At 33.1% G+C, this 67,684-nt stretch overlaps 2 protein-coding genes across 2 annotated transcripts; one reads left to right on the top strand and one right to left on the bottom strand.

The window, feature by feature from the left end:
- Window positions 1-14,836: 14,836 nt before the first annotated feature.
- Window positions 14,837-33,785, bottom strand: LOC124372173. Its single transcript, XM_046830537.1, has 4 exons — window positions 33,455-33,785; window positions 22,039-22,121; window positions 20,701-20,784; window positions 14,837-14,980 (listed from the first exon to the last, which is right to left on the bottom strand). Exons 1-4 carry the CDS (start codon window positions 33,534-33,536, stop codon window positions 14,837-14,839), a joined length of 393 nt encoding a protein of 130 aa, XP_046686493.1. The 5' UTR covers window positions 33,537-33,785.
- Window positions 33,786-43,071: 9,286 nt separating this feature from the next.
- On the top strand, window positions 43,072-66,186 carry LOC124372172 (pre-mRNA-processing protein prp40-like). Its single transcript, XM_046830536.1, has 5 exons — window positions 43,072-43,273; window positions 51,171-51,327; window positions 59,478-59,667; window positions 60,489-60,572; window positions 66,038-66,186. The coding sequence occupies exons 1-5, from the start codon at window positions 43,260-43,262 to the stop codon at window positions 66,157-66,159; spliced, it is 567 nt and encodes a 188-aa protein (XP_046686492.1). The 5' UTR covers window positions 43,072-43,259; the 3' UTR covers window positions 66,160-66,186.
- Window positions 66,187-67,684: the final 1,498 nt, after the last annotated feature.

Genomic DNA, 67,684 nt, shown 5'->3' with positions numbered 1-67,684 from the left:
GAAATTTGGAATCAGGTATAGCTTTTGGTCTGAATTAACATTTAGAGTGCTTTTTACCACCCATAACACATTCATTTCACCAAATTAAAGTCGAATTCAAATTGAAAAATTAGTTTGTTTACGTTCGAATGTTATGATAAGAACGAAACGTATTTTGACAGCTGTTGAGAGCTATAGTTCGACAAACTTTCTGAAACATCTGTTTACATTTGAATTTTATCAATAATAAAAACAGTGCTTGATCGGTAGTGTAATGCAGATAGTAAATAAAACATTAATATATAAATTTTACTCCAGATTGCGCCAGTGACGAATTAAAATCATCGTTATGTATATAATTAATTAGAACCAGAAATGCTCCTACACATGCCAAATATGATATAATAATTAAGTTAAACTCTGATACTATTTTACCACGAACTTAAATAATATCTATCTGATGTATGCCTACTTACATTTTAAAATTTTTATAGGACTCCCATCATATTACATCATAATTGCTCTTTACTAAGTAATATAAGGACTTTGGTTATAAGATTGCGTGTGATAGCCGCGGGAAACAGCTAGTGGATAATAATTTTAACCATCAACTTAAGCCTTAATTTTCTTGTTGGTGATTACCTCTGGAAGATGTCACTGACAGAGGCGAGGGATACACGGCGGCAGATAGGGACAGCTCAGCAGGTAGCTTGTACCTGTGGTGCAGCAATGTAGAAACAAAGCAGTCAGTCCGGTGAGGTTTTGCCTATCACTGTTCATGTTAAACAAGCAGCAACACACGTAAACTGTGTTTTCACTTCCCATGTCAGGCAGCCTCAGGCCTCTAACCAGGACAGTGGCCTGTAAAATTGTGAGAAGTCTGTAAGAAAAAAGCTAATGTCAAGCAGGCCTGAGGCCTCAGAAACAGTTTCTTGTGTATAACTATATAAAATATGTATACATCAGAGTTGTAGCATACATATGATTATGTGTAACAAGCAGCAACACATGTTAACTGTGATTTCACTTCCCATGTCAAGCAGCCTGAGGCCTCAGAAACCGTTTCTTGTGTATAACTATATAAAAATATGTATACATCAGAGTTGTAGCATACATATGATTATGTGTAACAAGCAGCAAACACATGTTAACTGTGATTTCACTTCCCATGTCAAGCAGCCTGAGGCCTCAGAAACAGTTTCTTGTGTATAACTATATAAAATATGTATACATCAGAGTTGTTAGCATACATATGATTATGTGTAACAAGCAGCAACACATGTTAACTGTGATTTCACTTTCCCATGTCAAGCAGCCTGAGGCCTCAGAAACAGTTTCTTGTGTATAACTATATAAAATATGTATACATCAGAGTTGTAGCATACATATGATTATGTGTAACAAGCAGCAACACATGTTAACTGTGATTTCACTTCCCATGTCAAGCAGCCTGAGGCCTCAGAAACAGTTTCTTGTGTATAACTATATAAAATATGTATACATCAGAGTTGTAGCATACATATGATTATGTGTAACAAGCAGCAACACATGTCAACTGTGATTTCACTTCCCATGTCAAGCAGCCCTGAGGCCTCAGAAACAGTTTCTTGTGTATAACTATATAAAATATGTATACATCAGAGTTGTAGCATACATATGATTATGTGTAACAAGCAGCAACACATGTTAACTGTGATTTCACTTCCCATGTCAAGCAGCCTGAGGCCTCAGAAACAGTTTTCTTGTGTATAACTGTATAAAATATGCATACATCAGAGTTATAGTATACATTTGATTATTATTTTTAATGTGCATTGTTTATAAAAATGGTTATCAATAAATCTGGCTACCACATGGCAGTTTTTAAACCCACTGCCAGTTGGAGATTTAACAGTTACAATGTTTTTATATTAATACTAGCGATGGACCAGTTCCAAAAATTGTGGCCTCATTGTCCAACTTACTACGATTCCAATTAGTACATTATTTGTTACTAATCTAAATATCAGGTTTACCTTTACAGGACTGGAACAAGAAGGATATCCTGCTTCTTCTTCATTGAGTGTGTTCTTTTTAATATCTCTATGATATGGAAGAGATATAAAAAGCTTCTTGCTTCTTGTTCCAGTTCTGACAATGTCATTTGACGTCGCGCATGGAATTCTATAGACTGCCGACATCATTTGACATGCATGGAATTCTGTAGACTGCCGACAACGTCATTTGACGTCACGCATGAATTCTATAGACTGCCGACATCATTTTGACGTGCATGGAATTCTGTAGACTGCCGACAACGTCATTTGACGTCACGCATGGAATTCTATAGACTGCCGACATCATTTGACGTGCATGGAATTCTGTAGACTGCCGACAACGTCATTTGACGTCACGCATGGAATTCTATAGACTGCCGACAACATCTTGACGGCGCTGACTTTTACAGTAATAAAAATGCATTTAAACTTATTTGGATTTCGGGCATTGATAGCCATTCACTATTTCCATGTTTTTATTTCTTACTGTATGGATTACGATCTATGTATGACATGTTGGCAGTCATCTGGAATATCGGAAAAAATTGGTTTGTTTTTGAATGTGTCATGTCGGCCGTTCTATTAATTTCGTTGTCTGCATTGTCATTGTTTTGCTTACTATTACTTTAGTTTACGATTGTTTTGTGAGTCACAATGAATTGTGATAGTATTGAAGACAATCAAGTGCTAGAAATAGTTACTCAGATTTTCAAGTAACAGTGAAAGTGATGATTTATTCCAAGATGACACAGATAATGAATACATGATTTTACTACCCATGGGACTTCTTGGAGATGCAAGTAAATTTGTTTAAGATTGTTAACATTGGTTTTTAACTCAAATAACAAATATAAGCAAAATATTAATAAAAACTGTTTTTATACTCTTTGATAAACTAAAAAACAATCAGGCAAGGCTGCAAGAAGAGACACTTCCTATCAGTGAAGCAAGTACCAAATTGCCATGTTTCAAGACTTTTCACACTGAAAAATATTTGGATTTTCAAGTGTAAATACATGTAGCTATAGTGACAGTAATACCAATGCTGACGACAGCAAATAATAATGAGACATATATTTATGTTATACGACTAGTACATGATGTTTAACCCTTTCCACTCGGATTTTTTTCACTAGTCTGCCCCCTCAGCTCGTATTTATTTTAGCATATTTTCAGTAAAAAAACCCATTTTTAGCAAACTGGAAGTCAATAAAGTATATACATTATTATATTGTATAATAATTTTATTTTATTTCTAATTTATATTATAGAGATATAAAATTTGATACTTACACTAATAAGTTTTATATTTTATCATGGTATGGTATCGTTCAAAACACTCTGCAGGATGAAGACCAGGATTTTTTTTACAGGTTTTACAATAGTAAAGTGTTTCCTTTCTTCCTCCTGGCACCTTTCTATTGCTACAAACAGCAACAGTCTTTAGTTTTTTTTGTTGGATGATGCTGCAAGAAAGTGAGGTTGTTTGTTTAGCCTTTCTTCTTTTTCTACTGATGAAGGACGACCCCGCTTCAAACTCATAGGGTTACGGGACCATGCCCTACAAGTTCATTGATGAGGATTTCCTCTGAAATTCCTGTGTTGAATTGTTTTTTTTCTCCATGGTTTTGCTTATTTCATGTTGAACAAGAGGAAAGCTATTTACTATTGCCACTTCCAACATCCAGAAAAATAGCTTTCTCCACCACTTCAGAGATTTACGGGAAAATTTGTAGGAAGCAATATAGTGGTCTGCTTGGTCCACGCCACCCATATATCTGTTTATAACTGACAGATAAAACTGTTGGCTTTTTTATGTTTATTTGATGATCCTTGCCTCTTCTTGAGATGGTTTCAGTATCATTGTTGTAGAAATTACTCAACATTTACTACATCACGCTTATCCCGCCAAGCTAAAACTAAAGTGTTGTTTGTATGACGATAGGTCTTAGTTTCATATTTTTTTCAATTTTAGTTTGGCCTTTTTTTATGCTGTTGGGCAAGCCCTTTCGATTAGTCATCACTGTTCCAGTTAAATGAATATTCATTTTTTTTAATTCCTCCGAAAGTTGTAAGCTTGTGTAGTATCGATCTGTAAATATATGAAAACCAGATCCTGCATTGTCACCCGATACTAATTTTTCTGCCAAATGCAATACAATTCTAGAAGTGAATGGTAGATCTGGGCGAACTAATGATGCAGTTGTAAAATGAACCGTAATAAGGTTTCAAAACTATGAACATATCCCGATCTTGAATCACTGAGTACAAAAACTTTCAAACCCCATTTTGTTGGTTTTTGTGGATTATAACATTTGAATTCCACTCTACCCTTGAAAGCCACGGTGCTTTCATCTACACTACATTCATAAAGTGGAACAAAATATTCTCTGAAGCGAGCTTGTAAATAGGTTACAACATTCTTTACTTTATCAGCCCTGGTTCTATTGTTCGTATCAGGATTTGGAGGAGATACATGAAAGCACCAAAATATTTGTAAAAACCTTTCCCTTGAGAAAACATTCACAAAAAACGGCTGGTAAAATACCCACTCAGAAGAAAAATAGTCTTGGATTGACGGCTTTGGATTCAGTGCCATATTTTAGAATGACTCCTAAAAAAGCCTTTATTTTCTTCCAGAGAAACATTTTTTTCCAAGTGTTCCAGATAGATCTAGCTTTTAGTGGGTCTCAGCTTGTTTATTTTTCACTTGTGCGTAACGATTTTGTTTCAGCAACAATGTCATTCAAAAGTTCGATAGTAAACATCAAGTGAAAAAAGTCTGAAATACTCACAGGTTTTTATTTACATTTGGCTCCTTATATCCACCTAACAAAGTGTAAGGAAATTGAGGAAAATCAGGTCCTTGATAAACAGACCAACCGTTTGTCCAATCCATCATCCACCACCACCATTATTTGCTGTTGGGCCTAGGTCTAGGCTATTGTCACTGTCACTATCAGTTATGTTTTCCAGTGTTGGAAGAACTTCATCACAATCACTTTGCATATCTTTCGTCAGAACTTGAATCATTTGTCATTTTGTAATTCAGCAGCAATAACTTCTGAATCAGAAAGAAAAGATTGTACTTGGTATCGACATATCGAGTCACTAATGCGAACGCGTCTGAAAATTGGTTAGGAAAACGTGACTGCAATGACAAAGCAAAATAGATCAGCCAGCCGACCAATCGTAGTTCAGCTGTCTATTATTAGTTCCTGAGAATGCTGTGCGATCGCAGCACCAAATCGGAAACATCGTAGGGCGGCTAAAAATAAAGTAAAGCTGACGTCACTGCAATGTCGGATGGCGTCCGACATACGAGCGGAACGGCAAAATAGCAATGTCGGACGACGTCCCGACATACGAGTGGAAAGGGTTTTAATGGTCAACTTTGTATTTTTTTTTTCAAAAAGCTTGTTTGTTTTTGTATGTTTTAAAACAAGACCTTCTGGTTGAAGATATTTATGCATGAGCATTTGTGTAGAAAGAGGAAGAAGTCCCATGGTTTTTCTTATATAACTGTGTAAAAAATTATATTTATTTAAAAAACATTAAAACGGGCGGCAGTGTAAGAAAAGTTTGTCAAAAATAGGAGGCGGCAGTGAAAGTGTTTAACTGGTAAAAAAGTAAGCCTGTTGTTCCCTTTCCTATCGAATTATCATGTTAAGAACTGGGCCTTTTGCACATTTCTTAATCATAAATGGTAACTAAAAATTAAATATGATACTTTTTTGTTTTGTATTATTGTTACTTGATAGTAAAAATATTTTTAAAAACATTTAATTCTTGGCAATTTTATTTATATTTCTGTTAGTAATGGAGATATGAGATTTTAAAGTATATGTCAACAAGCACGAACTGGAACCATCTGTTGGCAAGAGATCTAAGTACTGTTACTTGGTTCCAGGGGTTGAGGAGAGTCCAGGAGTTGTATTTAACTGACATTATTAATGTCAACAAGGCACGAACTGGAACCATCTGTTAGCAAGAGATCTAAGTACTGTTACCTGGTTCCAGGGGGTTGAGAGAGAGTCCAAGAGTTGAATAACTGATAATATTGTGTCAACAAGCACGAACTGGAACCATCTGTTAGCAAGAGATGTTAGTACCATTTCCTGGTCTCAGGGGTTGAGAGAGTCCTAGATTTGTACAGCTAATACTGTTATGTTTACAAGCACAAAATGGAAACCTTCTGTTAGTAAGAGATGTCAGTACCATTTCCTGGTCTCAGGGGTTGAGAGAGTCCTAGATTTGTACAGCTAATACTGTTATGTCTACAAGCACAAAATGGAACCTTTCTGTTAGTAAGAGATGTCAGTACCATTTCTTGGTCCCAGGAGGCGAAAAGAGTCCAAGACTTTGCTAATTACTCGGTTGAAGTTGTAAATGCATCCATGTGACTTATCCAGGGCTGCATAAACCAACAATCTCACTAACAGTATTCTATCTTCCACGGACATTGCAGATGGCTCAGGTAGTCTCTCCTCTAGACAGGCCAAACAACTGGGAACAGGAATTGAGAATTCTCAGTTGGTGGTCAACTTCTTTTAAACACAGCTGATAATTATTAAAATAAACTATTGGCTCAAAATTCTACTTAATCTGAAACTAAGTTTCTTTTATATAAATTTCAATTGCTGCTTAAGTAATTTTAAATATATATGAACTTATTCTAGTATTCATTATTATGAACTAGGCATTTCTTTGTTTGTTAATGTTTTCATATCCGGACTATGAGCATTGTATTCTTTATTCAAGTACATACGCTTTTAATTGACAAATTTAATGACCACAATACTGTCCGGCTCACAAAAAATGCTATATTCTATAATCTTGAAAATAATGTCTGATATTGAATTCCCCAAAAACTAAACAAAGATATATACGAATATGAAGGCTATATACAGAAAATAAAACATACGTTAGAAGAAACATTAAAAACTAACTAAAAAAAAAACCAAAGTTTATATTCCTAAACTACTTTACATAATTGCCATTCACATTAAGACACCCAAGATATTGTGGGAAAGAGTGTTAATACTGTGCTGTAATACCAAGACGTGTAGCATCAGTATCATGTTTCACACAAGTTTTCCTTCCCTATTAAGATATCATAAATAATTTTGTAATTATTTACTTCAGCCATTTCAACACTATTTGTCAATATATCAACTTAAAATTAGAAAATAAATGTATAGGATGTAAATAATAACAGAAATTATAACGGAAATGTCCATTGCTATCAGTGCAGGATACGGTGGAACCTTTGGTAAAAAAAGGAAAACATTTTCGAGATAGTAGCTAAATTTGAGTTCAGATCAAGTGAGCTTTCCGTCCTACCAAAAATTCCTTAATCAACAACACAAGAATTAAAGTAATAAAATGTGAAACATAATAAAAATAAATCAACTTAAACAGTGCTATCAAACAACTTAATAGAACACCCACTGCACTTATTTTATCACAACACAAATATATATAAACATTATATATAACATTAATTAAACTTGTATAAATAGCAATAGTCTAATTCAATTTTCACTAAACCTTAAATTACAAAAAAAAATGTTTTATTGAATGTTTATGGAAAAGAATTATATATATATACATTAAATTGTATATAAAGTGCAATAGCCTTATTTAATTTCAATAAACATTGAATCACAAAAAGTACTTGCTCCGCTGGGAGTTTTTGTGATTTAATGTTTATTGAAATTATATATATAAAACCAATTAATATATATACAGTATACACAAAACACACACACAACAGTTTTTATATACAAGAAAATTCTTTAAAACCATGCTAATCTTCCAGTTTATCACTAAAATACTAGAAAGACAAATATAATCATACCTACTCACCACAATCTAGTTCAACCCTCCGACAGATAACAAGAAACTCTCAGAATGATACACTGGTTTTTGTCTTTGAGCAGCATATTTTTCAGATATTTAAAAAGAATATGTGTTAAATGCTAAGTAATAAGAGTTACATATCATTTTTTTATCAGTTGGAGGGTTAAAAGCATCATATAAAGGAACACAGCTTCTAAAGACTTTACCACGAAGAATAGAAAACAACACAATTAGATTTTGGGAACAAATTATTTAGTTAATAACATTATTTATTCCATTAAAGAGTTTTTAAATTTGTAAATTTTTAATGCGCACTTTTTAAAAAACAATCATTAGTTTACAAAATTAGTTATACAATTTAGTAACTGTAATGTTTTACAGCAACAGATTTTAATTTGATTAAATACATACTTTTTCCAAATACGACTAATTATGTTGTAGTACAAGAATGCATAGGCTACAAGTCAATAGTTCAAAACATTGGACATCTCATTAATGTTAACAAAGAAACTTGATATAAGATTTGATAGTCACTACAGAGACATTTCTGAAATGTGAAGTTAGTGACAATAATTCAGGCATTCTGTCATTCCGAGGATTCAATGAGAAAATTATTTCTCAAGGTACTGGAGAAAATGATAATTTTCTCAAATATACTTCCAGCACTTACAGTTTGAATAGTATGAGGATCCACGACGGTGTTCACTTCTTCTTGACAACTCTCCCTTGAACTATGTGGTTTTAGCCTTTGCTCTACTAAAGTAACTGATTTTTCTTCCAAATTAAAATCGTTCAGCGTGCCTCCTACAAAATATTTAATCATTATTATTAAATAACTTAACATTTCTAAATGGTTCAAAATTCAATTTTAATTTTATTACTCACTGTTAACACAATAATTATGTTTTAATACATAATTATAAAATAGCACAACCAAATTGAAGCCTTAGCCCATTCAATTCGATTTAGTAAAACTGTATTTAAATATGTACACTACACGTACATGAATGGCATCAAAACATTTTAAAATACTAACATTAACACAATGGGGGAACTTGCCCAAGCGTCACTCGTTTGCAGCCGAATGGGACTGAATAATCTTGTCCGACCAGCACTCGTGCTCTTTTTTAGAAGATAACGATCACATATTTGTTTGCTTTTCCACTAGATCGCAGTTTTGTGCCCTTGTGCATCCTTATAAGCGATTATTCCGTTTCGATTCGTTATGTTTGCACACTGGAATCAAAACTAATAACTTAACTTGTTTTGTTACTGTTTACACTGTGCCATAAGCTCAATTTTTCGTTACTTCAATGTTCTTCTTACATTCTATGTATCGTGTTCTAAATGTTTAGTATTTAACTGTTTATAGTTGTTAAATGAGTTTTTAGTTCTTCTGCTACCTCATGGAACAAGACAATTTGTGTACTTCATAAGTAGACAGATACTTGGACAGTGATATTGAGATATCAAAGATACTCAAAGACTGACACAAAAGAGAATTACAAAATATAAATGAATTGTCATTTTATGTAATGTAAATAGTTTATTTTAATTATAATTTTTATAAAAAAATTGAACAGTTTTTATCTCATCTCCCAGACAACTATTTCAGGAGCTTGTCATCAAAAAGTGAAAAAATGTAAGTGAAATTTGATTGTTTTGTTATTATGCTTTATAATTAAGTAATCCAATAAAAACTGGTTTTCTGTTTAAAAAACAGTGTGCTGTTTTGAATAAAAAATTATTGAAACAGACAAACAAAGTATTAGAATATTGACAGTTGCTTTTGATTTTTTTGTGTTTCTTACTAAAAAAATTTATAAATATATACTAAAGAAAAGTAAAAAAAAATATTTGGAGGAAACAACAAACACTATTGTAGAGCAACCAGATAGACTAAAATGTCCTAAGAAATTGTTTACTTTATCTGTATCCAAACTTATTCTATAAAATTTTTTAGTACATGCATGCATTTTTGACAAAATCAATTCAAACATTCAGTCCTAGAGAGATTAGGTTAATTTCTTTCTCAATGTATACATTATATTAATATAAAGTAAAATTCATACATAAAATGAAAGTAACTAAAAATATTATTACAATGATTAATATAAATACAAATTTGTTATGGTACGGTATTTTTAAAACTGTACAATGGCTAAATATATATTACATATTTGTGATCAATAATAAAATGTAATTTAACTTTAAAAATATTTATCTTTAGATACAATAAAGAAGGCTGTTACATAAAAAATTGATTTAATAGAGTCAATTATTTTTCAAGAATATATGGCTAGTTATCATTAATGAATGAACAAATATCAGCTGTCATGGTGTGATGCACATAGTAATGACAGTATTGCTGTATCTAAGATTCATTATAGACGGCAGCAGTGACAGATTCAAACCAATTAGTTCATTCTGGACTTTGACTTAATGAACGAAACTGTGAATGTCTACATGTAATGTACCAGAAATTGTTTCCTTTGACATTATGGGATCGCATATTTACATTAGCTGAAGGAACAAAGCAGAGAGACCAGGCATTAACATGATTTAAGAACCATTTACCCCTTGGCTACAACTTTAGGAAACAAGCGAGTGGAGTGAGTCCATGACCATTGCAAAAGGAATTACAAAACAATCCTCCAGACACAAAATTGTATTTCTCTCAGAAATAATGCATTTTGTCCCCCCAAATGGAGGGGGGGCTGTGGGTCCTTTTTGCACTGACGAGATATACAATGCTGATTAGGAACATAATAATAAATATAGATATATATTCCTAGACTGAACCACGGAAATATGATGAAGAAGTGTACAGAGCTTAAAAAGTAAGGGCAGAAACTATATTGTACAATATTTTACAGATATTGATACTTTCAAAGAACAAATACCAACGATACAAATAAAAACACAGAGTTGGGTGGCCCAGTGAGTGGACATATATTTTCTTTTAAGGAAGTAAACTAATTGTACTTATTATTAGTAAATCGGGACAATTTGAAAAGTTCATGTCTTCTGTGTATGCAGCATAACGTGGAATCTCATGTTTTATTAGTCCGGTCAATTTAGACATTAACCCTTGCAAAAATTCCCAGAAAGCTGAAAATTTGCATAGATGTTAGGGACACCATTGTTATGAAATTGTGAAAAGTCCCCATCGATCCCATGTCTGCAAAAGATTTTATTCAAGGTCAAATTCCACAAAAATAGGTTTTTTGAACTTTTCAGCGAAACGGTTAGGTTTATGAAAAAATATGAGAGACAAAAAATTGTAGATCATGCAATTATCTACAAAAATGCTCCTTATACTTTTTTTCATAACACTAACCATTTTTGAGAAAAAACAATTACAAAATTTTCTTACGCTGTATTGTCTATAATATGAACACGTTTCCACGCCACCTATGAGTTAGTGTACCTAGCGCGATTTTTTTAATGTGGTTTCCCCAGTAGGCCTATTTCACAGTCTATTCCAGTAAAATTTAATGAATGTTTGGTTATTCTTCTTTTTAGTCGTTGCACTCTTGTCAGTTTGGTTGTTGTCGATCAGGTACAGCTCGAGTGACAAGTCAAGTTATATTTGATTGTAACATATTTTATTCATCTTCATCGTCATTAGGTATTTCCTCTTCTTCCCCTTCATCTTCTTTTCTCTCTCTATTTTCTTCTTCTTCCTCCCCATCTTCTTGGGTAGACATAAATTGTACTAACAGCAATACATCAGTTGTTTCGTCATTCATGTAAAAACCTTCTTCTGTTGGAGATTCAACATTTGAACACGATTGGCCTTGACAAGTGGTGCAGGCTAGTGAACAAAATAAGCCCACTTTTTTGCAGCCGCATATCTTAAGTTACACCCCTTTTTGCAGTTCCAAAAAACAGAATTAAGGAGGTTTTTCTGGTTCAGGTGGAAGAAGCGTGTGTAATACGCTTCCAACCCCATTGTTCTGGGTCTAGTTGATTACCAAGCCACACACCTGAACGTAGTAATATACATGATAAAACTGTTGGTGAGCGGAAGCCGCGGTTGGATGAAGGCTGGCTAATTGCACACGTTTTTATTACATGTTTGTTTTGCAAAAGATAAGTAACGTAATTTATCTATGGAAATAAATTTTGGAGCTCCATATAAAGACAGAAGAAAGCGAGTTTCTGGTGAAGAGTTGATATCTTTGAAAGATTGTACAAATGTAATAAAATTTTCTTTTTCAAACAATTAAAAAATTGTTGTTTTACACCTTCGAAACATTACTGATGTTGTATCACAGCCAGTCATAGCATGTAAAAACTGTATATGATTGAACCGATTGATTATCTTCCTGAATAATTGCTGCCGCAGTTGATAGGACCTTCAATTGCTCTTCTTTGCCTTTAGGTTTTTTTACTCCAAGCTTGATTGATAATATCATAATAATTAGCAAGAAAACATACAATGTTAATTGTCCTAATTTCTGAGTAATAATGACTCTATTACCATAATTTAACTTCAATCGTAATTTAATTTTTCTATTATCAGCACTTACGTTTTTACATATATTTTCCAATTCTTCTAACGTAAACTGGCAGTTATCACCTCTTTCAATATATGAAAATATTTCCCCCATGGTGAGATATAAATGCTTCATCTTGAGAACGGCCGACTTAGCCTCCAGTGGTCGGCATAAAAAATTATACAAAGCAATCATTATGGTACTTAGCTTCAGCAGTAACTAAATCGTGTTCAAACCCGATGCGAGCAACAATAGTTTTTGCGGTGTCATCAGAACGAGACTGAGCTGCTTTCATAACTGAGTCTTTAAATGAATGAGTTATAACGTTACACATTTTACGACGAGATTTCTGTGCTTGTTTCTTTTTGTATTCCTCACTCAACTTGTCGGCGCAAAATAAATAACAATTTTTAAAAGAAAAATATGACTCACTTACATGTGCTCTAGTACGAGGAGGACTTTTTGAGAGGTACTAGCTTATTCCTCTTCATGTTGCTGTTTTGCTGCTGCAATTGTACTCTTTCTATTGTATTGTTTGTGACACTGCACGTGATTTGTCGCTGAATTTACATTCTTCAAGTAATCAGTAAGTTTATTCCTCCCTTAAATACTCCCGTTAAGTAACGTCTTCATGCCGTGATCAACAATAACACATTCATTTGAAGATAAAAAGTTTAGTGCAAATAAAACACTATTGCGACATATTTTCAACAAAAAGTGAATACAGCACAAACTTTAGCAGAGAATATTTGAAATAACTACATGTTTTCACTACGAAGAAATTTTAGAGACTAACGGTGATTTAGGTGCAACCTCAGAAAAGCAGGTAGACGGAACGGGCACTCGAACAATGGAATGACAGGCAGATGTTGTTCAAAGGGCACATGGTCCCTTAAAATTAGGTTCTCCGTTTTTTTTAATATCATATTCTCAGAATTATCAGTCAATATGAATGTATTAGTCACGCAGACTTATAGTTTTACTTATATTACACGCCCAATGGTATCATAGGCAGCTTAGTCATGCTTATTATGGACAATTCATTGTAAGAAAGTTTGTAATTGTTTTTTCTCAAAAATGGTTAGTGTTATGAAAAAAGGTATAAGAAGCATTTTTGTAGATAATTGCATGATCTACAATTTTGGTTTGACATATTTTTTCATAAACCTAACCGTTTCGCTGAAAAGTTCAAAAAACCTATTTTTGTGAAATTTGACCATGAATAAAAAATTTTGCAGACATGGGATCAATGGGGACTTTTCACAATTTCATAACAATGGTGTCCCTAACATCTATGCAAATTTTCAGCTTTCTGGGAATTAATGCAAAGTTACCCCTATTTTTTGGCTAAATTGACCGGACTATATTGGATTTGAATTTTATGTAGAGAATAGTAGATTCTCTAGACTCCTCTTATATATGAAATCTGAACTACATGTTTCATACTACAGGTTTGATGTGAATCAAAATAAAGTAGGTCCCTCAATATCAAGGTATACAATTAACCAGTTAAGTTTGAAAACTTCCTCATACCTCTTCTCCTCTATCTACGTGATCTACAACTGATTCTATAGTCTATTGCTCCAACTGTTGTTCTGATCTAAAACCATGGCATTAACTTTCCAAAGTTTCAATTTATCTTATTACCCAAAAAACTTATTTCATACATCGTTTTCTCATACTTGTTGAGTCACCTTTCTTTGGTGAAAGTAGAAATTTTTATAATTTTAGTTTATCTGAGAAATTAAAAATAACAAAAAAAGACTATGATGTTTCCTAAGGATTTAGCTACAAAATACCTAGAATTTTAACTGTAATGGGGATTTCATCATAATCATTTTGAGTATTTATTACGAAATGTGAATTTAAATAGTTATCTAATAATAATAAATGTTCAAAGCTATCTGGCTTATTGGTAAATGTTTGAATTTAAATTAATATTATTATTTTTAAAATTATTAATAATAATTTATAATTAAAACAGTCCAATAATTTGGTTGATGCTGTGAAAACTTTATTTCCTACACTTACATTCATCTATTTGAACTACTTTCTTACTCCTACCTACTTCATTATTATTTTAACCAGGTTTAATTATATTATGAGATCTAAGAATATATGTTTACAAAAATATACTTTTAGCAGAATAAATTTTATGTTAGTATAGTTTATGATTTCCTACCATTTTTTAATTTTTGTTGTACCTGATTAAATTACTAAACAGTATAATTTATTTATTTAAGTTTTTTGAAGTACAAGGTATGTCTTAAGTACTGTTTTGCGCTTGCGCATACCCTACTTTTATCCTTGGCAAGCTATAAATGCCATTATATAAAAAAATTGATCGTGTTGTCATCTATGCATATTTAAAATGCCTTCATCAATTGAGAAAACAATCCTTAACTTGTTACATAAATATCTTATGTTAAAGAGAAATCTGACATATGTTACATGAACTTACCCCAGTTGAGAAAAGACCATAGCGACATCACTCAAAGACACCTTCCATCTATACTTGTCTTGATCCATGATGCTCTTACAATCTGAGGCATCTTGTGGAGGCAAAACACTCATAAGCCAAAAGAGAGGCTTCAGATTAGGCTGAAATAAACAATTATGTCATAAGGAATTAAAATAGTTTTGAAAGAATGCAAAAATTTCTTTAAATAAAGTAATGTATGCAGAGTGACTGTGCAGGTGGCTATCTTGAGTTTTGCTCCTTAAGGACAATATTAAACTTCAAAGACTTTTACTTTAAACGTCTTAATTTTAGTTGAATTATGGAAGAAGTCTCATTTGAGCGATATTATAATACAAATTCCAATGTATTTAGCGTTTTCAAAATTTTTTATTTGTTATTCAGGATACTAAATCTCAAATTTCTTTGTATCTCATTGTCTAAATACTCAAAAACTATATACTTTACAAGAAAAATTAAAAAGTTTGGAGGAGTATTAATCATCATTAAAATGAGACACCTCCCATAATTCTATGACTAAAAATAAAAGCATTCGAAATCAACAATTTCATCTTCAGGCAATTCCACTTCTTTTTTTTTGAGTCGCCTGATGATAAAACTGTTGATTTTAAAAAGCATCACAAATAATACAAATTTACATTGGAGATTTGTGTAGTTATTACTAGTTCAATAGATTTAAAACATTTCCATTGCTCTAAGAAACATCATTCAAAGTGTTTTAAGTTTAAAATTTTTCTTATGAGGTAAAATCCTAAGCCTTGCAACCGTAAAATAATTGTGAGGAAGAAAGGACAAAAAGATGATAACTAGTTAAGTGTGCCCCTGGTTTGTATGTGGAGTGGTGGGCATGGAACAGTGCCTAGGAACTGGTTTGTATGTGGAGCGGTGGGCATGGAACAGTGCCTAGGAACTGCTCGGTATGTGGAGTGGTGGGAATGGAACAGTGCCTAGGAACTGCTCGGTATGTGGAGTGGTGGGAATGGAACAGTGCCTAGGAACTGCTCGGTATGTGGAGTGGTGGGAATGGAACAGTGTCTAGGGAACTGCTAAGCATTTGGAGCGGTGAGCATGGAATATTGCCTAGGAAACTGCTTAGCGTGTGGAGGAGTAGGGCATGGAATAAAGTACTACCATACATTTTTCACTTTACAACAATGCATGATATCCTTGATTATATTTTTAAACTTAAGTGTAAACACTTTAAAACTACTAATAGGTTTCAAAAGAAACTATCTGTGGATAAAGTCAAATATATTATATAATAAATTATGGAAGTGTGACGTGTTTTGTAAATAAATTTTAAAAGCAGCTCATTAAGTAGATGAAAAGAGCTTTATATTAAGTTAAGGGAAAAGACTGCAATGATGCTTATAAGGCTACTGTACTAAATATTTTGCATTGAGTTGGACATACTTTTCAAAATAATTGGAAACTATATATCATCAATTTTATGAAGTCATTTAAAATGTAATTTAAGTTTTTATTTTTTGTCAGTATACAAAAGGTTGTTTTCAATACAATAATTACATTTAAATTAAATGAAAATATGCCTATTAAAGATTTGGTTTACAATGGTTTACAGCAGTGCTACAATAAACATGTGATTGGTCATTGATAAATGTCCTTTAAACCCATTCAAGACATTGGACAGGCAGTTTCCGTCCTTCACTTCGCATGGCCAAACGCCTAAAGACGGGCCACGCCCGTCCGCTAGACACGACATCGACGTAGTTAAATATATTGCCGATAGATCGCAGAGGCATTCACATTTGCTGCATATTTTGTTCTCAATATTCTAGTCTATGTATTTCTTCTTCTTTGTTGCTGAAAATCATCTGATATTGCTTAAAATCATCTTGGCAAAACAGCTTTCTTTCGTTTGTAAACAGTCAAGAAGAGCGCAATCTTAAACAGGACTTCTTGCTCCAAGCAGAGATTGAAAAAAATGAGTTCACCACAAAAATTAATAACCTAAACTCAGAAAAATCAGTACTTCATACTAAAATCCAAGAACTCACAGAGGATCTTGACAGCAAGACCATCTACTTTAAAAAGGAAAAAACTGATAGGCTTCAGTTGGAAAATAACTGCCTTGAGGGACACTGAAGTAGTGTTGAGAACTGAGCTAGAATCCAGGAACTCTCTCATCCACTCCATTCAAACAAATTGTCAAGGACTTGTCCTTAAGCTTGATGAACAAGAGTGTACTATAAGAGCCTACCTTAAATCTCTTGTAGTAAACACTAAATCTCACCTCAACATGAAACTTTCAAGCAGCTCTACAACATCTTACAAGAAAAACAGCACATCAGTCCTTCAACCTCCCACTATCTACGAATCTTCACGAGCCCCCCTTATAACTAAAACCCTGGATGACCTCCGCCACTCCACTATTTCTCTTCATGATGAGCTCCTTGCCACTTCAAAGAATTTAATGACATCAGGAGACAGGCAAACCTGCAATAAAAAACTGGAAACCACTTTGACTACATCTCCGACAAAGCAAAGCAACTCTGACTTCAGGAATCAGACAAACCTGCAATAAAAAACTGGAAACCACTTCGACTACATCTCCGACAGAGCAAAGAAACTCTCTGACTTCAGGAATCAGACAAACCTGCAATAAAAAACTGGAAACCACTTTGACTACATCTCTGACAGAGCAAAGAAACTCTCTGACTTCAGGAATCAGACAAACCTGCAATAAAAAACTGGAAACTACCATGACTACATCCCTGACAGAGACTAACAGCTCTCTCACTTCTGGAATTAGACAGACCTGTGTTGAAACTCACTACTGTGAAGAAAAACTACTCGAGGCTGCAATGGCTCACATAACAATCAGAGGGAAGCATCTCTACCTCCTAGGTGTTTACCGCCCTCCTGGGGTAAACATTCAAACTAGCTTGGACATTCTATCAAACATCCTGGAACATATTCAAGCACATAATAAATTGTTTATTATGACAGGAGACATAAATATTGACAGATTAAAACCCAACCACCCTGACCACATAATGCTTGACAACGAGCTGGCAACACAAAACATAAGAAGGCTCCCTTTACCACCAACTCGCATTACACCTGACACAAGTACTTCAATTGACTGTATATGCACTAATATTCCAGAACATGACCTTAGTGCAACAATTTTACAAACTGGACTATCAGATCAAACAGCTCAAATGTGCAGTGTGTATTGTAGTAAACACTATACTAATACACAAACTCTACGGCGACAAATGGGAAGGAGAAAACCTCGACCAGCTCAAGTCACTGCTTTCCATTAAAAAACTGGGATACTGTCCACAATGCTGAAGATGCAGAGTCAGCATTCAATATATTTGAAGGAGTACTGCGAAACTGCCCTTGACATCGCTTGCCCTCAAAGGAAGAATAAAAGTAAGAGTAAACCAATTCACTACTTTGACTTTGAAGATGGCGTCTCGCGACCGGAATGATATGTTCGTAATTTCGGATGATTTTGCGGCTTACGTTTGCTAATGTTTTAGATGAAAGTGGTGATGAGGAAAGTGACAGTGAACAAGATGACATGATACATGAAAATAATGAAATGTCTGATGGTACAAACGATGACAGCAGTGATAATGAAAGTGATGATAACCCACCGGCTAGGCCTTGTGATTTTGCGTGGAGTGTTGGACCAAATACTGTTAGTACAATGCGTTTTACCGGCAATCATGGAATAAATCCTATCATTTCGAGGCAGTTAAGAGAAAACTGCACTGAATCAGATGTGTTCAATCACTTCTGTGACGAAACCTTTTGGGCTCAGGTAACCCTTTGCTAGGCCTCCCGCTTGTGGAGAATCACCACTGCGCCTTCAAGAAAAATTTGGGGGCATTTTATTGAAAAGATACCTCCAACCACCAAAGCCAGGCCCTCAAGAAAATGTAAAGTTTATGCCTCACAGGGGAAAAGAAGTGAAACAGTGTACCAATGTAAAAAGTGTCATGTTCCACTTCACCTGGAAACATGTTTTGAGGTGTTTCACACCCAAACCAACCTCTAAAGAAGTATAATGAATATTTGTAAATAGTGTAAATATATGTATATTTAAAAAAAACTAACATTTTGTGTTCATACAATAACAAGGAATAACTAAGGTTAATTTATAATATTCATAGCATGTTATACAGTATGTGTTATGCAAAGTGCACCTGTTCTTACACAAAAGCATGGAAAGAATCCAGGTCTGTAGTCCAAAAATTATAGTAATTTATTCAGTCACAAATGGGTTAAGTACAGACCAAAAACTTAGTAATAAAAATCAGATATTCAAACCTTATTTTCTTTCTCATATAAAATATATAAATAATCAGTTACTGTTACTGAGTACTAAGAGTGAGTATGTCGAGTTATTTAAACCAATTTTTGCATAAATCTCTAAAACTCAATTTGCCAATGATTCAGATGCTTGATATTTTAATTTAGATAATTTTTAAAGAGTCAGAATTACTCCAAAAGACCACCATATATATTACATGCAGATAAATATAGCAATATTACACAGAAATCTGCACCTCTTGTGTGGTATAGGTCGTGACTCGCAATGTATAGCTCATTGAGCTCAGTTTTGCTTGAAGACTCTTAATTAAAACAATGAAAGCAAAGTAAAGAATGCCTTATTTTACCAGGTGAAGTTAGAGCTAAGAAGTCCTCTCTAATAGTTAACCTGGGGACAGTTTAACCCTTTGAGTGCCGGAGAATCGCTATTTGCGATCCTGCATTATATGCAAGAAATGCCAGAATCGATATTTGCGACTTCTGTAGTAACGCTTATATTTTATATAGTATTTATCTAAATTGGCTCAATGACTATACATAAGCATTCCAAAGGCTTCACCGTAACTTTTGATGTAGGTTTTGTTGCATTCTGGTTAGATTCTGATTTGTACGGCGGTTGTAAAGTGAGCGTGTCAGTCGAGTTTAGAATCTACCGCTACGGGCACGAGCCGTCACGTGTTTTTGTGTTTATTTCACAAATGATTGTAAATATTGAAATTGTTTAAGTGTTAATTGGTTTTGTAGTGTTAGTATCTTCAAATTATTTCGTTTGTGTATGTTGTTCTTGTCTGTGTGTAAGTAGAACAATGACTTGACCGTAAGTTACGGTGATCGTAAGCAGCTACACTAAATACATTTGCATAGTTTTTATGTTTTTTGTGTTTGTTCAGTGATATTTATAAATAATAAGTTGTGAAAACATTGCTGACAATGAAGACCTAGTATTGCAGGCATTAGATTTAAGCATTAGCAGTGTAGACAATACACAGTTTGTTAGATTAGGTTAGAAAATTTCTAGTTTTGTAGTGGTTCATATTTTCATATTTATTTTCCAAACTTCATTTAAAAGCAAAAAAAGTGTCTATATGTATTTTTGTAAATAATTAAATGGAGTATAAGATAGAATATCTAAAAGTGAAAAAATAAAATATTTCAATAACACTAAGTTGTGTCAAAATAAAAAACAAAATAGTTTTTGTTAATGTTTTGTTTATTGGTATAAAAACGTTAAATAAGTGATCAATGTCACTAATACATTAGTATTGGTTGGCAATTATTTAGAAAAGGTTATAAAGTGTAGTCTCATATGAAAATAAAATTATTCCAAAAAGTTTACTTTGTAACACATCATTCACATCAGTATTTTACACATCATTTGTCTACATCCCTTTTTAGAAGCAACAACTTAATATTACATCATTTTTATAACTTATCAGATATGCCTAATATATTGGTCACTGATTGTTTGTAACGAAAATAGTAGAACGTGATATGAAAATGATTTTAAAAAACAGTAGATTGTTATAATACTTACAGTGTTATTCGTTGAGTTGATATTTTCTGTTTTTCTGTCTTGACTTAACACCCCTGGATGCAGATTTAAGCATCGCAAACGAAACTGAAACATAAAAACCATCTACATCTGAACAGCAACTAATTAACATCTAGTACAACTTGAACCAAACAATCAATACATAATTTACATTTTTCATATATTAAATATTTCTTATTAACTATAGTCATAATCATTTATTTGCAAATCAAAATTTGATACAGTTACATAAGTATTAAATAACAAACATATGCATCATAAAATTAAGAAATGTACTAACAACTAAGGATAACTTAAAATACAACAAATAAGATTATATATAAGACATGTAAAAAGTAACAAACAAATATCAAAAATACAGAGTACTAACAAAGAGTGTCCCGTTACAATAAAACACACGTTAATTTGAATACACACTATACGTAACCTGAACTGCAGTACCAGAATTTTTACTTTCATCACTTTTGAGCAGTAGAAAAAATTTTAATAAAATTCCAAATAACCAAAATGTGCAGTATATTACACAAAAAAAGAAAATGGGCTTAATTTTTTAGTAGAAATAAAAATTGTAATTTTAGCAATACGTTTTGTAAAAAAAACACAAGTTAAAAAAAAATTTAAAGTACACTAAGTATTTTTGTATATATCTTAGTGTAAGTGTAAAATTCAAAAATAATGTTTTATACCCTATTAGAAAAAAAAAACAGTAAATGTAAACAAAGCTATCATTATTTAGAGAAAAATAAAACTACCATGTAAACGCAAATTTTTAGTGAAAACCCCAAAAACAAGCTAAACATTAGGCACAATACTAAATTTTTATATTTTTATTAAAAATATATTCCACATAGGAAGCTAATTTGGTAATGGGAATAAGTAGAAAATTAAATACTGAGCAATAAATACATCCTACAAGCTTCTTCTTATTGGAATCAAATACTTAATTTATGAAGAAACATTCCAAAATTCTGAAATTTTATTTTTGTTGGCACACCACAAAATAAAATGTAATAATTATTGGAGTTCTTGTTCAAAAACTAAGTACTGAGTAATAAATTAAAGATTACAAACATAATATGCAACAGGCTTGTTAACATTTTTTCACTAAAAGTTTTTTTTTCTAAAAATTAATTAATAAACTATTTTTGATTTTTTCTATAGCATATTTTATTAAAACACATCTCTGATTAGATACATAAGAAATGTGTTATGATATAGCTAAAAATGTAAAAAGAAATACATCGTTGTGATGTATGTGTGTGTTGTGAAACCGTGGGTAACAGCTAGTATAAAATATAACAAACTAACGAAATTACTTACAATAACTTCAGCAGCTAGAATAACATTTTCTTTTTCCAAGTATAGTTCAACATCTTCAACAATTTCTTCTGTGATAATAGTCTCTGCAAATCAAACAGAAAAAGCAAGACCCATTAGAATGAAATTTAGTTCAATACTGTAAATTAACACGTTCACGACGTCAGCATTTTCCCGGACTGTTTTATTTGTCGTTGAATTTTTCAATAATAATGGCAAAAAAGTAATTGGTTTTTTACGTCAAAGGTTTAAGTATAACAAGAAAGGTATGAAGGCATCACAATTTTACACAAGCGCCATGCGCCCTATGGAGAACAAGTTACTATGCATTTTCTTATTGCATTTTTAATGTTTGCCTGTCTTGGTGCTTTTTAAAGGTAAATTAATTCTTTAAGTACCCCTTAGGGTGCACGGAAAAACAATGAAAAAACATACCAAAACAATTTTTTTTTTTATTTGCGAAGCCTACATACTTTTTTCTTGTTATATTTAGACGTTTAATGTAAAAAAAGATTAAATATTGAAATATTTGACGCAAATAAAAGTCCAGAAATAAGCCGTCGTTTGTGAACATGTTAACATTTATTCTGTAGGAATTTCAGTGTAAATTTATCTTTATTTCATGTATATAACCATGAGAGTTTGTAGTACCGGGTGGGGCAGAGTGGACTCCCTGATTTGATCGGTTAACTGTATAAAAACCATACAAGATTATTACAAAAGCTTTTTATTTCTGAAATCTACATACAATGCCATTTATTTTTTATTAAGTTTTAAAAATGATATCGTCCAGGTGACGACCTTGACAAGCGATGCACATATTCAGCCGTTCAATGAAGTTTTCAAAAAACTCTACGCAGCATATCTGGCGTTATTCCAGTGATAACATCAACAATTGCTTCCTTAAGGGCTTCCAAGGTCCTTGGTCGAACTTTGTAAACCTTAGATTTGAGGTAACCCCAAAGAAAAATAATCGCATGGGCTTAGATCGGGGGGAGCGAGGGGGCCATGAAACATCCCCTTGTAATGAGATCAAGCGGCCGGGGAAAACCGTTCTTGCAGAAGTTGGCAAGAGCGACGGGCGGTATGAGCCGTGGCACCATCCTGTTGAAACCAAAAGGCTTCCATATTATTTTCCTCACCATACTCTTCAATTCTGGGGAAGAAAAGTTCTCCAACATCTCACAATAGCGTACAGCGTTCACAGTAACGGTTTGCACCTTCCGATTCAAAAAAGTAGGGGCCAATTGTGCCTATGGAGGACACAGCACACCACACAGTCACTTTTGGTGAATGAAGAGGTTTTTGATAAAAGAGTTCGTGGGTTTTCAGCTGCCCAGTAACAAAAGTTTTGCTTATTTACTGTGCCCAAGAGGTGAAAATGTGCCTCATCACTAGACCACAGAATAGTGCCGGGTTGTAAAGAAGCCAGTATTGCATTGCAAGCATCTGTACGTTTAACAAAATATGCTGGCATCAATTCTTGAACAACCATCATCTTATATGGGTGTAAATGAAGGTCTGAGTGTAAAATTCGCCTCACCGTTCTGGCCGACATTCCAAGAGCAGCAGCATGTTTCCATGCAAAGCGCGATGGAGATCGTTCAATAGACGCTCTCACCGCCATTATGTTCTCTGGTGTCCTCACACTCTTTGGTTGTCCAACTGGTTTTCTAAGCAGTGCAGATCCTGTCGCCTGTACACTTGGAATCCATTTCCTTATGGTTTTAGCATCAGGAACACTATCATGACGATTCAAACCAAACCGTCTAAAAAATGCACGCTGGGTCGCCACCACACTATCCTTATTTTTAAAGAACGTTTCGACTACAAAACCACGATGCTCGCCAGTCCACGGCATGGTGACTACTAAAAAAACGGCGTCTTTCCCCCCTCCAAATGAAACCACTCCGACTCCGCTAACTCGCGCGCGCGCGCTCTTCGGCCACTGATTGAAACTAGGGAGTCCACTCTGCCCCACCCTGTATTTTAATTTATTCAGGCTTTTGTAACTTTCAATTCTTTATAAATGCTTATGGATTCATTAAAGGTCTCATTAAAATTAATTCTACTGCTATGAACTAATATATAAAAAAAATCTTTTATGATATATTTGCGATTCAATGTTTATTGAACATTCTATATATTCATGGGCTGTCACTCACATGAGCAGACCCACCATAACATCCTACCTGAGAGCCATACTATATATATATATATATATATATATATATCTTTAATGGAAACAGAAAAATTAAACATACAAATTCTCTATATTTCGTCTAAAATATGACATTTTCAAGAGATATAAAAATGTAAACAAACTAACAAAAAATAATAAACAAAAGAAACATCATATGTTAATAAATCTAATTTTGAACTAGGTACAAAGAGTAAATAATTTTTCATAATACAGAGAATATTAATTTATAAAATCAATTTGTAGTTAATTGTGTAGTTTTATAAAATAAAACAAATTAAAATTGTACAGGATAATTTTATATCTACAACTATCCACACGTTAAATTTAGACTATCCGGATGTTTAGGTTGTAGGACCCTCTGATGAGCTATTTCTAAATAATTAATTTTAAGTTTATGTGAATTCTGAATTTTTTTAATACTTTTTAAAGAAAAACTTTCATTGAAATTTTTGTTATGCTCCATTGCATGGGCCGAAATAGGATTGGAAGATTTGTATTGCTGTGATTTTTGTTCATTCTAATGTGCAATGGAGTTATGGTCTGACCAATGTAGTCTTTTGGGCAGTTTTTACATAACAATTGGTAAATGACATTTGCTGAATTCACAAGTCATTTTCACCAATATTATTAGATAATTTCTTTTTGTTGTTCTACTACAGACATTTTTTGAATTTATTATTAAATTACACGTTTTGCAGCAAGGCTTATAACAGGGTTCACAGCCAAAAGGTTTGTTTAAATTTTGGGTTAGGTCATCAGAGGGTAATTTAGGTCATACTGTTTTTCAAATTTTGAGGTTTTTTAAAATTACTTTAAGTGGATTACTAAACAAATTTCTTGTTGCAGGTGAAGGGTAGGGTACGATAAGCGGATCTGGTTTTTTATATCGATATTGACAAACGATATAATTTAATTATAACTTTCAATATAACCAACCGATTCTGATTTTTTAACAATAACTACTTGTATCTACTATAAACACTTTTTCATATAATAAACATATTTTATTTTATTGACAATAACAGACAATCAAAAGCTCATGGAGAACTGTGAAACGAAGTTTAAAAAGTGGCATACCAGCCGATCTGCTTGCATATCATCTCTGTGAGTATTTGTAAAGAAGAGATGTACGGTTTTAAAAAGAAGATGCTTCAACAACTTCTCAAAAGCGGTTAATCATTGCTACCCAGGATAAAACATATAAATAATTAAGCATACTTGGTATTTCCTATTTCCAGTTCTAATTGTTTGTTTAATTGTTAGAGCTCATTTATTATTTTCAAGATTAGGCTATATTAATTACTTTAATATAAAATATTATAATTGTGATTATGACTATAGATGATATGATTGATTGCAGCGGGGGAGCGCTAGCATGCAAGTGGAGTAGACGTGTGTGATCTCGGCTCCGTGAGTTTTTTATCTGTTATCAAGGTTTATGTAAGAGTTATTTGGAAAATGTGTGCCCGTTATGTTACTTTGGATGTCAACTCTTACCTATTAAGTTATTTGTCAGTGAATGTGCTTTTATAAACCTAATTGCTGTGATAACCACTACACCTCGTGCAAAGTGAGGTTAGTTGAGTTGGGAGCTGAGACGCCAGTTGGGGCACACAAGTCAAGTCAGCTGTGGTGACGTATCTACTGTACTGTCGTCTGTCAACTGCAGTCTGTCGTCTGCTGTCATGAGTGAAAACAACAACAAATCTATTGTGCGTACCCGTGCTCAGAGTGCCAGTGATATGCAAGCTATTGATGAAAAACTAGATCTTATTCTTTTAAAAATTTCTCATATTGAATCGGACAGTGCCTTATTTAAATCTGATATAAAAAACAATAAAAGAAGATAACAAGAAGTTTGCTGCAGACATCAACCAAACTCTAGACTTTTACTCCAAAAGGCTGACCGATATTGAAAACGATGTTGACCGTTCGAAGGGCGAAATAAAGACCCAGGGTGAAAATATCGAGTTGTTAAAAAGTGACAACGTTTCTCTGAGGTGAGAGGTGTCAAGTCTGAAGAAAAAACTTAACGCTAATGCGCAGTATTTGAAGAGCAACTGTTTGGAGATACAAGGTGTTGCTGAAAAGAAAACTGAGAATGTGACCGAGTTGGTGATAGCAGTAGCTGATGTCTTGGGATTCAAGATGACTCCTACAATGATTGACGCGGCGCATCGCCTGGCAGCTGTTCCTGGGAGAACTGGTCCACGGCACATCATCGTGAAGTTTTGTCGCAGGTTCGACATGGAGCAAGTACGTCGCCTGGCCATCAAGAAAAAAGGTTTCTCTGCTTCTAACTTGGGCTTCTTCCAGTGATCTGTCCGTTTATGTGAACCTGGCGATGACTCGAGAAACAAGGATTCTGTGGGCGGACACTCGCAAATTGAAGGACGAGCTGCTTTTCAAGTTTGCATGGATCACCGCTGCCGGAAAGATATTCCTGAGAAAATCTGACGGAGATCGACCTGAGCTGATAGAGGACCACTCGGACCTGGAGCGCCTGAGACGAGCACCGCGGACTCGACCACGGATGGAGGAAGGGAACGACACCAATGGTTAAGCTGCCGGCTGTCATTGCATCGCCAACGTATGTTTTGTTATTATTTATTATCTATTTGTTCCTTTGTGTATATTTACTGCATGTGTTATTTATTTGTCTTATTGCATTGCCTAGGTGCATGTGTATATATATATATATTTTTTTCTAATTTATTACTTTATAAATGTGTAGTAACTTAAATATTTATTATCAAAATGTTAGAGGTCTTAAGACCAAAACTTTATCTTTTAGATTGGGGGTATTAAATAATAGCTATAAAATTATTGCACTCACAGAAACCTGGCTTAATGAATCTATAAGTAACTCTGAACTGTTTGATGATAGCTATAATGTATACAGGAGAGATAGAGTTGGTTTGGGTGGGGGTGTCTTGTTAGCTATAAAAAATAATTTAAAATCTAGTCGTATTCATACTTTAGAAACTAATGGGGAACATATATGGGTGCGAATTAATTTAACAAAATCTCTTTCAATTATTCTAGGCGTAGTATATTTCCCTCCTAATTCACAAATAGCATTGTACAAAGAGTTTTTCGAAAAATTTGAACAATTCAACCTTTCTAAATGCGATAAAATTTTAGTCATGGGTGATTTCAATTTACCCATAACTGGAATCAATTTTACTTTGACTGATGGGGGAGAAATTTGTAGACAGTTAATGTTTTTTATGCAAATGTTTGACCTTAAATTAAAAAAACAACGTGTTAAACTGTTCCGGGAGAACCTTGGATTTAGTTTTGACTGATATAGATTTAAATGTGTTTGAAGATGAGCCTTTGGTTAAGTTGGATCGTTATCACCCGCCATTGCAAATTGTTTTTGAGTGTATTGTAAATAAGACTAAAGGTTCGCCTATGAGCAATGGCAGGTTTAATTTTAAAAAAGGAGATTACTTGGCTCTTTACAATTCAATCCACTGTTTAAACTGGGAAGGGGTTTTAGGTACTAGTGATGTAAATGACGGTGTTCATATTTTTATAATTTATTGTATTCCAAAATTAATGAACACATACCTGTAACAAAGCAGAAAAAAATTAAATATCCAATCTGGTTTTCATACGGTACAATTCAAATAATTAAAAGGAAAGAACGATTACGCAAACAATATAAAAAATTAAAATTTGAATACTTGTTGAATGAATTTAAATTAATTAGAGCTGAATCAAAGCGGTGTATTAAAATTGATTATTTAAATTATACTTCCTCTTTAGAGCAAGACGTTTGTAAACAATCCGATGTCATTCTGGAGTGCGGTGAGGAGGTTGAGGTCGACTGATAACAGAACTACAACAATGACAGTGGACGGGGGTGAGGTGGAGGGTAATGCGGAGATAGCGGAGGCCTTTGCTCAGTATTTCCAGTCGGTGTACGATACCTCTGCTCTGGACTGTGATCAGCTGGCTAGCGTTGCGCTCGGCTCTCCTGTTCATTCAAACATTCCTTCCTTCTCTCTGGGTGCTATTACTGATCAGGAGATGTTGCAAGCATTTATGAAACTCAAGTCCAAGCGATCATTTGGTCCAGACGGCATACCATCTTTTATTTTTAAAGGATGTTTTGAATTTTTAATTACACCTTTAAAACACTTATTTAATGTTTCAATTAAAACAAATTATTTTCCAGACCGGTGGAAACTAACAAAAGTGGTTCCAATATTTAAAAAAGGCTTGAAGAACGATATAAAAAACTACAGACCAGTTGCTTTGTTGTCAACTCCAGCTAAGCTATTCGAATCAATTTTTATACAGTAGAATTTTCAACCACGTGCAAAATTATATTACACCTTTTCAGCATGGGTTTATCTCTGGGCGCTCTATTAACACTAATCTATTAAACTTTTCAGATTACTGCTCATCATTTTTAGATAGAGGGAGTCAAGTTGACGTAGTTTACACAGATTTCTCTAAAGCATTTGACAAGGTCAATCATTTAGAACTATTAAAAAAAATTATTATTTTTTGGATTCTCTGAAAATTCTATTAAATTTTTTTCATCATACCTTGGCAAGAGGAAACAATTAGTGACATTTAATGGGATTCTGTCTAGTGAATTTGAAGTACAATCTGGTGTGCCTCAGGGTTCTAATCTTGGTCCGCTGTTGTTTATTTTATTTATAAATGGTATTGTGGAATGTGTGAAAAATAGTAAAGTCTTGTTGTATGCAGATGACATGAAAATCTTCCGTGAGATTAAATCTTTAAACGATTGTAAATTACTGCAAGACGATTTGGATCGTTTGTTCTTGTGGAGCCAAACAGGCCTGCGATTTAACGCGGACAAGTGTGTTGTCATGAGGTACACTAGAAAAACTCGAAATGTTGTAAATTTTAATTACTTATTAAATGACACTATTCTATCCGTCTGTTCAAATTTCAAAGATTTGGGTGTTATTTTCGACACTACTTTTTCCTTTTCCAAGCATGTAATCGATATTTGTAAAACAGCGTATAAAATTTTTGGATTTGTATGCAGGTCGAGTCAATTTTTTAAAAAAGTATCTACATTAATACAATTGTATTTTTCCTTGGTTCGATCAAAATTGGAATTCGGATTTGTAATATGGAACCCATTTCAATATTATTTAATTGAAATGATTGAACGCTTACAAATAAAGTTTCTAAGGTTTTTGTACTTCAAAATATTTGGCATTTATACATACTTAATACCTTATTCTGAATTATTGACTTTGTTTGAGTTTGATAGCCTCCGTAGGCGACGTTGTGTGGGGTCTCTAGTTTTCTTGAAGAAGCTGATAACTGGGGAGGTGAACTGCAGTGTCCTGCTTGCCCGTTTAAACTTTAATGTTCCCCGCCCCTCGTCTAGAGCTCGAGCGTTGTTCAGTCCTCACTTCTCTCATTCAAATCTAGGTGCACATTCACCTATCAATACAATGATGCGGCTGTACAATGCTCTGCCTGACCATGTTGATATAGTGTCGTCGACCTTGACCTCTTTTACCGCAATAATCAGACCTTGCTTTGAATAAAATCGTGTACCGAAGCACTTTCTTTTCCTCGGGTGTCCGGATCAGTGCGGGCCGACGAAAAGCCGGATAGGCCTTGTATTTTCTTACAAGGCCATTGTCTGTGCTGGCGCTTGGCCCGGGAACGCCTGGACATCTGGAGTTTGGGGGTGTTAGGGAAGCTGAGGCGGTGTTGAAAAAAGCCAGAGCCAAATAACTCTTTTAAAATATACAAAGCTGTTATTGTATCCGAGTTTAAGGTTCATTTACACTATTTAATTAATGTGTTATTTATGATATTATTTAATTTCTATTATTGTGTTCATTGTTTGTTTTTTATGTTATATATATAAATGTTTTATATATAAAAAAAAAAAAAAAAAAAAAAAAAAAAAAAATTCGGTCTAGGTAAATAATATGTAATTATACTGAGTTGATGAGGTGTTTGTTGTTATTATTATTGCTGTTGATAGGCATAATTTATTTCAATGTACAATTCTTTAATTTAGGGCATGAAGAGCATGGACTTGATTTAAGCATTAGTGTTGTAATTTTTGAGCATTTGTTAGCTAGTAAGAATAAAACTATTAGTTATATATGAATTGATATGTTACAATATAATTGGATAACTATCTGTATTGTAACATGTAAAATCTAAATAAATAAAATAAATAAATAAAATAAAATAAAATTTATAAACGCGTATTCAATAATGAATATTAAGTACGGTATCGATGGTTGTACTAATCGATATAAAAAAACCGGGTCCGCTTATCGCACTCTACCCCAAGTGAAGCTTGCAGAATATTGTATGCTGTTTATATCACACAATCATTATTTTTATCATTAATTTTGTATAGCCCTGGAAAGTAAGTGGTAATAAATTTTCCATGGTTGTTGTAGTTATTAGGAGTGCAGTTTTTTTGTTTTTTTGCATGTTATAATTACAATTTTTGACAATACCCTCTTTTCCTTAAAACATTTTTTAATTTTTGGGTGTAACAATCATAATCATATTTATTACAGCAAAGTCTTTTTGCTTTAACAGTTAAGACGTTTAGGAATACATTTGGTATCAATTTACATTAACGTGACCATGGAAAGGTATGTTCATTTTTTTTTTCCTGAAAACAATATTGAAGAAAAAATTCGTCGGCAACGAAAATCAAAGGAGCTACGATTTTTTTTAATCCTCTGAAAACTCCGTTTTTGATAGTTTCCTATAACTCCGCGTCTACTCAAACTCAGTATAGCCAGATTTTAAAAACCGATTATCATACCAACAACGAGAAATTATCGTACTTTCATATAAAATAACCGTACCAAACAAATTTAATGAAAAAGTATGTTATGTTCGTATAATAAATTATGTTATAATTAACTTTTGGTTTGTTACTTGTATAAATTTGTCAAAAATCTTTCATGGTACGATAATAACTACCCATTGTGTATCTTACCGGCGCATAAAATCTATGAAATTATCGTACCTTTACGATAATTATCGTACCTCTGGCAACACTATCCATATTTGACAGTTTGGTAATACTCTGCGCCTCAAATAAAGAAGGAACACCATTTTGAACTACCGTTGTTCCTCCACGTCTATTCTTAACCTCCTAGTTCAGTAGTGGTAATGGCACACCTTTGTTTTGGATGTTCGGTATCTCACGTGGATGCAATTCGTAAAGACGAGTATGGAGTTTTACAATTTTATCCTGTCAACGATGCCCGCCCGCTGCGCAGTGCTTGCTCTTTTAGAAAAAAAATTAACTCGAGCTTGCAAAAGTCGAATCCCAGATCACGTGATGCCCCTGCTCCTTAACGCAATAATGTCCGAAAGGCCTACAATACAATAATATACTTTCCCCCCAGTTCATATGCACCTGTGATAATAATACTTGGCTATAAATGCCCAACCCATGAAAAAAGTCCATTTTCCATGGTCACGCCAATGTAAATAAATACCATACATTTTTTAACGTAACCGAGATGACAGCTTGAATAGTGTAAATATTGCATTGAATTTGTAACATTTGTAACAATCTGTGACATTTAAAGGTAATTATCATATTAACGGCCGGGGGGGAAAAATACGAGTTTTGCGTTAAAAACTTATTGGAATCGTCATATAGAACAAAAAAGTATAAGGTTTGATGGGGTGGAAATGAGAAATAACGAAGTTCTAGAAAATGAAAAATTAAATAACTTTTTAGTAATATCGAGATGTTCTACATCCACGTCTAGCGTCACGTGACCTTTTGTGGCCAATGATTGAACCTCGTGATGACGTCATCGGTTGCGCCGCCATCTTTGCAAACGTAAATGAAAAATAATACAGAAATGAGCAGAATTTTGTTCAAAATAAATAATGTTTTTCTTAATTTCGAGAAAAAAATTAATTACGAGTGCCTCCGGCCATCAGCGCGGGGCAGCACCTTTGGTGCTGCCCCGCGCTGATGTCAATAAAAGAAAAACATCCCTCGAGATAGTACCTATCAGTAAAATATAAAATACTAGAGGGGCTGATCAAAAATATAAATTGAAATGTAATGCAAAGGCAATTATGTAAAGTTAAAAAACGAAATAAATCATGAAAAACTCAAATATATAGATGGATCAGAGAACACATACCATTAATGTGTTGGCGGATACAGCTGAGCAGCAGCAACAAAAAAGTCGTCTCCCGACATCAAAACGAAACGACAAAGTCTCCCGGTTTAAAAACACCACTCGACCGCACGACGAACACATACACTCATTTTTAAAAATTCCATGTTCAATTAAAAAAGAGATAATTTCGTTTCGGTTAAAACGTAAACTCTTTACGTGCCCTACGAAACACTCCGACACACACAATTCACTAGGGTTGGTTGAACTAGTGGATGGTTGTTTCATCATTGTAAACGCACTCACTCAATCCGACCTACTAAACACGATATCTTGTGTAGAACTGACCCATGCCCCGGAGAACTCAGATAACAGGTACGTTATCAGGCTGCTATCAGTCCCGGCCGCAGATAATATTCAAGTAAACAGATTATCCAGACACAGCACACAAACTGAACATTAAAACATTAGGAACTTAACCACTTATCAATATACCCCCTAAAATCATGTTATTTGTCATTTGCACCCCATAGTACTATATATATTTTTTGTTCAGGAGGGTGAGCAGAATACGTTGGTAACGTCAAATTCGTGATTTGCCGCCCCGGCGTTTAATCTTACTGGTACGCATTTAAAAAGTAACAAGATTTTTAGAAATACTGAAAGTGAACTTTAAAACTGAAAAAGAATTTAATTGTTGTGTGGGCTGTGGGCTTTAGGTTAGGATGGTAGGGTAGGTCTGATCATATAGTGATAGCCAGATAGGCCTACCAAGGCATGGTCAGTTTCTTAGTTTCCCCCCCAGTACAATAATACTTTTGATTGTTAAATAATTAGAAATGTTTGAGATTTTTTAAATTGCATTCTTTTAAGTCTAAAGAAGGATGCATTACAAATTCTCTACATTGATACTTTCTCCCTTTTTTAAGGATTTTAAAATGATTTTGTTTTTCATAATTCTTATTTCAATAATTACTGTATGCCACTCACTTGGCCTATCCACTAGAAAAATCAACATAAAATAGGCAGTGAGACTTTACAGATTTATGTAAAACCAGCTGAGATGGAATAACCAACAACTCACCCCTGTTGAAGAATGAGAGGGCTAATTCTATTTTGAAGATATCCAGCTCCGGAGAAATGTTCCCGAGTGATGGAACTGTCATGTTTGCAGGATTTCATATTCACGCATGCTAGTATAAATAAACAGCCTATAAATTGAACACACTCTTACACAGTTGTCTGTCAAACAAAAAATGTTGTATAAACATAGGTTGAGAAATTTACTGATTCGTTTACCGGCAAGCCGCCATTTTGTATATTAAAAAAAATAATATATCTAGCACTGGTAAAGCTACAGCTATCAAACTTCTCACATTCATAGGAGAAAAACTAAAAAAGGTGTGATTTTCTTTAATATTAACAAAATGGCCCCTGTTGAAAATTTTAAAAGTCAAATAACAAAATCAAAACCAGTATAGTTTTAAAATTTTAAAGATGCCATATTTAGTAAGTTTCATAATAATTCCAACGGTACCTATTGCAACTAAACCCGTCAACGGCTATTCCAAAATTACAATATGCTTGCACAAGCCTTAGGCAACAATCAGCTGATACCTAACTGTGTCATATTTGTTGCTTCCGGCTTGTGCAAGCGTACATTTAACCCTTTGCGTGCCACGGCGACGATATATCGTCGCCAAACCCCCTTGCGAAAAGTGCCAGGCGGCGATCCGTCATCGCCGTCTGTTATCGTAATTTTTTAACGCTTTATTTTTCATGAATTCTTTTCATAACCAATATTGTTTTATTTGTTAACTATCCTGCAATAGATAAATAATAGTTCACATAGTACTTTAATAGTGAAGATAAAAAAACACAGAATAATAGAAGCAACAACAGCTGGCGATGATCAGCCGGGGCATCGTTGGCGCGTAAACAACTCGCTACGTATTTATAGCAGTCTGTTCGGTCACATGGTTGTTTACATCGTTTTGAGGTTAGGATCTCTAAAATGCTTTGTTAAATTGATATCTTTGTAAGTTTTTAAATAGTTCTTGTGACTGTTTTTTCATGTGTTATTAATAATAGACATTCAGAAATGGATCGTGATCACTTAACTGTAAGTAAAGTTGACAGACAACTACTGAGTGATTTGTCGGGTAGTGATAACGATTGAAACTTTTCATTGTCCGATATTTTTTTATGACACTGATGAAGACCCTACTTACACACCAGAACAAGACACCCAACCGAGATTTGTGAGTCGTAATTCCCCGACCATACGCTCTCAATGTGACAGTGATACTTTAGTTCAACCTGGGCCCTCGACAAGACCTACGTTACCTAGGCCTACAGTTGACAGGCGAGTCTTTAGTGACAGCTCGTCTGAATCAGACAATGATGATCATGAAGGTAATAAAATTTCGCAGGCAATCAATGAAGGAGACACTAATTTTATTCATGACTTTTCTTTTAACGAGACACCTGGCCCTAAACATAGCCCTCCAGTTACTGCATCTCCTATTAATTACTTTAATTCATTTTTTACACAAAGTCTTATCACTATGTTGGTCACTGAAACCAACAGATATGCTAATCAAATAATCACTAGCAATGGAGAAAATATATCAGCTCATAGCCGCTTGCAAGGATGGCTTCCCGTCTCCTATTCAGAAATAAGGGCATTCATTTCTGTTATCCTCAACATGGGTTTTATAAAAAAAACCAACCATAGCTTCTTACTGGACAAAAAAACAAATCACAATCTACACCATGGTTCCAAAATATGTTTACACGTAATAGATTTCAGACTATTTTACAATTTTTTCATGTTATTGACAACACAAAATTTCCAAAACATAATGAACCTGACTACGACACTACACAAAAATTTCAGCCTATTATAGACCACTGCAATTCTTTGTTTCAACGCTATTATGTAGGACACCAACAGCTGTCTGTTGACGAATCACTAATAGGAACTAAGTCCCAAACATCGCTGATGCAATATCTCCCCAACAAACACCACCGCCGTTAAGGGAATTAAATTGTGGGTCTTATGTGATTCAATTTCTAATTACTGCTTGAGCTTGTTCTGTTACAAAGGAAAAAATGACCAGGAAAACAGGGAAGAAATCAAGCAATTTGGTCTTTCATACTATGTGGTAAAAAACTTCTTACAAAATAAAACAAAATAAACTCTTATCTATATATATAAAAATGAATGTTTGTATGTTTGTCCTTTATGGAATCGTGAACTATTGGACCGATCATGATGAAAATTTGTACGTATATGTATTTTTCCACGGAGAAGGTTTATAAGCTATGCCCATCCCTTTCCCGATTCAGGATTCCGCCCCACTGGTTACAGAAATACCCATAAGAAATGCATTGCAGCAAACATATGTTAAACGTCTTTTCAAATTTTTAATCAGCTGTTCTTTGTAAACATATATTACACTTATAGTTTTAAAGCATAGAGTAAGCTTAAGAGAAACGACAAATTTTGTTTAAACTGTTTCTGCAATCACTGTTAAACATAGACTTTACTATCCAGATAATACAATTCAAATTTGACGTAAAAATTCACCTTTAACTGCAATATTTATTTAATATAAACCATGCTCATGCTTGATCAGAAGAGCAATGCAGATATCATAATTACTATCTTACGTTGGCTACAAATATAAAGAATGTTATAAAATCAACCTTAGTTGTTTTTTTTGACAGAAGTATGGTTCTCAAAACTCCGTGTGTACATATTCTCTCGATCGAGACAACAAAGCAAGCTCAATCGTGGCATCGGAGATATAACTAATTTAATCTAAAATTTATTATAGTAAAAAAAAAAATTTACTAAGTAATATAAGGACTTCGGTTCTTAAGATTTGCGTGCGAAGCCGTGGGTAACAGCTAGATAGAGGCAGGAATATGGTACATACCTTCATAATACGCCCAAGAGGCTCACGATGGAACGACTATCAATTATCTCAGCAATGTTTAGAATGTGATAGAAAAAGAATAAGTGAATATAGTGTACTGTTTTCAACGGGAAATTGCGTGCGAAGCCGCGGGCAACTTTTGCAAAAAATTATTGAAATGCGCAGCAAAGCGCGCCGGGCCCGCTAGTACCTAATAAATACTGTCAGTTTCGCTTGACCCAACAGTCTAAAAAAATCAGTATACAAATAAAATAAGTATAGTTATATTAGGTAGATCAACATAATTAGTTAGTAAATTTGATAAGAATATAATATGGCACTTTTAATGCCAGCAGTGGAGTGATCATTTGATCACATTGTTATACTTTCTACTTTTTCAACCTTTACTCATTTTAGAGAAGGTATCTTAAAAGATCTGTTAGTATAAAATAAAAGAACCAGAAAACAAAAATATCGGTTCGCTATTATTTATATTGGCTCATTACTTCTAGGATACAATACAAAATTGGCTAACAAGAGAGATTGCATACAAGTATAAGATCTAAGATTTATTCTTTCATGGAAGGTACAACCTCCTAAACATTTTATTAAAATGGTATTTATAAATTAGCAGATAATACGGTAATCAACCTTAATATGCTGTTAGTTTTTAATTCCCTGTTATAGATGTAATGTACTGAAGCTGGTGATTTTGTGTTGCTTGCTGCAAAAATCTCTTCATATCGGATAACTTGGGATTATTTTCTACGGTTAGAAAAATTTAGCTCCAACTTTATAACTTTTGGGTATATGCTTTGAATAACTAGTTTTCACAAAATACAAATTATTTCTAAGTTCCTAGTAAAATTTTTACAGGTTTTTGCATTTTGTATATTTTAACATTTATATTATTTCTTTAATATTGGAATCTGTAATGGCTTCTCCCACCACTGCCAACTCTCTCTCTCTCTCTCTCTCTCTCTCTCTCTCTCTCTCTCTCTCTCTCTCTCTCTCTCTCTCTCTCTCTCTCTCTCTCTCTCTCTCTCTCTCTCTCTCTCTCTCTCTCTCTCTCTCTCTCTCCCCTCCCTCCCTCTCTCTCCCTCTCTCTCTCCCTCCTCTCTCTCTCTCTCTCTCTCTCTCCTCTCTCTCTCTCTCTCTCTCTCTCTCTCTCTCTCTCTCTCTCTCGTGAGTGTGTGTGTGTGTTCCCATAGTAAAATTGTTAGCACACCTGCAAAATACAAATAAAATTACTAAACAGTTTTGGTGTTACCCTATTGTATTTAAAGCGATTAAGCTATCATGAATAACCTTAATTATATATTTAGATGTAAAGATCTCCAATAATCTCAATCTGTATGTGGTATGTTGTGTACAATGTTGTAGTATGTGTTACTTTTATGGTAAGATACCATGATGAAGGAATCTTGTACGTGGAATGATGTTGTGATTAACACCACAGGTTTGCTCTTAAAAAGGGGTTAGATGTAATATATATTTTTTTGCGAAAACAGTTAAACCATAATTCAATTTAAAATTCCTGTTACATAATTTGGTTTGACGTTTAGGTTTTGGTACCGATTATTAGATTACGATTATTGATGGTTCGATTGTGATGATAGCCGCTTATTATACTGCAACCAATCTTTTTACAGTTTCTGGACCTTTGGAGCATTCCAAACATAAATAGTGATAAAGGTTACAGGAAAAAGTAGGCTATTAATTAATTTATTCAACAAATATATAACATTTCTGAAGGTCTGAAAACCTTGCAACCGCTAAAGACCCGGGTTCGAGTACCCATTTTTTTGCGATTCAATGCTCATTGAAAAAAAAAATATTAGTTTTATATATATATATATATATATATATATATATATATATATATATATATAGTTATTATATATATTTATATATATACTTTTTGAACCGGTTAAAGGCAAAATGGTGTAAGTCAATTTTTTAAAATTTTGAGTTATGGTCAGCAATGGATTCTCTATACCAAAATCTATTTTGTGCAATGATGATGCAGGTCCTAGTACACTTTGGGACCACACAGAGTGCAGCACTAGTTTTAGCTGACAACAGAGACATCTGTTGGTTATAAGGAAAAGTAGTGTAACTTGGACTTGCACCATATTTCCAGAAACAGCTGTTGTCTAAACAGTGAATACACATGGTTGTTTGCTTTTGTTGATGAAGCAGTGAGTTTATATTCCAGTGTTAGTTACAGTCACAGTTTATTTGTTATACTATAATGGATTCTGACAGTAGTGAGCCAAGTATTTTACACGATAATGCATCAAGTGACGATTATATTCCATCTGAATCTGCACTTTCAGTTAAGCTAAAAAAATTAGTTTTTAGGTTAGAGTAAACCATAGGCTTAGGTTTAAAGTAAACAGTTTTTACAAAATGTTTGTCTGTATAATGTATATATGTACCCAAAGCTAGAGCCAACTGTTATTTTATTGACAGTTGGTGTGTTTTTTCAGACGAAACAGACTTTTCAGAAGACGACCACGATGAAGAAGATGTAAGAGAGGAGATAGAGAAGACGAGAATGTAGCAGGTGGAAATGAAGAGGTTCATCCAATTAATAGATCCCGTAAAAGGACAAAAGGCACGGGTAAGAGAGAACAGAGGAAAAAGAAGCGAAATCTGGGAGAATGCTACAAAACTGCAAAGGGTAAGGAAGTCAAAGCTAAAACTTTTCAAAACGCTAATTGCAATTAAAAAAAATTGTGTAAAAAAAGCACTCAGAAAAAGTTTCCATTGAATCTCGAAAAAATGCTTTCAACACCTTCTGGAAAATAGGTTCATTTTCTGCTCAAAATTCTTTCATTTGTGGATGAGTTCAACAACACAAAGTAGAACGTCAACGTCCTCGAGGCGGTGGAAAAGAACCAAAGTCAAGCACTAATCGTTTTCATGTCATACTCATTGATGGGACAAGCGTCAACGTTTGTAAAGAGTACTTTCTCTTGGTACTTCCAAATTTCTGACGGTAGAATGACCAAAGCTTTGAAGGTGGCCAAGAAGGGCCTTTCTCCTGGTGCAGATGGACGGGGTAAACAAAATCCCATAAACAAAATTCCTGAAGTTGAGATGGCAGTAGTGAGGCAGCACATATTAAATTTTCCTTCTTACGAGTCACATTATACTAGGGCTCATAACCCTAACCGAAAGTACATGCCAGAAAATCTCAACATTCGATTGATGTACAATCTTTACAAAGATTACTGTACTGAGCATAACATAAGACCCGTTAAAGAGGGCATATACCGAAGAACATTCAACACTGAATTTAATCTTCATTTCCATGCTCCTCACAAAGATACATGTATTAGGTGTGACGAGTTTTAAAAACAAAATTGATCACATAGTTGATGAGGAACAAAAAAGAACATTACAACAACAACATGAGGTACACTTGAGAAAGGCAGAAAAGGCAAGAGAGAGCATGTCAACCGATACTGAAAAACCAAAATCCGATAACACTTTTTATGCTTTTACCTTTGATTTAGAGAAGTCATTGGCATTTCCCAAACTAACCTGCCAAGTCGCATACTATAAAAAAAACTGCTACCTGTACAATGTTGGTTGTCATGAACTTACCACAAAAATAGGCTTTATGTATTGCTGGGATGAGACCGTTGGGTCCAAGGGATCCCAAGAAGTAGGTGCGTGTATTTTAAAGCATATTCAGACAAGAGCATCCACTGCAAATCGTGTGGTAATGTATAGCGATAGCTGCACGGGCCAGAATAGAAATTTCAAAATGTCCCTCATCTTGATGAGGTTTCTTCAAAGTGGAGACAATCGTGAGATTTCTATAATTGACCACAAATTTATGCAGAGTGGACATTCATACCTCCATAATGACTGTGATTTTGCTAGCATCGAAAACCACAGCAGACTTCAACAGATCTTCTGCCCTGAAGACTGGCACCGAGTAATTATGACAGCTAGGAAGAAAAATGCTTTCCATTTGACAGTAATCACGAGTGATGACTTCATCTCAACAGAAAACATTGAAAGTCGAGTGACGAGAAGAAAAACAGACACTGACAACTCAAAGGTCAATTGGCTGAAAATACAATGGCTGCGTTACACAAAGAGTGATCCGTTCACCATATTTTTCAAAGATACACTCTTAGAGGACATGCCATTCTCCAAACTGGACATTACACCCACACAGAGACGTGGACTTCTAGTTAGTCTGGCCTCAATCCAGCTTGAGAAACTTTACCAAGGACCTCGACCTGTGACAAGAGCTAAAAGGAGAGACTTGGAAGATCTGTCTCCCTACATCCCAAGTGTTCATCATGGATTTTATCAAGGCCTTACACCATCTGACGATGCCGCTGACGTTGGACCCCTTGTTGATGAAGTCAACGAGCCCCAAGATTAGTTTCATAAGACAGTCAGTTTTAGTATCATAACACAGTCAATTTTAGTTTCATAACACAGCATATAGCTGAAAAATGTTCACAATAAAATATTTTTTTTTGTACATTTTTACTTTACCCAAAAACCTCTATTATCTAACAGTTTGTCGGAAAAGTGTAAGTCACATTATCTGATTATTGATTAAAAATGTATCACAAAAACACATTGTATCCTATAGAAAACTGCTTAAAAATTCAAACTAACATTTCCTTTAACGAGTTTTACAACAACAACAGTTTTAGCACATTTCAATTTGTGAGACCTGCTCAACTTTAGAGCCTTATATCTCAAAACTTTGATTGAGTGACTTACACCACTTTGCCTTTAACCGGCTCGTATATCTTTCAAAATAATAACAGGGCGTTAATTGGGAAAACAATATTCTAGTAACATATATTAATTACGAAGAATAACATTGTGTATAAGCCTAAAATAATAAGAGTAAATATTAGATGCAAGCAAACAGGATGCTACTTAATCTTAATTACCTTAATAACATGATGGTGCCTTAATTACCTTATTATAGATGCTACTTTTTCCACTGGGACTCTGGCACTAACGTACTCATGCCTTTCAGACGAGCAATTTTATTCATTGTCCGTTGATATGTTTCAGAATTAACTGATTTCCTTTTACGAGGACTTGGATAATCATTAATATTTATCAGTAATGCACCACAGTATCGACTAGTTCAAAGCTGGTTCACAGCACGTCCAGTAATATTAAGGTTAACTTTCAAAACAACAGAACAGACACAGACAGTGACACGAAACCCAGCTGATTATCAAGTGAATACTGCAGCGAGTGCCACTATAGATTTGAATTTGGCGCGTAATCTATCAGTAGCTGTGAACACGATTTCCAGCTGCGCCGACATTTAGGTCATAGCTTTAACAATGGAAGCTTCTTACTATCTGGAATTCTACTGGACAGGTTCTGGTAGGATGGTTCCAGTCTAGATTAGCAAGCGGAGAGAGGAGGTTGTGCCGGAGTCGTTGTGCGGCTACCGTGTAGTGTAGACCGGGTAGAAGTGTATGTAGATCGTTTAGGCTTAAGCGTAATAGTTAGGGAACTTTCGGAACCATGTCTAAATTATTAGTTTATCTTTCCTCATTAAAGCTGGTTAGGTTTGGATTGGAGAAATCTAGTGGCGGATACTCAGTAAATACTCGTAATTAGTTCTCTGAAAAGGTGCCCACTTCAGGTCGCGACAACACGCGATTGCAATACTAAGTTGGAACTTTTTTTAGATGGGCACAAATCCACAGCTGATAATATCTAATATTAATTTATGAAATGAAATACACTGCTTTTGAAGCTGAGGGCAGGCTTTATCAATTTACCAGAATTCCATTTGGGGTGACAGATGATGGTGTAGCTTGTTTCCAGAGGGTGATAGATGGCATTATATAATCTGAAAATCTAGATGGAACCTTTGGATATTTAGATGACATTACAATGTGTGGCAAGGATCAACATATTAACCTAAACAAGTTCCTTGCGGCTGTCAATAAATTCGGACTTACCATAAATGATAAGTCTATTCTCTCCAGTCAATAAAACTATCAGGTTATGAGATAAATAACATAACTATTGACCTGATCAGGACAAACTTAAACCAATAGAAAATCTACCACTGCCTACAGCTATTGGTTTGCCTACAGAAGAACTATTGGTATGATATTGCATTATTCTAAGTGGACATCGCACTAGTCTATTCAGACAAAGTTAAATACAAACTAAAACATTTTAGTACCATGTCAGGCTGCCTCAGACTTCAAAAACTTGAAACAAGAAATAATGAAATCAGCCATTTCTGCTATAGATGAAAGTAGTTTGTTTGACGTTGAAACAGATCATCTGTGCATTCCATTGCTTGCATGATAATAGTCTCGGTTACTGAGTAACCTGTTGCCTGTTGCTAGAAAGACGTTATGACAACACCAAATCTTTCAGCCTAGTTGTTACTACGATAACAGAGCGTAACTGGTAACAAAACCATATCCCGGTAATAGGTTACCACCGAATAACGACATTACTGACAATAATACTGTACGTTATACATATACGGCCCATTTCTAAGCCACGCCACATACACAGTGGATACCAATGAGTGCGATATTAGTCTGTGGGAATCCTGCCTAAAGAGAAGGCGTAAACAAAGTAATACAGTCTACCGAGCAGTCATTGGACTAAAGATCTGTAATTGAGGCGTTATTAATGATATCTAAAACACTGCTAACCGCTTATTAGTTACCAATAAGTGCTTTTTCGCGTTTTAGTTTAGGGAACTGTTATTTATTGTTAAAGTATGGATCTACTTATAACTGAAAAGAATCGTTAACGTGTTCTCTAAAATCACTGTGCTGTGATTTTTTTTTCACTGTAAAAAATAACAGTTCTGTTAGACCTATTTAGATTCCCATCATGCTATTATGTTGAGTGTTGTCTGTTGTGTTGTGTTGTGGTTAAGACTTTTACGAGGTGTTGAGAGCGGTATTTGAGAGGGTTGTACTTATGATCAGAAATTTGTAGGTATTTTTAATTTAATCTAAGAAACTAACCCCTAACATGTAAGTAATATACAAAGTGATTATTTAACTTTATTTCCATTAACACAATGTGGTTTCAAAATATGAATAGTAGCCTAGCCTATGCCAATTTTCTAGATGAAACTAGTAATAACAATTTTGGGGATTGACTTAAATAAGGGGCCTATATTTGTTATTCAGTTATTTATATTGAATGTTTTGAGATTGTTTGTAAGAAATGAATAATTTGATATTACAATTTATTTAAATTAACATATATTTTCAATGTATTAATTATTAAATGTTGAAGTAAACATAAACAACAAGAAGTAACTCATTTTTGCAGAACTTGTAAATTGCGATAAATGAGAATATGGGGTAATTGTGAAAGTAATGGCCGGAGGAGTGGCAAAATAAGAGTTTAGTTTTGCGTTATTAACTTATTGGAATCATCCTACAGAACAAAACCATATAAGGTTTGACGGGATGGAAATGAGAAATAACGAAGTTGTAGAACATAAAAATTGGAACAACTGTTCATGTGCGGACTAATATTTTCATGTTGTACATCCGCGTTGGGCTTCTCATGGCCTTTTGTAACCGTGATTCAACCTCGTGATGACATCATCAGATGTGGGAAACATTAATGAAAAACAATACTGTAATGAGCAGAATTTTGACCCAAATGAACAATGTTTTTCTTAATTTCAAGCTACAAATTAATTAATTTTTATCTGGTTGTGACAAGTGCCTCTGGCCATCAGCGTGGGCTGCTGTCAGTGCTGACCCACGCTAGTGTCAACGAAAGCAAAACATCCCTCGAGATATAGTACCGATCAGTAAAATATCAAATTCTAGAGGGGCTGATCAGAAATATAAATTGAAATGTAATGTAAAGAAATTTATGTAAAGTGTAAAAAACATAATATCATGAAAACCTCTAATATTAATATATAAATGGACATTAATAGAGAACACTTACCATTAGTGTGTTGGCGGATAGAGCTGAGCGGCAGCAACAAAAAGGTGGTGGAGCCTGGTATCTAGGTGAGGGTATTTGGCCTTGAAAAGGAATTCTGCCAGGTACCTGACAAAATCACCCCAGACACCATAACGAGGAATGTTCGCCCTGACTTCTCGCCAGTGTCTTTCAATGGTGTTTGTAGGTTCACTGGTATCTGGGTCAACAAAAATAATGGAATGATTGTTGGGAGAAGTGCCTGAATCCCTCGTCACGAGACAGTAGTAGGCCTTCCGACAGTCCCTAACAATTATCGTACCTGAAAAAACCCTTTCTTTAATTATATCAAGCAGGGTGTACCTGTCACGTTGTTCAACAGGAACAAGGAAGGAATCTCTGCTCTGCCTTTCGATTCCCCCAAAAACCCAATGTCTCTTCTGCCGCGATTGTATTTTCTCCTTCCAAATTTGGCCTCATCAATTTCAATGACTGTCAGAGGACAGCCAATGTTGTTGAATTATGATTGGAAATACACTTCGTGGCAGTAAGAATACCAGTCCACCACAGAATGTGCAGAAGCACCAAACTCCCAACCAAATATAGCGTTGTCTCGGTCGCTTCAAATGCAACATATATCACACGGCTCTTAAATGACATCTACCTAGTGATACTGATACCTAGTGATAGTGTGTACGTGTATTTATTATTTATGTATATAATTATATCTTGAATTGTTGAAATTTAAAAGTTTAATGATTGAGGTTTTCAATTACATTACAATTTCGTACAAATAAAATAAATGACACGTTTTTCTTCTAAAGATTAGTACTTCAAAATTTGAAACAAGTCTACAGTAGGCCTCTGAAATTGTATTATGTACAAGGCCTGTTCTCCCATGTTATGTAACACTCACTAGTGTCAGGTATGGTGTGGGTGATCTGTTTGAGATACATTATTTCTGAGCTTACAGTGATATTTAGAAATGAAAACAAATTTTCATACATCAGTGGTCCAAATAAATCCATATAGATCCTAATAAACCCATTTCATGTGATAAATTTTCTGACTTAGTTTTTCCGTTAATCTTATATGATTTATTAGGATTGTTTGGTTTTCCTCTAAATTACTGGCTGGTGTCAAGCTCCAAACACAACAGGATCTCGAGGATTCAGTTTATTTATCCACTATGTATCTGGAGGGAGATTAACCCACTCACAAGGTGGCAGGGAGGGTCCTGCTCCTTTACTTGCATTAATCTTATCAGTATTCAACATTTTTATAAATGACTAAAAATAAATTTAAAAATGTGTGAAATTATAATTATTTTTTAAGCATGTTTAATACATATGAATGAAGCCATCAAGCACTAGAGAGGGTGGAGGTTTACATGACTCGCTGATATAATAATTTAATTTGCATATTTTTGATGGTGTGTTTTCAACTAGTGAAAAATAAACCACAATATCCATACAAATCAAGGAATTTCAAACCTATAGTAAACTAAATGAATTACAGGACCTTGTCAATTTCCATATATTAAGCATTGATCATCTAATGTAAGATAGGGATTGAAGTACTGTTGATAACAATATCTTGTTACCTCTATCGTTGAAATGAAATAATTAATTAATTAAATAAATTAAGCCATCTCAGACTTTCTATAATGCAATAAAAAATAATATGGTGATGAAAGTTGACTTTTTTGTAAAGTAATTGTATTGTTGCTCAAGGTTTGTAAAAACAAATTAAATTTATTTATCTGTGCCACCTGATACCGTAACTTGCAGCACTTGTAAATGTTGGTAACTGAAATAGTTTTAGTTTCGGGGAATTATAGTTCCTACAAGTGTACTGTGACAGGGCTTAAATAAATTGTTTTTTATATTTTTTAAACTATTTTCATTTAGTACATCATTAGTTACCGTGAATAAATAATGTACTCGTTTAAATAAATAATAAATGAAAGTTGCTGTGAATTTATTCCAGGTTTCAATTACTTTAATTTCATTTTAAAATTATTAATTTTAACTCCCAAAAAACTAAATTCATAAAGGCCTAACTAGAGGGCTGCTTGCTAGTAATAAATAATGTTAAAAACAATGAGCATGCAAGTCGCAAAAAGTTTGAATATTTGTCGTTGTACTTTTAACGTTAAAGAAACTATATCTTAAAGCGACTAACAGGCAAAGGTGTTCTTGACTTATAAACCGTGATAGGTCAGATAAACCTCCTCAAAACGGTTATAAATTTAATGGAATTACAATACTCACAACATGTGGTAATCACAATAAACTAATGTCAAAAAGCAAGGACGGCTCAGTTTTAGTGGATTGTGTGTGTTCATTCCTTGATCTGCTATTCCTGTTGTAGCCATCCCCCTAGGCTCGTAAAATGACTATTGAAACCGCAGTAAATGTGACAACTGTCTTAACCATCTGAGTAGCCTTGTCCCTAACACAGTCAGCTTTAATGATTGAGTAATTTCTGCAAATAACGTATTACATGATATTAATCTGTTTTAACACGGACACAGTTAGTTACATGCTTAAATCATAATAGATTAAAATGACAATTGTTCCATAGAATTAAGTGTTACCTTGATTTATTGATTGTATACCTTCCAATTCGACACTTGACCTTTCCTTTCACTGACTTTTCTGGACACTACTAAATTACTATTAACCATTAATACATCCTGTAATAATAATTCCCCCCTAAGCCCCTCCTGCTCGCCCTAATAATAGTTTTCATCATATTCATATTGACCAGCTGCCCTAAATAATTGCAATGTTTTACTACTAATTATCAGCCCTGAAGTGATGCAGATTCTGCCCAAATCCCAAATACTGCCTGCTTTGTAGTTCGTACCATGTGTGGTTTGGTCACTGTGACTACAGCCGCTCCTGGTGGCAATACGCAAAATGCAGCCTTGAAAGAACGATGACCGACTCTGTAACACGTCCCAGAAGAGCGGCGCAAAACCATAATATCAAGGAGGGAATAATCCATAACAACAAAGTAAGGGTAAAACCACATAGAGAGCATCAATGACATAAATCAGGTGTGCCCACTGCAGTAAATCTACCAGGAAAGTATCTGCTACATGTCAAGTTAGCTGTCATGTAATATGACAAACCATCCCACACAGGATATGTCCACTAACAACACCAGTAATATTTAACATAATATTTTAATTTTGAGTGAAAACGAAACAAATTTTTGACAGAAGTTCTTTTGTCACAGCTAGTTTTATTTATGTTTTGAATACACAACACTTACCTATTTTACTTACCTCTATTTATATTTTATAAATGTACTTGCTGTATATTAATCTCACCTAACTTTGTGTATTCTACTTGTAAAACTCTTAGAAGCCATTGTTTTTCACAATTATGCAATTATTACATATCATGTTTGCAACTTAATCCTATCCTTATCTTCATTATAAAATATTATTAGTTCATATTTGTGAATTATTAGTATGTGAACATACTTACAAATCTAATTACGCTCGCTATCGACCTTTTATTGACATTTACGTATTGTACCTATTCCCGTTGTCATTTGTATACATGCCACAATATGTAGAAATACAAGTTAACACTATATGTAGGAACTATGAAAACTTGTTATTTCTTCTAGCCCTAGCAACAAAATATTAAGAGGTAAACAAAAATTGAAAAAAATTAATTTGGGTACTAGTGGCTTAAATAAGTGAGGAATCAGTTTTTCAAAATTTATATTATAATTCTCAAAGTATTAACCACTTGTTTACTTGGATCCAAATTTGTTGCTACATTGTCTTCGAGGCAAATGTAAAACATTTTTAAAGATATTACTATCTTGATAATCACACATCTAAATTACAGAGGGTCTGTTCAAGAATGCAACAGGGCATCAATGTTGATATCAATGTTTTAAGAGTTTAGATTTGGTCTCCCAATGCTTACAGGAACCTAGACAGGGTTCCCAAATGTCAAAAGTTCAAAGTTCCCTTTGTTGGTAAAGTTTACACGGAATACGATAAAATCACTCTAGTAGAAAGACCCTACTAAAAATTTTCAGCAGTTTTTGGAAACAACAATTAAATGTTTGAAAAAGTGGTTTGATTTCTAAGATACTAATTCTCTTTATATTTTACGACCAATGCCTCTAAACCATAAGCTCCAATTCACAGACTTCTCAGCTATTGTTGAACAACTGGAGCTTGAAGACGTGTCCTTAGACAACTTGTATGATGAATGTTGCGTAGTGAAAGGCTGTGTTGACAGTGGTAAATGAGTAGCACAGGTTGCAGTAAATGAAATGAGTGTGGACAGAAAATAACAAATGGTATCCAAGCAAACCTTTCACCAAATAAAGTCGAATTCAAATAGAAAAATTAGTTTGTTTACATTCAAATGTTATGATAAGAACGAAACGTTTCATAATTCAAATTATTAAACTGGCACTAAACAGCTGTTGGCAGCTATAATGTAACAAACTTTCTGAAACATCTGTTTACATTTAATTCATTGGTAGTCTAATGCAGACAGTAAATAAAACTTTAATATATAAATTTTACTCCAGATTGCGCCAGTGACGAATTAAAATCATCTAATGCATTAAATACTGTTATAAAACTGACCTTAATGAACAAAGTTATGAATATTTTCACATAAGTTACTTTAAACTGGTGGGCTTCCTTGACATTATGATATTACATTTTAACAATGGCTTACGGAATTTGGTACAGGTATAGCTTTTTGTCTGAATTAATATTTATAGTGCTTTTTACCACCCATAACACATTCATTTCACCAAATAAAGTCGAATTCAAATTGAAAAATTAGTTTGTTTACATTCGAATGTTTTGATAAGAACGAAACGTATTGTGGCAGCTGTTGACAGCTATAGTTCGACAAACTTTCTGAAACATCTGTTTACATTTGAATTTTATCAATAATAAGTAAACAGTGCTTGATCGGTAGTGTAATGCAGATAGTAAATACAACATTAATATATAAATTTTACTACAGATTGCACCAGTGTCGAATTAAAATCATCTAATGCATTAAATACTGTTATAAAAATAACATTAATGAACAAAGTTATGAATGTTTTCACATAAGTTACTTTAAACTGGTGGACTTCCTTGACATTGTGATATTACATTTTAACAATGGCTTACGGAAAAACAAAGAAACGAATACTAACATACCTCACCTTAACGATTCATTCTTTCCCTGGCTACAGTCCAAAAAACAAGTGTAACGCAAAACTTTAATAATGATTATTTTGGAATGTTGCATAACCTTACATAAGAAGTAGGTAATACTTCCCCCTAGGTCGTAATAGGCTTTTCAGTCCTAGCAAACTTAACTATGTCAACATGATTTTGACTGAAGTAGATTTCCGAGAACTAGATAATCGAACGTATATAAAATTTGATCGAGGCAATATGGCAAGCTAAACTGTGACAGTAGGTAAGTGAATTTAAATGGTCTTAAGTAGGCACTATTTAACCGAAGTAGGCATCTCGGTCGTACATAAGTATATATATATATATATTTCTTCTTCGTCAGAACAACAAGGCAAACTCTACTATAGTACTGGAAATATCTTAGACGAAATATATGACAAGGACTGGAAATATACGCTTTTTGACTGAAGTAAGTTTCCGAGACCTGTGTGATCGGAGATTTGTGTTTTCTTAATTGGATGACAAGGCAGATTCAGCTGTGTCGTTATATATATAATTAATTAAAACGATAAATGCTCCTACACGTGTCAAACATGATATAATAATTAAGTTAAACTCTGATACTATTTACAATGAACTTAATAATATCTACCTGATGTATGCCTACTTACGTTTTAAAATGTTTGTAGGACTCCCATCATATTACATCATAATTGCTTTTACTAAGTAATATAAGGACTTTGGTTCTAAAAATTGTGTGCGAAGCCGCGGGTAACAGCTAGTATATTATAACATAAATTCTAAAATAATTAATCTTTTTGGTTTTATGAATAAGTATGTATTAATATTCACTACTTGACTTTATAAATACAAAAAATATATAATTTTTATATATATATATATAAATATAATCTAAAAAACTACTGAAAAGGAAAACGTGATACATATAGAAACCCATATGTATAACAAATTATATATGTGTATATTGAATCATTTTCTCTACACTGCTGAATGGATGAATGTTACCTTAATTATGACGAACTTGTTTTCGAATGCTAGTGGTACAGGCATGGTGAGGACTGCTTTTTTTTTTGCTGAAGTCAAATTCATCTCTCGGGTAGGTCACTTTGTCTTCTGGTGTGGAGGGGAGGAGTTCATTTTTTGCATTTCTGGCTTCTCCTTTTCTTTTCTTTCAGTATTCAGCGGAGAAAGAAATGTGATTTTTTATGTTGTGTATATAAAAGATTTGGTCTTGTTTGCTGTTGGTTTGTTTTAGTTCTAATATTAATGGATTATTCTGTTTGTATTTGTAAATATTAAGATTTTCCTAAATGTTCATTTTAAGCTCTCTTTGTTTCCGGATGTTATAACTTGGATGTCATTAATTGGTGATAATTTTCTAATGCTTGAGTTACTAATTTGGATTTATGTATTTTTGGGTTTTATAATTTTTTTTTTGTTCTCTGTATCTTTGAGCTCATTTTTTCTTTGTCTTCCTTGTATAAATATTATTGTGGACATTGCATTCAATTTTATATTCTGTTTTGGTCTTTATCTTCAAGTGGCAAATTGTTGTTAAAAACTTTTGGTCTGGATCGTTAAAAAGTTTTGTCATTTGTTTTGTCTGATTTCTAATATAACTAAATGTTGTCCATATCTTGGAATAGGTTTGATTGGTTTGTTTGGTGCTTATATACATGTTTTACATATACCTCCAAGGGTATATGTATTTATAATTTCGAAAATTTTTCTAGAATGAGCAGCTCAAGTAAAACAACTTCTCCTATTTGGGCAAAGGAAATGTCAACCAAGAGAAACCAGCCATACTATTATAACATCATAACCAAAGAGTCAGTGTGGGAGAAACCAGAAGGCTGCGAAATAATAGATAAGACCCAACAGACACCTGTGGTAAGTTTAAATTTGCTTTGAGTAACTGTAATTTTACTTTTTGTAGTTTAACAATTTATATGATTTAATTTTCTTTACTTAAGCACATTAAACCGGTTGTATTTTTAAATTAAAACTGTGCTGCTGTTCCTTTCCATATTTCTTCATCTGCTTTTTGGCTTAAGTCCTACTCCAATCCATTGTCTTGTAAAACTGATAAAAGTAGTGTCGTGTAGTGTTAGTAAAGGATAGCATCAACTTATCCAGTGATGTGGGTGGCATGGGATTTAAAATAAGTTATTACACCACTTGGAGGGGGGAGGAGAGTCGGGGGAGAGTAGTATCACAGGAAAGTGGGAGGTACCACGGAGGGAAGAGGGCTTCTCCTGAAAACATTTTTTTAAATGGAAACCTTTTAGAATGGAAATTACATTATACGCACTTCCAAACTTCTACAATCTAAAAACTTGTAAATTTGCTTATACAGCTGAATGTTGTAAATGAATATTACTGCTGCATCAGAGTTGCTTAGAATAAATCCTTTTTACACTGTTTAGGTAGAGATTCCGAAAAATTCCATTTTTTTAAAATTTGTTTACCATACTGTATAGGTTATCTTTTAATTTGTTGGAACATGATGAATATTTTGATAATAAAATCTATAATTTTATAATATTAAGACTCTTTACTTACCTATTCTTGAACAATTCCATCCTTAAAGTTTTGAAGCAAACCTGCTGATGAAGTTATATTCTTTCTTTTTAAGATTCAAGATTCATGTTGTATATTTATATCATTAAGGACATTTGCAGATTATGCAACAGGCAAAGTCAAACTATGCTATTGTATAGGTATATTATACACAATAAGATTAGAAACATATTTCCAAACCAATTCACTTGTGTAATATAAGTAAAATATTTTATAATATTAATACAAGAACTGTAAAAAAGAAATAAAGTACATCTTTTTATTAATTAAAATCCTAGAACTATTTAAAACAGATTTAAAACACTAATGAGCTAATATCATAGCTCTGGTAATCACACACAGAGTGAACATCCCATGCTCTTTCTGGTAACTTGTTAAATAGTTTTATTCTCAAAAACACATGACTATTTTAAATTTTATTTGATCTAAATGAGGACATGTCGAACAGGTATTTATTTCTCCTGTGGTATGCCTATGAAACATCTTGTCTATTTATAAAAACTATTCATATTTTCATTTACTTGGAGTAACAAACAATAAATATACAGGCTTGGCAATGTCATAATTTGAGTCATTAAAGGTTCCTTTTATGTAGATATAAAAGCAAGGTTGTCGAAATCACCTTCCATTGGGCGCTTAAACTTGAAAAACCATCAAATGCTCATATGACCTCTATAAAATAATGAATGTTATAGAGGTTATTGTTTATAATGTTTAGCACTGCAGTTATTTTACATTAGTTAAAAGTTTGTTAAATGATCAATGAAGAACAAAACTAAAACATGGTTATTAACCCTTTTAGCGTTAATCGACAAAATGTTGTCACGTTTTAAACCGTTTATGTAGTGTTAATCAACAAAATTTTGTCAATCAAACATTGCATTCGGGAAGAAACAACGCTAATGAAAACTACAGTTTTATTCTTCTTTTATTATCATGGTTGTGACGTAGCAAGTTGATCATTTCAAATGTACCAAAAAGTCGTCTGTTTGTTGTGAATGCCATCTTGCTGACATTCTTTACATTTACTTCTCTGCCGAGCCGTGTATAATTGTAAGTTTTAGTAGTTTTATTCGTGTTTTAGTATGGTATTAAATGTGTGGTGTCGTTGGACACTACAATAGTGGAAATAAATATATGTTTAGAATAAAGAAATATCTTTTTACTGAAATCTGTTTGATAAATTATCAGTTCTGGGGTAGCCTATTGGAAAATTACTTAGCCAAACTTCATGTCACTTAATAAAAATTATTTCAATTCTATCTCAGCAAAGTTCAGGCTGATTTAAATAAAGATTAGCTACTTTAGTAACATTGTGTTTGTTATTGTGGGTTTGAATTTTTTTTTCTAAACTGGTGCACATTGTTACATTTTCTATTGGAATTTTGTATTATTCCACATATTTAGATATAGTTTATGGGCTTCTAAAACTAAATAAAATTTGCTGTCATTTATAAACCATACATGTATAAATGTTCATTTAATACAAACTTTCAAAATTATATTGTACTTTGCCATATGAAAAGTTTTCATAAAGTTTTTTGAATAATGACAAAAAGTAACTTTTTATACTTTTTAAAAAACTAGTTATGGATATATTTCATTGCTTCTGTATTGTTCATTACATTCTGTAAGAAAAATATGCCATACAACATATATTCATGTACAATTGTATCAGCAAAACTTGAATTACCTACCTCTTGCATATACACTTGATTTTCATAATTGATGCACATAAATGCTTTTTGTTTTATAGCTTTATTATGGTTCCATGTTTTTCTGAAACTAGATGACATTTGAGACAAACTGGCTATCTCACATTTACATTTTGATAGGCATGGTCCTCCTCCCAAATTTTAGAAATATTTTTGCAAAATTTTCATTTAATTAAAAATTTGTTATGGCCCTACTTTAAATACAAATATTTTATGTTTAATTTTGAACAAAAAAAAATACATGTTTATGTTTATTGCACGACTATTAACCCAGGCAACATTGCCTGCGCCACAGAATGTTACATTATACTTAGGTATTTTATTTTTGTTGTCAAAGGCACTAATTACAGCAGGCCATGGTGAATGACCTTTACCATTGGCAAAACTCTATCCCCGAATTTATATTTATTAAAATCATTATTCTTTGTAACCATTGACATTTTTAGTATTAATATATTTAATATTAAATAGCAACAACATATATAATCAATAACATTTATATAATTAAAATTGATTTTAAATTATATATCAGTTATATTCAAGTATATTATTTCTTTTCATTTAGTATTATAGACATATATTGTGCAGAGTAGTGTAGAAGTGTCAGATAAGAATGCAATCAAAGCTGAGTTCAATAACACAGGTGCTTAAAAAATGCAAGGCCAACTGTTATCAGTGATCTAGTCCTCTCTCAGTTGAAACTTAGCCAGGTAGCTAGTTTGGATAAAACCTGTTAGTTTGAATAGATCCCAGAGGTCAAGATAAAAAACTTTCCTCTTCCTCCTTTTATTACATTTAGGTTTTTATCAAGACAGATGATTTATATTGCAAGGTTTAGATAGGTAATGTGCATTAGTGTTCAAAATTAAAAATACATATTGCAAAATGTGTATAACGAAGTTTGTGAAAAGTGTAATAAATATCCAGACTATTCACAGAAAACCAGTGGTTTCAGTACCAGGAAACAGTGAGTAATTTAGTTTATTACTTGTATCTTTTAAACCCTAAAAAACTATGTGGATTTCAATAAGTATAAATATTATGGTACTTATCAAAAACTTTATCCTGCACTTAAAACACTATTACAGTTCTTACATACATAAAATATAAAAGAAAGTAGTTGCTTTAAAATCATTTGAGTTGTAACTTGATGTATTTACACATTCATTAATATATTCACACAAGGAAAAACCATACTATAGTAATATTTAACACTTTTTAAATTCAAATGTTAAAATATCTATTTAAATTTATTGAAATTAAGATTTTTGCTTAGATGGACATTTTACTTGCTATTGCTGGACATGGAGATAACTTTTATTCGGTTATATGGGTCTGATGATGTGTTCCTTGAGCACAAAAGGCTTCACAGAAATAAAAAAGTATATTAATGGAGTGTTTGTTTTTAAATGTATAAATAATTCCCAATAAGAAAAGAGCTTCTAGAATGTATTTGTAACTATGTTGAAAAAGAAGGAAACTAATGTACAAGTAGAACCTCAAAATAATTGTTTTTACAAATGTTTTTGGATTTGTATATGTAAATATGTTGGGTTTTTATATTTAAAATGTTCCTTGTATCATTCCTAGCAACTTATGAGATTTTTATATTTAAATGACCTATTTGTACTATAAATTAATATTAATACCATTTGAAAAAAAAATATATTTATATTAATATCAATAATATTAATTGATACAAATGTTATTGATTTATATCTGCAATATTTTAACTTGTTCTTCCAATATTATTTCAATATTCTGGAACTATCACCCAAGATTTGGGTTGTTTTTTACTAAGAATAAGTACCAGAGGACATTAATACTTGAATAAATTTAAATTGAATAATTAATTAAGATTTTCATTTCATGAATTTATTAATTTAATTTAGTATTTAAGTATTTGAATATTTTTTAGACACCTTATCTCATAATTACAAGGACTGTTTATCAACCTCTGATGTATTATATAAATAAAACAATGAACATGTGAAATAAATTTATGATCAAAAGTTACATACATATATGCTTAAGTTTTAACATAACCACCATTTAAATTGAGGTATTTGCCATACCGGGTTACAAGCTTTCCAATAATCTCTTTATAGAATGTTGCTGTAGTGACTTGAGATGGGTTTCCACAGCATTTCAGAGTGCATTGTATGTTCGGCAGCTCTCCCCTCCAAGCCACTTCTTGAATTAAGAAGGCAAGTGAGTTGTTTGTTGGTAGGTCAGGATTATAGACTGGATGGTAAAAGATGTTCTACTGAAATCTGTTAAAAAACCGTTTTATCAGGACAACATTGTGAGGATGGTCATGGATAAAGAGAATTCCAGAAGTGAGATTCCTCTTCTTTTGTTTTGAATGGGTCCCAGCAACCGCTGATGTATTTCACAAGCCTTCTGTATTTATCATGGTCTAAAAGCAGAACACCTTTCTGGTGTCAAAACACTAGCCATAATCTTTCTGTTGTTAAAGGATTTTTTTTAGAGGGGGTTTATTTGGAGTATTTCAATACATCCATTGTTGTGACTTGTTTATTTTCTGGTATGTCATACAGAACCCATGTCGCCTGAATACATATATTGTTGTGACTTGTTTATTTTCTGGTATGTCATACAGAACCCATGTCCGCCTGAATACATATATTGTTGTGACTTGTTTATTTTCTGGTATGTCATACAGAACCCATGTCACCTGAATACATATATTATTGTGACTTGTTTATTTTCTGGTATGTAATGCAGAACCCATGTTGCCTGAATACATCTATTATTGTGACTAATTGTTTATTTTCTGGTATGTGATACAGAACCCATGTTGCCTCCTGTCCAAAAGTCTTTTCAAAAACCTGACAGGAGAATTGATTGTAGTTGCCATGTTTACATGTTGTTAGATGAACTCGTAATGGCATCAGACACAAGATAGTGCATGATGTATAAGCAGAAAGAGTACCTAGTTGATTTCTATGCACGATTGAAACATATCGTTCAATTAGCTGTTTCACAGCACAATCCTTGCATAATACAGGGTTTTTAGGAATGAATATCAGAGTTTTAACACTTTATTGTTTCTTTTTTACATATAACTTAAAATGAATATAATCCATACATCAAATTAAAGAGCAACTCAAACAGTCCTTGGTTTTGTTGTGTCACCTGTACACTTGGAGATGCAATGTTTCCTACTACATCCGTTAGAAAGCACTGGTAGCAAAAATTGGTGGCTTGTGACCAGAAGGCTTTTTGTGTTTTGAATTTTGCAAAGACTGAATCTGTAGTAACTGCAATGTGCATCCATATAAAGTTCTGTTGTGATCCTCCAAGTGATAATAACATCCGTAGATGGTATCATCTGTTTGAAGATACTGGCCGTCTTTCCAAAGGAAAGGGTACGAGATGACTAATGGGTAGTGAAGAGTTTTGAGCGAGTGAGAGAGAAATTGCGTTTAACACGTAGCTCACACAAATCAGTTTTGTAAGGCTAGTAGTGAATTAGCAATTCTAGTAATGACTGTGTACCGAATGGATGAAACACATGGGGTTAGATATCACTGCGGTCGTAGAAATAAATACTTGATTTGCAAAGTTTACTTGTAAGTTTATTGTGGCAATTAAAACCTGTAAGCATTACTTCTAGATGAAAAAATAAAATTATATCTTGCCACATTGCTGCCAAATTAGAGTAATAATGAACTAAAATTATATCTTGGGGGTTAAGCCTAGTGGTTCCAATTTTCTATGGAATTTTGCCTACAAACTCAATAATTTACTTTTAACTTTACATTTGACTTCCTTTCACATTGATGTCGACTCACACACTCGGCATCAGCATCAAGGCTCAACATTACAGTCGGAAAAAGTGAAGATTAGTAGACCAGAAGTTTAAAACATGAATACTTGAAGCTAAAGAGCACTCGTAAACTCACCTAAAACCAAATCACAACTGTATTAGCCATTAATTAAGACAACTTATAATCACAACAACATGGTCTTGTCAGAAGGACATCACCACAACTATTATCTGTATTAATCTTCCAAATAAACATTGTCAAAGGCAAGTTACTTTACTAGTTACAATTTTACTTCATATTGAATTTAAATTAGATGTCTCGCATGAAAGGGCTAATTTATAATACAAAAATATAAATTTTACCTACAGACAAGGTGCACAAGATGTTGCTTGGCAGCAAGATGTTTAGGTACAAAGTTCGAGAGAGAAAAGATTATTATGCGTGCCAATTAGGTTATTAATCCGTCAAGAATTTAGTTCCAAGAACATCAGATTAAACTTATACTAAACCAGTAACGAGTTACAGGGTTGCAAAAAGTATGTATTATATAAAATGAAACTAAATAACGATACAACTGTTTAGAAAGTTTTACGGAAATGCTTACAACTGCGGCCTTATCATTTGAAGCTGTTACAGGATCTAAAACCTGCAGACTATCGTTTATGTGCCAATTTTGCAAACGAATTGTTGTTGCACAACAATGAAAATTTTCTGGATCTTGTCGTTTTCAGTGATGAATCAACATTTCACCTCAGTAGACATGTGAACACTCAAAGTGTGCATATCTTGGGTTCAGAAGATGGTACAATTGCAGTGAGACTCTCCTAAATTTATTGTTTTTTGTGCCACATCTGTAACCTGAAAGTTTATGGGCCTTTCTTTTTTGGAGAAGGAACTGTAAATGGTATTTCATATCTTAATGCATTAGAACTATGGATATTTCCTCAATTGAAAGAAGATCAAATTCATTTGGCAGCAAGATGGTGCACCAACCGCCTCAACTGACATAACTCAGTAAACAATTGGTTGAATGTCACTGTACTTGACTGGTGGATTGGCTGCAAGGGGCCTAAATGACAGAGCTTATTACCCATGCCCTCCACGTTTACTCAACCTGACGCCATGTGATTTTTACCTTTGGGAATTCATAAAGGATTGTGTGTATCTGTCTCCGTTACCGGCTGACCTATCCGACTTAAAGGGACAGGATTGAAGCTGCTGCTGCAAGAATCACTCCAGGCACATTGATCAAAGTTTGGGCTATCGACTTGATGTGTGCCGTGTGACGAATAGAGCTCACATTGAACACCTGTAAGCTTGTTGGTTATAACTATTTGAGTTGCTCTATAATTTTATATATTAATTATAATTTTAAGTTTTATAAAAATAAAAGTACTAAACGTTTAAAACTCTAATATTAATTTATAAACACACGGTACATAAGTACACTTTGCTCTAATTTGAATTATGAAAATAAGGATTCAACTGATTGGTTTCGTCAATAAGTATAATCAGCCAAGATATGGTATTGTGTTTGGGTTACAATCAATTTGTATAATTAGGTGTAGATGATCTGGACAGAGATTAGATGGACCTAATAGTTTCTAGAGCCTCCTCAAGTGGGGGAATAGTAGAATTAAGATTTATGAGAATGGTAGGACAGTGTGGAAATCTCATCTGCTGAATTAATGTGGGTAGAGAGCCAATATGGATAATGGGGCCCAAGAGGAAGCTCAGTGAAGTTATATGTTTACGATTTATTGTCATTCACTTGCTATCCTGATTCACTCATCATGAATATTCAAATCTAAACTTACCAAAATTTGTCAATATTAATAGCATAATGTTTTTAGTGGATATTTATCATTACTTGCTGACTGACTGAATAAGTTGTAAACAAGCACAATATGTCACATATTTAATTTATTAACATGAATTTGTAATCTTTCAGAAAGAAGATATAGTACAACCATCGGAAGAGGATTCCGATAATGATGATCTGGTGAAGTATGTTAAAAATCCAGAAGCAATAAAAAACACAGTAAATTTAAGTGAAATGGCGAGGAATATTTTAGAGGAAATGGTAGAAATGAAGAGAAAAGAGTTAAATTTAAAAAAAGCAAAGAACCAAAATAACAAAGGTAATAATTAACAATAATTGGTTATAATTACTTGTTTAAGAATTCACTTTCACTGCCGGTCTGTACCTAGTATCTTGAGTAGTCTCACCATACAGCATGCCTTTTGGTTATTAGCTATAAAGAACAGTAGGTTTTAATATTAATTTCAATATAAACTTAGGAAGCTGAACCTAGTTTAAAAAAGGCTACTATAAAAAAAATCACAAACGTAAAGTTGTCATATGAATCACGGTCAGTAAGGACCGCCAGAAAGTGCAGTTGAGGGAGGAGCCTATTTGGCATGTAACCAACCAATGTGGTCTGAGCGACGTTGCCAAACTATAAAGGGCCTACTTGAGAGTAATTGTATTTTTATATTACAAATAAAAATACTTTTGAATTAGTAAAACCATAGCTTTAAATTACGTAGTACATGGTACCTTACAGGAAAAGAATGAACAATCACTAAAAAAATAAATTTAACTTAAGTGTAGTAAATTTTGTAAATATTTGAGAATTGCTTTTAAATCACAGTCATTTATTAGAGTCAAAGCTCAAATACGTCAGAGTGACATACATGATTGAACAATTGATGAGTATAAGATTTCAGACACCACCAACCTGTAGGTATGGACACAACCTGTAATTTAACCTGAGCTGTGCGAGAGATCAGTTAGGGCCACACTTAGTGGTCTACTAAGGCCTAAGGTTTAAAATATATTCTGATCTCGTCTTAAATGTGCATGTTGAAGCTCTTTTACTTCTGGCATAACATTTACTAAATATATAAGAATGTTCTTGATACTGATTGTTATTTTTTGTATTGTTTGGTGGACACTTAGATGAAGAAAGTAAACAAAATTCCGAAGTTCATAAAAAAGCTGCCACTGATGAAGTTGAACCCCGTTGCTCAAGAGATAACCGAAGTAAGTATTGCTTTTTACTTAGTTTACAGTTTAAAAAATGAATGGTGAAGAAAATGATTTATTAAACAAGTTAAATTTAAGAGACAGTGAATTGTTGTGTAAGGTAAATTGATAATGTGTGCAAAAACACGTTAGTTTCATTGTGAATGTTGAGTATAGCTCTAGTTCACTTTCCAATTACACGTAGCATCTGTAATCTGATACTGTCGAAGACGACTCCTGAAATCTTGAGTCATGTTTCTTCTGAAGGGATACAAAAATAGTCGGGGGCGAAGAAACAAAGTAGCTCAAAATGAAATCTTTGCATCTTTAAGTGCACTCAATTGTGCACCTGATGAGAAAGTACAGTTTTTTACAAAGCAGGATAATTTTTCCTTTGAGTTTTTATAGTAGATCAAATGTGATAAAATATTTTTGTGTGTGCAGGATCAACAATCAGGCTTTCCTTGAATTTATTGTAGGTTTGGATCATAGAACTATAAATAATTTTTACTTTTAGAACCCTTAGCAGCATAAATTATAAGTATCCAATGGTCACCTGCTTCATATAAATGACTTTTCTCCAAGTATACAAAATAAATGTAAATAGTATAGTGATTTTTTATTTAATAACACAAGTTACTTTTAAAATCAGTTTATCTTAAGAAAACTGATTAGGTCCTTCCTACATACCAACCTCATTAAATCTGTAGCCTTCTTTGTTTTGTGAAAATGAATGTTTAAACCTCATTTAAATTAATTCCTTTTCTATTAAGTGCTTAAATTGGTTATACTCAACCTTTTACAATGGCCATTCTTAATAAAATCTGAATTTTATACAACCTAAAAAATCTCCAGTAATCTCCAAGAAGGTTTGAGCCAATAAATCATATTTGATGTATATATCGTTGATATGGTTTTGATAATTTTTTGTGGTGAACAGTTAATTCAGAATCAAGGTGGGAGTGTTTTTCTTGAACACAGTAAAATATAATCAGCTTTATCACACCCAGATGGGCTCTGGACCTTGACATTTGGAAACTGAATCTGTTAACTATTATGTATTTTACTGTATAGATGTACTGTCAGTACAGTATAATAAATAATTAACAGTAATGATAAGGTAACTAAACCAATAACACTGTTTTTAAAAGAAGTAAAACTTGACTTAGAATATTTGTTAAAGTATTAAAATAAACAGTCTATTTTGAAACCTATAAGTTTGAGATATTGATGTGTTAAAAATATTTTTGTTGGTTGATTTATGAATTTTCAAAGTTTTAGTTTCGTTAAAATAACACCAAACACCTTTACCCTTATTTGTTGTAATTGACAAAAACTGGAAGTTATTGCTAGCAAATTGTTTGCTTTACAAAATCTAAATGCAGAAATAAACTAGCTACATTTTAATGTAACATCTGTTGTTGTAGCTCTTAATTAATCTAGTTAGTTTGTGGTTAACGTTCAAACTCCGGTGTCTCTATTGTATATCTCTACTATTTTGATCCACGAGTAGGTCTAATTTATTTAGGTATTTTTATATAAATAAGTCTAATATATGGCATTGAGTAATAAAGTAATCTTTGTTTCTTGTGTCATAAGCATGTAAATCTTTGTATTAAAAAAAAAAATGACTGCTTTGCATATAAAAACTACCTGAAATACATATAAAGTAAATACATTCAATATATTTCGTTCCTTACATTTTTCTTTACATGATTTATTATGTTCCATATTTGAAATAATTTGTATTGCTTTATTGTGCCTTTTAAAGTTTTTTGTAATGCTAACAATCTCAAAACTCATCCTGCTTATCATTACAACATGTTTCAATCCATGAAAGCTGATCACCAATGACAAAAACAAAAAACAGGTTTTTCTTGTAATATTGATCCATGAAAGTGAATAAGGCCTCAGGTAACAAGTAACTTTTATAAATTATATGACAAGTTTTTACATTGAGATTGTAACAAACAACATATCTAGTTTTCAATTTTTCAAGTTGCTATCCATTGTACATACAAAAGTTTATCTATGTGAACCAAGAAGTTATGTAGCAATGATATAGACTTTAAATTACAGTAAAAAATTAAGCAACACAAACAAAATAAAAATTACAGCAACAAAATTAAAAAAATAATAAAAAACCAGAAAATTAACCAAGTTGTGTCAAATATAAAATACAAAAAAATGTATTACACAGCTATTTCCTGGACTACAAAAATATAACAATATTATGAAAATTGCCCATTAGGTCTTGTATTACTCCCCAGATACCAAAAATTTACATACAGAGCTATTTAAAACAAGTATAAAAATGTAATTTATTGTGGTTGAATACAATAATAATGTTTGATACAAGCAAAATTTTATTAAGTTTTTAAATTGTTACAAATAAAATATGAATTAATTTAGCATAAATTGATTAAACTAGATACGTTTTTATTTGTACCATATAGTTTAACAGGTTTCCAGAAATATTCTATAAGTAATATGCAAGAAAATGCAATAATAATATCTAATCAATGATAGAAATATATACACAGGGAGGAAATAAAAAGGCAACTAAGAATGTTAATTATGCTCAGACCCAGTGATAAGCATTGATAAGATGTAGATGGCATGTTCTTCAGGACTGGAAAAAAGCAAGTTAAGATTAGTCAGAGATAATAAAATGATGGTGATTACAGTCCATTATAGTTACAATCACCAAACACATGAACATGTTTGGTAATAATTCAGAAGTTCATTTAGTTACTGTCAATGCCTTGTCTCTATACTGATAAGATTCTAGATACCTAGTACAATTATAATATATGTCCTTTGTTATAAACCTTTTTTTTGAATTTTATATACAAAGGTATAATTGTTTTTTAAGCTTTCTTCAATCTTATCTGTGGAAAAGCTGTTGTAAGTGCAAAGTACATGGTGCATCCCTAAAAAATAGCACCAAGATTGTACTCCTCAATATGCATTGCTTTGCTTTCTTACTACTCAACTATGCTATCGCCAGATACTAAATTGAAACACAATAAAATGCTTAGCTGTTTTTGGATGGATGTTCAGTTTGAATGTCTTTAATTCGCAGTACTATTTTCACCCTTCGACAACTGCCATACTATTCATTAAATTCCAAGATGTTTTCTGTTTGCAACTAAGCACACCCTCTATTCCATTCATACTACAGAGATTTCTTATTAACTGTACTTTTATTAAGTTAACTTTTCCGATCTTAAGCTTCTCACTGATAAATTTTTGTTTTTCAATCTTTTTAAATACCAGTTTGATGTAATATAATATCAATTTTGATGCATTAAGGGTTGGTTTTACAAACACTTCTATCTATAGATTGTGTTTATCCATTCAAACAAATTGCTAGAAGCTATATTATTATTAAATTTGATATTATTTTTCCCTGAGAAGGGTATGGCGTGTATTTCTGAGTCTCCACGTTCCTAATCTCCCAAGAATTTTTCGGGAAGATCTCTGGCCTGTAAACAATCCTAATATAAAGCTTAACTTTTTTGGCAGTGTTAACTTGTGCATTATTTTTCCCAAAGGGGTTATGTACAGCTTTGACTGTCTGTCAGTGAGTATTCACAATTCCCTGTCCTGAAATTGGGAGGAGACAGATTTCACACCTGTGAATGTAAGACCTGACAGTAAGTCTTAACTCGTCATTTTTCTTGATGACTTCACAGTCCGGCATTGATTTGTGCTTTACCTTATTTTATTTTGTTGGCTCCTTCAGCACTTCTACATCTTATTACAAGCCTCGAATCAAACCCGCAGGCTGATAGCCTTCGAAGTGTGTGTACTCCCTGTTTGTTCAAATGACTCATTCCATTTGTTTCTCACATGGCGTCTATTTTCCACTAACTAATCTAACTTAACTGTGACACATCCCACCCACTAATATAAATGTGAAAGTTTGAATGTTTGGAGGTTTGTCCCCGAATCACGCTGAAACTGCTATACGGATTGTGCTGAAATTTGGTACAGGTATAGCTTTTTTGTCTGAATTAATATTTTAAGAGTGCTTTTTTACCACCCATAACACATTCATTTCACCAAATAAAGTCGAATTCAAATTGAAAAATTAGTTTGTTTACATTCGAATGTTTTGATAAGAACGAAAACGTATTGTGGCAGCTGTTGACAGCTATAGTTCGACAAACTTTTCTGAAACATCTGTTTACATTTGAATTTTATCAATAATAAGTAAACAGTGCTTGATCGGTAGTGTAATGCAGATAGTAAATACAACATTAATATATAAATTTTACTACAGATTGCACCAGTGACGAATTAAAATCATCTCATGCATTAAATACTGTTATAAAACTAACCTTAATGAACAAAGTTATGAATGTTTTCACATAAGTTACTTTAAACTGGTGGACTTCCTTGACATTGTGATATTACATTTTAACAATGGCTTACGGAAAAACAAAGAAACGAATACTAACATACCTCACCTTAACGATTCATTCTTTCCCTGGCTACAGTCCAAAAAACAAGTGTAACGCAAAACTTTAATAATGATTATTTTGGAATGTTGCATAACCTTACATAAGAAGTAGGTAAGAACTTCCCCCTAGGTCGTAATAGGCTTTTCAGTCCTAGCAAACTTAACTATGTCAACATGATTTTGACTGAAGTAGATTTCCGAGAACTAGATAATCGAACGTATATAAAAATTTGATCGAGGCAATATGGCAAGCTAAACTGTGACAGTAGGTAAGAGAATTTAAATGGTCTTAAGTAGGCACTATTTAAACCGAAGTAGGCATCTCGGTCGTACATAAGTATAATATATATATATATATATATATATATATTTTCTTCTTCGTCAGAACAATAAGGCAAACTCTACTATAGTACTGGAAATATCTTAGACGAAATATATGACAAGGACTGGAAATATACGCTTTTTGACCGAAGTAAGTTTCCGAGACCTGTGTGATCCGAGATTTGTGTTTTCTTAATCGGATGACAAGGCAGATTCAGCTGTGTCGTTATATATATAATTAATTAAAACGATAAATGCTCCTACACGTGTCAAACATGATATAATAATTAAGTTAAACTTTGATACTATTTACCACGAACTTAAATAATATCTACCTGATGTATGCCTACTTACGTTTTAATAATTTTTATAGGACTCCCAATCATATTACATCATAATTTGCTATTATTAAGTAATATAAGGACTTTGATTCTAAGATTGCGTGCGAAGCCGCAGGTAACAGCTAAGTGATAAATATGTGCTCATTGTGACATGATTGCAGTATATAAGAAGGAAGAAACTGAGGTAAGGAAAACGTTATAAAGGCCTGTTCTTATCATCAACATATATATCATGCCATCCTTTCATCCTAATTAAAAAAAAAATATATTATTTTAAGTTTATATTTTACTGATATTTTGCTGATTGTACATCAGCTAGATATATTTTGCTGATATCATACTATTTGTTTCAGCTCAAGATCATCTTGAAGGAACAAATGTTAACTTTCAACGGAAACGAAAGTTATCTTCTAGCACAGGTATTAACTTAGTTCATCATTTCAAACTGAGAGTGATAAATTGCTACATTTTTTAGTAAATAATGAAATATATTTATTAGCTCGTTCAACAAAGAATCATGTGGTATCATATAGAACCAGACTTTAAAAGCCACCATATTCTCTGACCAAAGTGAATTTTATAAATAATGAGAATCAAGAATCTTTATTGTCATCCCACATAACAATGTATTGACAACGTCAGAATAGCACTAGTAGGCCTAAATAAATATATAAATATGACCAACATATAGGAGCACATAAATAAATTAAAAATTAAAATTAAAATTTAAAATTAAGTTAAAATTAAAATTAAAATAGCCTACAACAAAACAGGTTTATAAATCACATGGCACATAAAAAATCAACATTAGCAAAATTTACATGAAAATGCAATCACTTATATACTACAGGAATAAAATTCTTCTACAGAATAAAAAGCTTTTTCTGTTTAACCATTTAGTCATTGAATTCTTAAAATTTTTACATGAAATGTTTCTTACAACTAATGGTAAACTTATTAAAGAGTTTTAACGCCTAAATAAAAAATATGCACCGTGTGTATTTAGATAGTCTAGCAAACGTCTGATCAATAGAATGTTGGTTTCCTAGTATAATGATTGTGGACTGAGCTTCTTAAAATTAAATAATTCTAAGTTTTCTTTTACATATGATAAAATTTGTAAGATAAAAATTGAAGGAAGCGTAAGTATATCATATTCTATAAAATATGGTTTACAGGTGTCACTATAGCTAATATTAAAAAATTGTAACGCACAGCCCTCTTTTGGCACAAGAAAACCTCTTTAGCACCACTAGATCCACCCCAGAGAAGGGTGCCATACAGAAGGTGAGAGTGAAAAAGAGCAAAATAAGCCTTTAAAAAAAACTAAATTACAACTAGTACAACAAAATTTAAGTTTCTTAAGTAAAAAGATAACTCTACATAGACGAGCACACAAGGCATCAGTATGTGCTCTCCATGTAAGTCTTGAGTCAAGATGGAGACCTAGTAACTTAACAGACTTATTTACAGAGTTGACACCTAGGTTAAATATTATTTCCTCTGACTTATCCTCATTAACTCTTAGACTATTTGCAGTAAAACCAAAGGTAGGATCTCTCTTTCATATAGTCCCATCATAACAAGATATAAGCTCAGGAAGTTTACTAGAACACATCAAAGTAGTGTCCGTCAGCATATAAGATACTCTTGTTTGGTAGAAATTTTGGTAGGTCATTAATGAAGAACGACGAACAAAAAGGGTGCCCAGGACAGAGCCCTGGGGAACCCCCCTAGTCACTCTCTTGAGATCAGAGTTCTGGCCACTTAGTTTGACAAACTGGTACCTATCAGACAAGTAAGAACTAAAAAGAGATAGTTCAACATCTCCGAGTCCATAATGGTTAAGCTTTTCAATGAGTTCTGAGTGAGGTACAATGTCAAAAGCTTTACTAAGGTCCAACAATAAAGTGCATATCTCTTCTTTGTTTTTCCAAAAAACCATTAATAATATAGGAGACCATGTTTTTCTACAGCCTTAACAGTGGAGAGGGTTTTGT

This window comes from Homalodisca vitripennis, unplaced genomic scaffold (genome assembly GCF_021130785.1).
Source record: "Homalodisca vitripennis isolate AUS2020 unplaced genomic scaffold, UT_GWSS_2.1 ScUCBcl_2699;HRSCAF=7714, whole genome shotgun sequence".
In the NCBI taxonomy this organism is placed as follows: domain Eukaryota; kingdom Metazoa; phylum Arthropoda; class Insecta; order Hemiptera; family Cicadellidae; genus Homalodisca; species Homalodisca vitripennis.
The sequence above is the reverse complement of the archived record's forward strand: the minus strand, read 5'-3'. Positions and strand labels throughout refer to the sequence as shown.

Coding starts and splice junctions, on each gene's coding strand:
- LOC124372173 (XM_046830537.1), bottom strand. CDS start 33,536: ATGACAGTTCCATCACTCGGGAACATTTCTCCGGAGCTGGATATCTTC. Junction 22,122..33,454: donor CCTCTCATTCTTCAACAGGG/GTGAGTTGTTGG, acceptor TTTGATTTGCAG/AGACTATTATCACAGAAGAA. Junction 20,785..22,038: donor TTCTAGCTGCTGAAGTTATT/GTAAGTAATTTC, acceptor TTTATGTTTCAG/TTTCGTTTGCGATGCTTAAA.
- LOC124372172 (XM_046830536.1), top strand. Junction 51,328..59,477: donor AGACCCAACAGACACCTGTG/GTAAGTTTAAAT, acceptor GTAATCTTTCAG/AAAGAAGATATAGTACAACC. Junction 60,573..66,037: donor TTGCTCAAGAGATAACCGAA/GTAAGTATTGCT, acceptor TATTTGTTTCAG/CTCAAGATCATCTTGAAGGA.